The sequence below is a fragment of the Rhagoletis zephyria genome, unplaced genomic scaffold (genome assembly GCF_001687245.7).
Source record: "Rhagoletis zephyria isolate East Lansing unplaced genomic scaffold, Rhagoletis_zephyria_1.1 Rzeph_scaffold_00073, whole genome shotgun sequence".
NCBI lineage: Eukaryota > Metazoa > Arthropoda > Insecta > Diptera > Tephritidae > Rhagoletis > Rhagoletis zephyria.
Genome location: NW_016157157.1, coordinates 146816 through 218904, shown reverse-complemented (window position 1 = coordinate 218904; position 72089 = coordinate 146816). Strand labels below are relative to the sequence as shown.

The 72089-nt window shown below is 37.2% G+C and overlaps 4 protein-coding genes across 6 annotated transcripts; 2 read left to right on the top strand and 2 right to left on the bottom strand.

The window, feature by feature from the left end:
- Positions 1 to 21524: 21524 nt before the first annotated feature.
- LOC108372207 (uncharacterized) lies at positions 21525 to 64199 on the top strand. 2 transcript variants are annotated; one of them, XM_017627850.1, is made up of 6 exons: positions 21525 to 21682; positions 47666 to 48859; positions 48930 to 49051; positions 62975 to 63092; positions 63158 to 63277; positions 63424 to 64199. In XM_017627850.1, the coding sequence occupies exons 2-6, from the start codon at positions 47813 to 47815 to the stop codon at positions 63910 to 63912; spliced, it is 1896 nt and encodes a 631-aa protein (XP_017483339.1). In that variant the 5' UTR covers positions 21525 to 21682; positions 47666 to 47812; the 3' UTR covers positions 63913 to 64199. The 2 variants fall into 2 exon arrangements, with proteins under 2 accessions (XP_017483339.1, XP_017483348.1); XM_017627859.1 differs by lacking the exon at positions 21525 to 21682 and adding an exon at positions 26351 to 26599.
- Positions 50324 to 56314, top strand: S6kII (Ribosomal protein S6 kinase II). Its single transcript, XM_017627829.1, has 2 exons — positions 50324 to 52789; positions 52863 to 56314. The coding sequence occupies exons 1-2, from the start codon at positions 50794 to 50796 to the stop codon at positions 53483 to 53485; spliced, it is 2619 nt and encodes an 872-aa protein (XP_017483318.1). The 5' UTR covers positions 50324 to 50793; the 3' UTR covers positions 53486 to 56314.
- On the bottom strand, positions 58236 to 62178 carry LOC108372190 (protein phosphatase 1H). Of its 2 annotated transcripts, none has more exons than XM_017627844.1 (5): positions 61055 to 62178; positions 60079 to 60814; positions 59848 to 60016; positions 59093 to 59764; positions 58236 to 59038 (listed from the first exon to the last, which is right to left on the bottom strand). In XM_017627844.1, exons 1-5 carry the CDS (start codon positions 61405 to 61407, stop codon positions 59028 to 59030), a joined length of 1941 nt encoding a protein of 646 aa, XP_017483333.1. In that variant the 5' UTR covers positions 61408 to 62178; the 3' UTR covers positions 58236 to 59027. The 2 variants fall into 2 exon arrangements, with proteins under 2 accessions (XP_017483333.1, XP_017483326.1); XM_017627837.1 differs by having other exon boundaries at positions 58236 to 58875.
- Positions 64076 to 66693, bottom strand: Cluap1 (clusterin associated protein 1). The gene is made up of 3 exons (XM_017627871.1): positions 65859 to 66693; positions 64428 to 65804; positions 64076 to 64373 (listed from the first exon to the last, which is right to left on the bottom strand). Exons 1-3 carry the CDS (start codon positions 65878 to 65880, stop codon positions 64264 to 64266), a joined length of 1509 nt encoding a protein of 502 aa, XP_017483360.1. The 5' UTR covers positions 65881 to 66693; the 3' UTR covers positions 64076 to 64263.
- Between the last annotated feature and the right edge of the window lie 5396 nt (positions 66694 to 72089).

Here is a 72089-nt window from a genome sequence, read left to right as displayed (position 1 = left end):
TCCAAATATATGGAGAAAATATGGTTACATTAACATTGCGATGTCATTGGACCTGACCACCTCTGGTCCAACGCTGCATAACATGGGACCATTTCTGGTCCACCGCAGCATAACATGGGACCACCTAGACAACTACTCCTTTTGGACCATGGCACATTCGGCAGCCGAATCTTGTTGCCGATGGGGCACGAAGAGGTGGTTCTCAAAAAATATATCAGCTTTTACGTTTGAAGTGGTCCAGGTAAGCATAACAAGTTACTAGTATGCAACCTGGTCCTTTTGCACATACTTTAAAACTACGACCCAGTGGACCACCTGGTCCTCAAATTTTTGCAGGGTACCCACCAGCATGCTCACCTACACACATGCAATATGCTAACAAAATCATTTGCATTACAAATCTATTCATCCGTAAGCACATAGGCGCATGTCAGTTCGTATGTGTGTGTGTGTGTGTGTGTGTGTTTCTGTGGGAGTGCGGCATGCGGGTGTTCGAGCAATCAAAGTGACGCCATAAACAGCAACTACACCCGCAATTGAATTAAGTAGTAGGAAGATAGGCGTGCAAGTGTATGTATGTATGTATAAAGATCCGTGTTGGAAATTTCATAGTCGACTACTAAAATAACTAACTTATGGCCCTCTTATCTAGGCTAACTTTTAATTGAATTTAAAAATTTTCAATAGGAAAATATAAAAAAAACCAATTACATTTTCATTACGTGTCATTGCATTTTTTAATGGTAATTATGTAGGTAATAATAGATAATCTCAAATAAGTATAAAAACCTAAAGTACCAAAAACATTCTATTAGTAAGCTTACTACAGTTCCACTTATAAATAACCAGTTTGCAGTTACCTGCAAACAAACTCACTTTTTTTGCCGACATCACCATATATAAGTAGTCACTAAAAAGTGACGTCAAGTAGTCGAGGCGTACTCACCCCTAGTTCAAAGATAGTCAACTTATAGTGCATTTATAGTTGGTTTAGTTCCCTACAGGGGAGTGTATGATTTTGTTTGTGTGTGTAATTGAAAAGGTAATGACAACAAGTTGATTGTTGGCATTTAATGTGCTTTTAGGCGCACGCTTTGCTTTAATCCGCTTTTGTACTATCGTAATCGATACAACAACAGCTTAAGTGGAACTACAATTGCAAGCAGCAGAAACATTTTTTTTTAAATAAGCAAAGCAATAGCATTAACGATAATCGGCGATAAGCACGCTTGTAGGCATTTCAATGAGCAAAACAAACATCCGATTGAGCGGTTGCTGAACTTGCTGTTTACGAGTGCTTTTGATGGGGAGCAGTAAGTGTTTTGCAGTGTGCATTTAGGAGCATTGTGAACACAAATGGAAATTTAAATCGATTTGAAAAGGTAAAAGAATTTTAATAAGCAGCTCATTACAAGCTAATTTTAACTCCGTCGGCAATTTAAAAAAAATATTTGTCAATGTTATTGTTGCTTATTAACATTTTATTTTTAATATTTTTATTGAGCTTTGTACCCCGATTGTTTATTAGGAAAAATTAAAAAAGCAACAAAGTCTAAGCGGTAGAAGTTATAGCACTATTTCGGATTCAGAAATAAAAGCTAAGCATTTCATAGAAGACGAATTCCCGACATTAAGTATTGCAGTCTTAGTCAGCCTAATGCCGGACAACAACAAAAAATGTGATCCGATGGTTTCTCCTATTCAAGACAAACATATCCAAAGCGCAGCTGATTATAACCGGTTCGGTAATCAATAAGCAATTTGATGTTGGCTGTATTCAAAAGATTTATATCTTTCCTAGCAAAAGGATAACCAAAAAAATGCAGCTTGTCTAAGGCATCTACCTTTTCCCAGTACTCACTGCGTAAAGAGTTTGCTCACGCTTCGATTGTGAGCCTCAAAAAGGGCCGTTTCACAGATCGGTTCCGGTACAACAAGTACAGACGGTGACCCTTCCGTAGCCAATTCATGGGTGACCGCGTTTCCTACGATCCCGCGATATCCTAGTACCCAGCAAATTCTTTTCAATGTTCATTCTGGCACAAATTGAGATTGCAAATATCCATTGCAATATAAAGTTTTTAGCGAGGTCCAAAGACACCCGCACCTGTTTCAAAGTTTCCACGTGATGGTTTCACTTTCTACACTTTTTTTACTCACTGAATGTAGTACGTATGCACTGATAACAACTAGCGTCCCGCCAGCAGTACCACTAAAAGTCTTGAGTCTACTCTTATTACTTATAATAAGAAATCCATAAGTTTTCTCATCGTACGATCTGCACATAGACTTTTAATTCCTGCAGTCTACTGGGGAATTGGTACGTCCGTCTAGTAGTGTGCTGTTTAGAAGAACACCCTATTTGGCTATTTGGCTAGCTCGTCAGCTTTCTTGTTACCGTCAACCCTTTGTGCCCTGAGACACAGAAGAGGTAGAAGCTTTTGTTAATTCCTAACCTTCCTATTGCCTTCCTACAGCCTATGGCAGTCTTCTAATCGCCAGTACTTATGTGAAATGTAAAATATGCAGTATCTCCGCTGTTGGATCAGTACTCATTTGGCTACTTTAGAGCCATGCGTCACATCATCGTCTATCTCCGTTCACTTACGCCAATAATAGACTGGTTGTAGAATGGTCTGCCGCATACTAGAATCTTGTATTTTCTTGAAATATTACTCCGTCATTAATTTTTAAGCCCGGGAGCCCATGAAATAATGCACCTCTATGGTTCCACGTGACCACATGCAAGCCCCATAGCATGGATATCTTTCTTAAGCCAAAACTTTTGCGCCCACCGATAGCGCTTTAAGATCCAATTTATTCATGTGAGAATTTTTTTCGCCATTAGCCCCTTTTCTATGTTTTCATTTTTATATCTTATAGCCAGTCCTCGGAGCTATTTAAGTCACTTTTGAACAAAACACTGCATATTTTAGACATCTCTGTGACTGGGTTTATGTCCACCTCTCCTTCATTCGTCACTCTTTTGTCATATATTTATTTTGTGAGTTAGCCGAGAGACATTTCTAAGTTGGCTCTGTTTTCTTATTTTGGTTTTTGTGTGGAATCTTTCGACTAAAACGTGTTACATTTACAACAATGGTAACCGAGATTAATTCTACTTTTATATTGTTTCATGCATTACTCATCATCGCTTCCGCCATTCCAAAACTGCATTGTCATGCAGGTACATAAATACATGCAAATAAAAAAAACGCCTGTTTTATTGTTTCTAAATTTTTTTTTTTACAGAATAAGCAAACAATATTTGCCATCTTCTCAAACCACGGCTTAGTCTAGCATTCTGCTCAACTACTTCATTTGCATTAACCTCGATCCAAATTCAAAAGCCTTTAAGGTTTGCATTCTCAAACGTATGGAAATTAAAACTTCATTCAGTAAGTAACCTTTGCAGTGTCTCGTAAATACTTTTTCTTCATACATAGATATGTGCTAGCCCATATCGTACCTAACAACGAAGTGTTGTAGTTGTTGTTGATGGCATTGCAAATGCGAAACAACGCGCTTGATTGATTGGTGTCTGTGACTTGATAAGCTACAAAAAAAGCGAAGATAGCGGTTCGCATACTAAAGCTATACACATACATAGCTGTACGAAAGAAACAACTAACTATTTACACTTAAAACAACAACAAATGAGTTAACACGAAGTTGCTGCAGAAGTACCAAAGAAGCAAAATAAAATTAAAAAAAAACGCAAATTAAAACATCAAAATAGCGGTGGCGGCGCTCATTGAAGCGGCAAAGTGCCAGAGCAGAGACCGGTGATTTACAATCAACGTGCGCTAAAATTATGATAAAGGTCATGCTAGTAGTACCCTGCAGTGAAAAGCCAACCCAGTTAGAAAATATACTAGTTCATTAACTAGTATGTGCCTACCAGTTCGACAATTTCGAAGAACTTAGGCGATTAGCGGACATCTGCCTTTGAATTGCCAAAGCCAAAAATAAAACGCAATTAATTGCTTTTCTTACAAATGTCAGCTGTGGCGTCACGTGAAGACTACTGGTTCTGGTTCTGAAATCGCAGGTTCGAGGCCGCTTGGAGGTGGTTAAGATTTTTAAAGTTAAATAAATGTAAGTAAAAATAATTTATTCAATTTATAAATAAATAACAAATTTGAAAATCTAATTGCGTTGCAAAAAAACATTTAGGAAGAAATATAAAAACAAAGAAATTAAACAAAAATATTTTTTTATTAAATTAAAAAATTACAATAAACAGCATAAACAAAAAAATCAATTTATAAAAAATAAAAATAAAATAAAAAATAGAAAATAAAAAAATTTTACCTGCACCAGGATTTGAACCTGGAACCTCAGGCTTACCACGCGAGTGCTCTTCTCTGTCGGCCATTGTGACTGCTGGAGCGTCGCGAGCAAAAAGGCACACTTATGCTTTTCACGGGGCATGAATTGGCAGACTATCTCATCAACTGGTATGATGCTACTAGTATTTATACTAGTAGATGCTGATGCATAGCCTGACAATTGACATTTCGTAGGACATCGCAATGTTAAAAATACCAGTCGCTAACATTGAAAAAGGATAGAACGTGAACTAGTTCGGCTGAAACGCAAACCGGTAGAATTCTAGTTCACAACTAGTAGCTTTCCCTACAGGGTAACTATACATACATACATACATATGTAAAATCATATGTGTATATTTTCTTCACTTCAGTCCCTGCTTTGCTGAGATGCGCTGTTCAATGGCAACGCTAGAGAGGAAGTGGTTTGTTGCTCAAGTCTTCTGTTTGCTAAATTCTTCTTCATTGCTTCAATTATTTTTTCGTTTCTGTTACCCATTTTTTTAATTACCAATAGCACCAAAGTTGAGTGGTTCATTGACAGTCAAAAAACGCAATAGAAATAAGTATTGTTGTTGCCATATTTTGTGGCGGTTATGACCGTTCGATTGCAGTAATGCTAATAATGTAATTTGTTTAATTACTTTAAACTTTCTTATATGGCTTGCGATTATTTAAGAGTTTTTTTTTGGGGGGGGCGGCTGTGTAATACCGTTGATTGCTATTTTGGTGTTGGCGTGCCATAATCTCAATGGCTTACATGTTCATACCCATAGCCATGAGTATGCAATATGTAATAATAACGATTTTAAGTGGCCTCATTCAATAGCGAAGTTTGGGGCGTAGTTTTGCCGTTGCGTGTGTCAATTGTTATTTGCCATTTTTGTCTTAGCAAACAAAAATGAAAGTGGCGAAAAATACTGCAAGCGCTATTTCGTATATATCTCTTGCATCAAAATCACGCTCAAATAGTGGTCTAGGTTAGTTTTTTTTTTTTTGTATTGCTAGTGAAGTGGGTATTTGCTAACATTAGTGTTGGTAAGTGTTTTGCTGCTCAACGTATTTTAATGACGACCTTGAACTGTAATTCCCGCAATTAGTTATACAATACAATTTAAAATAAATCATAAAACAAGAGCGCGTTCACTAGTGCAAAGTTTTAAAATTATCTGGAACTTACGTTTTTTGACATATTACTTTCATAAAAATGCAACAGTTCTAGAAAATATGGCATAAAGTCCAGAATTAAACCCACTTTGGAAGCTAAAAATGTACTAGAAGTATTTTAACAATGAAAATCAAATCAGTAACCTTCTAATGAACCTCAAACTTGAAATAGCTGCATATAAAAACCTTCTACTCAAAGGTACATAACTATAAAATTTTTCTGGAAAAACACCAAAACTCATAAAAAAGATGGTACTCTACAACAGCGTGTCGCCAGCCATGTGTAATACTTTCATTCCCTCGCTGCTATTCTATTCCAACCACCAGGTCGAAAAAGTATTTGTGAAGTGCACAAAAAAAAACTATTCAGAGCAGTTTTTTATGAGGACTTTTAAATATAGCATTTTCAGTTTAAATGAAACTTTTCTCAAACTAAATGAAACCATTTTGAAACAAAGCGAAACCTTTTTCAAATTAAATGAAACCTTTTTCAGGTCAAGCGAAACTATTTTCAAATTAAATGAAACCTTTTTCAGATTCAATGAATTTTAAAAAAGTTACATTTAATTTGAATAAAGTTTCACTGGTTCTGAAAAAGGTTTCATTTAATTTTAAAATGGTTTCGCTTAACCTGAAAAAAGGTTTCATTTAATTTGAAAAGGGTTTCACTTAACTTAAAAATGATTTCATTTAAACTGAAAATGCTATAAAAACTTGTAAAGAAAACAAACCTGCGATTGCGTCTGCATGACTTCGGAACGCCTTTACAACTCACTTTAAGTGAGGTTTTTATCAAAATCCAGCCAAAAAGCTAGCTACAATTTCGCTATTTTTACTAATTGATAATTTTTCACTGCAGGGTATGTAACTGACTCGAGTAATTAGGATTATAGGATGCCGATTACAAGAACGGCATTGGCGCACACCGAACGCTTCAGCGTAGGGTTAAAATCATATGTCACTTAGGTATAATATCCATTTATACATTGGCCATTTTTTAAAAATGTTGCTAGATTATACGAATTTCATTTTTAATATTTTTATTGAGCTTTGTACCACGATTGTTTATTAGGAAAAATTTAAAAAGCAACAAAGTCTAAGCGGTAGAAGTTATAGCACTATTTCGGAGATCACCACATCTCCTCATCAGACTTCTTTTTTCTAGACTTCAGCAGGGATCGAACCTGCGAATTCGATGTTCAAAGTCAGAAGCGTTAACCACTGAGCTATGTACATCCCGTAAACTCTTGTTGCTAATTCATTTTCCTTATTCAACCAACTACTATCAAGTGCAGCTGATTTGCCGCTATTTAAAGTTTAAAAGGGTCTAAATTTCTTAATTTGACTGCTGAAAAGTTAAAAGGAGACAGAGCCTTTTGTTTCCTCTCTTTATTGACTTTATAGAGTTATTAAGTTTGAGTGTAACAACAACAAAAAAAATCTATTAGGTACCAAATCAGGAATGCACACCAGACGCTTCTTCAATGCGACATTTTGAGTGCTTATGGAAAAAATTTTACCTATATAATTTCGTAATAGAACAATATCTTCTTCTGGTTGATCCACGAAGACAACTTCATATTGGCTCAAATGGCATTAGTGTTGCGAATTCTGTAAATTTTTTAGTGACCCTCACATCTAAAATATAGCAACAATAAACAAGTGATTTTGACACATGTCAGAATTTATTTTTGGTCAGGAAAGCAGGCATTTAGATCACAGTGCGTTGTCAAAACCGGCTGTATTACTTTACTTTAAAATTTTAAGTAGGCCAAGAAAGCAATTCCCTTCGCATGACTCCCTAATGTCGATGAGATGTGAAAGCTAAACTCACAAAAGTACTCCTTCTTTCCAGAAAAAAAAACCCCAAAGCTGATAATTGTAATAGTGTCCGCAGCTGCAATTCTGCAAATTGCTGCTGCAAGAGCCAACTGACCAGAAGTGCCTCTGGAATTAGAGCCAATGCTCATGGCTACTTGGTGCGGCATTTCATCCAATTTCAAAGAGTATTCAGCGTGTGCTATGCGAGTTTTATTATTATTTATTAAACTAGTTTCAATAATTGCCAAACAAATTAATAACGAAGGCTAAATGCATATGTACCACATACATATTTGTGTTGTACAATGGAATTAAAGTAAGACAAAACGCAATGGAGAAGAGAGAAAAAACCGCGGCCATTCCAACAACAAACGCCAAAAAGATGATTAACTTCAGCAACACCGTCATCAGCGGCATCAATGGCAATAACAATAAAAAAAACTCATGACAACTACCTGAACTGTGTCAAAAGCGGAAAATGCTTCAAGTGCAGCCAGCGAAGACGTTTGCAATTTCATGGTGAGTGATGAATGACAAACAGATGACAGCGTTCGTTGTTGTTATTGTTGTAGCAATTGCAGTCGCAAAGTGAAAATGCGGAAAATTAAAGAAAGCTGTAAATAGGAAAAAAACCAAAGAATTTCGCCACCACTAACAACACATTTTACACTGTATTTTACACTTTCAAGCACAACAACAATAAAAAGGTCATTTAACATAAATTTTGCAGATTTTATAGAGACTGATAACGAAATTTAAAATTAGAGTAGCAACTGTGTGGAACTACACCTTTTCCAAGAGTACTTCAGAAAGCGTCAAATGTATTTCATAAACTGTAAAATGTACTTCAGAATAGTCAACAGTACTTCAGAAAACGTAAAATGTACTTCAGAAGACGAAAATTCATTCGAATTGTAATCATTTAAATAGTATATATTATAGTGATTTTAAATATATTTACTTTTTAATTTATCTTCAAACTACAAGTACATAAGTTTTTTCGCAATGTCTGTATATTTAAGAACGAAACAATTAATTTATTAATGCAGTTTCAAATTATGTACCAGCTCGCATATCGAATAAAGATAGTGCATCTGGGTGAGCGCCACCTGTCGGATTAACTCATGTTACCGCATAACTTTGGACCACGTCAACCGATTTCGATAATCCTTTTTCTATCGAAAAGTTAGTGCCTTATAGGTGGTCCCATACTAATTTGGTTTAGATCCTAAATTTTTATATGAGAATTGAAGTCGGTTGTGTTTTTTGCTTAAAAATTACTTGTTACACAACAATTCTGCATACTTAGCTCAAACATTTTTTTTTTAATGAAACACTTAGAGCAAGGTTACGATATGTCAGCATGTAAATCTCGTGAGTTTTCATGCCAAAACAAAGCGCAATTGTCATTTAATACAAATTAGCTGAAAAATGGTAGACGAAATCACAAATTCAATTTTGCACACTTTTATTATACTAAAATTAAAGCCATATAAATACGTAATTTAATCGTTTTATCTTCTATGTTCATTCGAGTGCATATTACTCCCCTTTTGAGAGAAAATGCCATTAGCATAGATTATCGTGATAATGAAGCATAACAGATGTTTATCTATAGCAGTACAGCTTCAGCCAAAATAAGACAGCCTCGCTACAGCTACAGCACTAATTACCATAATAGAAAATGTTTTGGTGATTGCTGCGCTAGATTTCTTGTTTATATTTTTTTCGGCTGCTTAATCAATGCTATCCATATTTTAGCGCTCAGGCTAAGTTGAGGCAGCTTTGAGTCTGATAGTTTAACGAGTTAAAAGCAGCCGCCAATGGCTTTCTTTGCTTTCTTCCAGAGAAATTTATGAGTAAATAAATAGTTATGAAGAGAATGGCGCGATATTTAATTATAAAGCATGCGCTCTGAATGGCGCTTAAGCCATCTTTTATATCTTATATCTGCTGGGCATAGCTAAGGTTTGCAGATGTTATAATTTTATTAAAGTGGCCTTAATGAATGCAATTTTTATTGATTTGCTTGTTAACCTTTTAATTAACTACCTCCTATAAAAAATAACAGATAAACATTTAACCTAAAAAGAGTATTTTTCTTCTGTTAACTTGGCTATACATAAGTGTGTGGTCTCCATATGTGTGACTCAAATATTTGCCCATCTCTAAGTGGAGTTGTAGGAGATCAGTAAATTCGGTAAAATTTATTTACGCAACTGAAGCATTGCGTAGGCTGTTAAAGTTACCGTTATTTTTATGTTTATTTATTCAATTTTTTTTTGTGTTACCTCTTCATACATATTTACATCTGCTATGTACATCAATACATATGTACAATGTACATTGTACATGCAACTTTCTTTTTCTTTATAATTTGACCTTTTTTGTGAGAGATCTATTCATATACCTATACATACTTATGTACATACATATATCAATAATTTATTATGCAAAATATTTTGACCACATATACATACATACACAATATGACCGAATTTGGTAAACAAAACGGTTGTTTCTTGGCATTTTGTTATTTTTCTTCATTAAATAAAATGTATAACATTAAGTTTGTCTGATTATTGACCTGCTAATTCGTTTCTTTGTATTTCTTTTCAGATACGAGCATACATATATATCGTTCATGATATATGCATAAATTACGTGATAGTATAACTACGCCCACTATAGTCATAATAATAAAATGGGTTCATAAAATTGGTTTGGCTTTAGATCACGAACATAACTTTAGTTTTTATTCTTCTCGGGTTGGTCAATATTTACGCTAGTTCTGACCAAAATGTATGCCTTGTTAAGGAATTGCTGCTAAAAGTGATATCAATAATTTAAAAGTTATGTTCCTTACGAAATGTGGTGCTGTTTCCTTGGTTATGAAGTACTTATTACAATACTGCGAAGGTTTCAAGGAGTGCTACGCCCCTTTCTTACTTCCTCACTCAGTAGCCGATGCCATGAAGTCACCCGCAATAATCATTGGATGCCTGCCCATCGCCGTGCTCAAGATACCATCCAGAAGGTCCTGAAACTGAGCTCACAACCAACTTGGGAGGGTATAACATGTACATACGTTAATGCTTCTAATTAACCACACAAAGCCGATATTTACATCCGAGGAGAACACTTTTTCGAAGGGTGTGCTTTATATGGTTCAGAGATGATAGCCACGTCCGCGTCCATTTCTACTACGGTATGTTTCAAAACCTCGTATTCATCTTCGCAGTGATTTAAATTACTTTGAATTACTCTCATTTTGTGACTGCTGCTAATACTCGTCTGCTTACATAATAAACATGTTGCTTCCTTCAAGCAGTTCTTCGCCTTGAGATTTTCTCTTCCGCAGCTTCTGCATGTCGAACAACCATCGCTGTTCTTGCAGTTGTTTGCTAAATGCCCGCAGTCCAAGCACCGAAAGCATATCTTAGGCTTAAGTAGCTTCCGCAGTCGACGCACAACCCAGGCGATTTTAATTTTACCCTTAGCCAGGAGGGAATTGGCCGCGGTAACCGGTAGGCTGACTATAGTTCGGATCAGCCTTAATTTTTTTTAAGAATTTCGGAATATTACCCCGACTCTTAATTTGTGATCACAAATTCATCTGGTCTAGCATTTCACTGTAGGATCTTTTCGCTCCGTTATGGGTTCGCACTCCGTCTTTCGCTATGAGTTCAGGTGGATCTGGTGCTGAATAATGTATCTCATGCAATGATTGTGCTAATGGACATAAACTGTATTTTGAATGCACATTAGACCTGGTCGTGAAAATAGCTATGAAATTAATTACCCCCCTTTACCTGTGTGGTAGCTTACATGGGAAGGATTTAGGGGTCATAAAAATGTTTGCCCTTGGCCAGTTTTTATTTATGTCTCGTTGAAAAGGCAGCAAAGGCCGAACATTAAGGTTGTCTTGCACCGAAAACGATTGCATTTTTAAAAGTTAACAGAATGTGAATCTTTATTCAAATGTTTGGTGGAAAATGCCTATAAGGAGGCGCTTGGTTGGGGCAGATTTCCCATAGTTCCTCCACCGTGGGTCCGCGCCTGCAAGCTTAACTATACTATATACAGATTTATGATTTGTTTTATGAAGTGAAAATGAAATATGGATTTTTTTCCTTTTTTTGACTTAATGATATCGGGAATCTCTGAACATACGATGGCACAATTAATATTTGCACTTTGCTTCGGGCGAGAGGACCAACTTGCTACTGGTCTCTGAAAGCCGATTACAGAAAAAACATTCAGGCAACCGTTGAATCACTCAGGTCAAGTAGCGGTGTTTCCACAATGGAGAGAAACGGAATAGGCCTGAAATGAGGTTTTGGTGTAGTTTATAAATGCCTTGTGTCACCCTCTATACAAATAAACACATAAATTCCTTAAGTTGGCAATTTTTCTAATTCTACGTACGTACTTACAAATATATATATATATAAGTAAATGTTATTCGCCAACGCCCAAAAACAGATGTTGCTTATGAAAGAGCTTCGAAATTAATCCTTGATTAAAATTTACTTACAGCCGGTTTCACTAGCAATTTGAGTTGAAAATGATTTTTTTATTTTCAGTCAAATTCCATATAACATTCAAAAAATTTTAAATCCTTTTCCTTTTTTTTATTTTTGTTATTGATGTTGAATATAATCATTTTTCACTTAAATTGCTTTCATGAATTTGACTGTTAGTGTATTTTATGTTTTCTTGTTGAAATTTTAAAAATAGATACTCAGAAAATACCTTTAGTTTGCTTATGAACATATGTATACATACATATGTGCATATGTGCAGCGAAAAAAATTAAATTTTGCAAATAAAAGCCCATGGGTCAATCTTTTCCTGAATTCGCTGCAGTTATTTTTTTTTTTTACATGCTGACAAGCACTTCGTCAGCTCCTTTTCAAACGCCGCAACATAAATATGTATACAATTTACATAATTAAAAAACAGAAGCAACAACAAAATCGCGATACAAAATTTACTGCAAAAAATCGCAGTAATCAATAAAATGATAATTTAGGTGCGGCAGCCACTGCATACAAAGCTATCTCCAAAGTTACACATCATCTTTGCTGATGAAGAAATTCGAAACAGCATAAATATTAGAAAACCAACAACAATGGTGGCAGCACAACAGCCGGCCTCAGCACCCACAGACAGCAGTCGTTGTTGGGCAGCATTTGAGTGGCATGCAAATATTTATTATTACACACAAGTGCATGTTTGTATGTATGCGCAACGTTGAGTACAAATGGAGTTTATTACTGTTAAATGATGCCTGCGAATGTGCGGCAAAAGGTAATCGAAAATAAATTAAAAACCTCGAGAAAAAAGTGAAAAAAACCCAACATAATTTTGCTCAAAAGTTTTGATGGGTCATAAATAAATAAATGAATCACAACAAAAACAAAACACAAGGCATGCAAAGAAGAGTGAAAGTTTGTAGTCGTTGAAAAATAAAAACAAAAAAAAAAAACAAAATGCTTGCGGGAAGTGAAAAGGTGCCGCACTTAGCCACAAAATTCCAACGCAGCCGCCGCACTGCATACCGGAATTTTCGAATTTTTTCATTCTATAGTTCAACGTATATTTACCATTTTATTTTTCTGCCTGCCCATGAAGCGTCACGCTGCAGCGTGCCAGTACTGTCAGTGTAAGGTTGGTTCACGCCAATGCTCGGGCGTTCATTGACACATTTACATTCGATTATGAATTGATTTTTATGTTTCAGTGCGCTCGCGCGACATCAACGGTTTCACTGATCTGGACTCGACAGCAATGGCTAACAGGTGAAATTATTATATTTTGTTTTTTTTTTTTTGTTTCTTGTTGGGCATGGATTTGTCATCGTACTTCTGGTATGAATTTGATTTTTCACTTTCATGCCTGCGTGTGTGGCGATATTTTTTCCTAAAGTGAGAATAAATGTTTTTTTAATGAGAAAAAGTAGTGCAAAGTTAATGAAATCCTTTTCACGTATTCTATTTCACCACCGTTCTTGCGTTTAGGATACATTCGTCTGAGATTTTTTTAAGTGAAGAAAGTTTAAAGTATTTGTTTTGGATAATCAAAATATGGCAACCTTTTCCTGAATCAGCCTTGGGCTTTTGTAAGGCTAATTATAAACAAGGCGTAGGTAGTCTTATTTTTTTGGAAGTGGGGATATTACACGCGCTAGGGCCGCTCATACTCTATGGTGTCCACGCATGGTGAAATGCCTTTGATAAGGCCAGCGTAGTTAGGTACTTAATTTCGGACTACCCTTCATTTCGAGAGCTAGGCGATATCTAAGTCCCTTTGGTCTTTGATGGTAAGTTCGGAAATTTCTGCCGAGTGCTTAACTTTCCTCCAGACCGCACCGAAATGCTTCGCTATCAAGCTCATATGCATTCCAGGCCATAGCGATATTGCCGAAGACTGTAGAGCCCGTTGGGCCATGGGCAGATCGGAGTAAGTCTAAGGAGCTCTTAAAGCTAAACAAGATGCTTCTCTCGATATTGATGGCAGTCCTAACTGGCCAATTTCCGAGCGAAATTTATGGTTTAAAGCTCGATATCATATCAAGTTCGTTATGTAAGAGCTGCAATGAATTCGATGAGGGGAGTCATTTCAATACCAGCTGCTTATCTATCCAGCTTACACGAGCTTGGGTTTTAAAGACTGTTTGGGCTCAATTCTATTCACTCCACAAACAGCTAAGCGTCGTCGGTAAATTCTCCTGCCTTCTCGCCGTTTCCCATTTTACTCCGCTTCCAATATTTAAATGGTTTCAAAAGAACTGTACTAACAACTAACTCAAGTGTGTCTAATTGCATTTTGTACATATGTATCTATATATAAAGAAATGTGCTACATACATACACACACACACAGTTGTGATCGGTCGAGCTTTACCGAATGTGCAGAAACTTTAAGAACCACGCAGAGAAAACGGTTCTTTAATGCAACTCTTGACGGCTTGCTACCCAGAAATTTCTTTATTATGAAGCATTGAGTTACAGTTAGTTGAAGAAATGAGCTACTATGTAACAACATTTCAATTACAGGTTCGCTACTTAAGTCTTTCGCTTTTGGGCAAATATGGCAACTTATTTGCTTATTAGCTCGAAGAAAGTTCATTGCTTTCTTCTCCAGTATTTCTGTGGGTGTTAATTTATTTCCAATTCAATTCTTTTCGCCATCAACAACAATGAACGCTGTCGTCTAAAATACATAATTTCGAACACACTATCGTTTAAATAAAAGATTTACGAGCGCAAAAATTTACTATTTAGCATAATATTTTTTTGTTTCGTACACTCGCTTGCCTTGCGGTACATAAAACAGCAAAATATGCAAAGAATTGGCAGGTGCCGTTGTTGCCGTTCATGCCATTTTAGAGCTGTTTAAATTGAGCATTGCCGCCAAATCAGTTACTTACCTACTCTGCGAAACACAAACACAGACACATAAATTACGTTCACCAAACAGCCATCTAGTTATGTATATATGTATATACGTGCTAAGCATTAAATTTGAAAATAAATAGAGCGTTGAACTTTGATTTTCAGTGAATTCTTTTTATTTTCACATTCTGCTATAAAATTTCAAATAAGCTAACGAAAAAAAAAATCAAATCCCCAACAGAAAAGTCTATTCAAAAGTCAAACGACTATTCAGTCAAATCGCAGCTGTATAGAAGAATTTACGGTTGAACAATTTCCAAGCTAAACTTGCAGCGATGGCGCCAACCACCCTGCGCTGCCAATTCGAACGCTGGCTGCTTAAATAAGTGATTCTCGCGCAAGTGAAAGCCCGTTAGAGTTGAGTAAACAGGTTGCCCAAATGTTTAGCGGTGCTAGATACATGCATACATACATGTGTGAAGTGTTGTCAACATTCCATTTTAATACCAAATATGCAAGCGTGCAAAAATATGCTAAAAATGCAGAGAATAAAAGCAAAATGGAAAAGCAAAATTAAGGTTTGGCATTGGCTTTGCATGTCATCCAACCATGCAGTGATCGTCTTGTCGCCTTGTGGTTATTGTCATTAGCACCGGCAGTGACTATGTAGTGTGTGAGTATTAAATCACACAAAAACTGGAGTAGCGAGAAGCAAAATCTAGCTAAATGACTAACATTAGCATTGACAATATGTACTTTGGTATGCTGCGCTTAATGTTTGTTATTATCAGCAGTTTTAACTTCGCGCGAGCCTCTTGTTTTGACTTTAAGTGAGTATTTTAAGTAGTGCCGCTTCTCAATAAATTTTAAAAATAAAAAATATTTTAGCGAAACGAAAACAAAACAACTTGCAGAAGAATTCATTCAAGATAGGTGCGGAAATGATGAGGCGCCCAGCAGAATAGCATGACTAACGTATTTTAATATGCAAAGCGAGATATAAAACTCATTCTACATTATAAATATAGAACGCAGTTTTTTATTTAAGCCTTATATTAAAATAGCGGTATCAATTAATATAAAACTGTTACTTGAAATTTTTCTGCATGGGAATCTTACCACTTTTAGTTTAGAATTTTCATTACAAAATTTCTTTCTAAAATAGTACAGCGTGGCTCTGTCGTTGGGCATGGAAATATCCGTAAGGCTTGGACAGCGCTCAGGGTGACATACATATATAGCAAAGGTCAACAGAAGCTCCTAACGATTTTTGTCCAATCAATAATTCTTTGTTTACAATAAAAAAACTTTTGATACGCTAACTCATCCACATATTAATAATAGTATGGGTCGACTCAGATCCCTCTGAACATGATCTTAAGGTAGAGAAAGGATTCTCACAAAATCGCTTTGCAGTGTATGCCTTTCTCAGCATCCCGGGGCGTTTTACCAAAGTCTCCTCAGTGCAATCGTCAGATCCCTAGACTAGCTTGTGATCGAAAACAATCTATTTGAGCTAATACACCGCCTTCTTTGTGACAGAACTGTGGCGCCTGAATGGGACAGTTTCACAGGAGCACACCACAGGATACTCGACTCTTTCTATAGCAAAATATTGGTCCCTCTGATAGTGTGAGTTACGTTGCCTAGACTGTAGATAGTCGACTTCGACTCCGGCTCTTGATGATATTCTTAGCTCGGGACTCAGGAATTGAACACTGAAGTATTTGGGGATGCGCCATCTTTGTCTCCAATTAACTCCGACTCCAACTAGCTCAGTCCTTACTAATATTTCAGGAATTTACTTTGCGAATGATTTGGCCACAGAGGCTACGATTTACTAGGGCTCAGCGAGAAAATATAGCGCAATAGTTCCTTTGGCTATATGGCGACCATTTTTGGGCCTCGTTAGATACGAGCAAAGCTGAGTTTGCGGATAGTCTCTATATGCACCAAATCTATATATGTACTATGTATTTTCATTCAGCAAGGTCGATACAAACAAACTTAAAAATTATCAGTGGAATTGAATATCCAAATACCTAAGACAAATCCCCTCATTTCCTTCTAAAATTATTTTCATCAAAATTTCCAGTAAAAGTATGCAAAGTGCTAGTTTTCCTCTTCCATTTCTTTCATACTTTCCGCAACCGATTTATGTGACTTGGCACACGCCAATCACAGTTGCAGTTATGATGGCTGTCTACCGTTCAGTTGTCACTTTTACAGCCAGCGAACAACTCAAAAGTATATATGACACACTTATGATGCTCATTTTAGCGGCGCAAATTTTCCATAACTAACCATCAACAGCTGAAAAAAAGCAAAAAAGCGCTTACGCGAAGAACAACCAACAGAAAATTATGCTGCTGCAATTCCCTTTTTGTAGTTGTTTCCAATTGCGATCGCGGTAGACGTTGCCGTTGCAACTTTAGACGACCTGTTAACAACTTGCGTACAAAAGCAACAACACCAAAAGCCAGACACACTGGAATCCGCCGCCTAAGCGCTGAAAGCTGACTGATGCCGGCAGCGTTGTACACGCCGCGCTAACTGTTCACTTAAAACAAGAAATGAAGTCTATAATAACGGTGTACAGCGTAAATGGACTCCGGCAAGAGCATCAGCAATGAAAGTGGTCAAACGGCTAACAAAGAAACGCTCAAAATAAATATACATACACACTCACAAACGGCTGCTTCGCTTACGATGTTCGCGAATTGTGTTTATCTCGCTACAGACCTCTTCCAGACAGGCCAAAATAAAGTTGTTCACAGGATGTTGGACTCGTTGCTGTGAAAAGTGAATGTTTTTAGTCAGGAAAAAAAAAAGAATAAAATGGAACAACACGAAAGTGCGCAGAGTTTATGTAAGTCAGGGAAAAAGTTTATGAAAAAAGTAAGTATTGGTAATGCAGCGGACGACAGCTTTTAGCTTCTAAAGTTTAAGCTTTTTAGATAGGCGCAACCGCAATGCCTAGTAACTGGTATGGTTGATATTTGACTGAACACTTTCTTTATAAATTTTGTATATTATTCTAATCAGTTCCTTATATATGTAAAATGGTCTACAAATGCGAAAGTGAGTAGTAAATTATGCGCTGTAAAGAATCTTTTAAGATTTGCTCTTATAAAATTCTATATTGCTTTACATACGTATCTATGTATGTAAAGGTGGCTTAGAAAATATTTGAAGAATTTTTGGGCTTGGCTCCAAACGAGAGCTTATTAACTACTTGGATAGGTGGATGTGACCTTGAAGAACGTTACCAGCCGTCAAAATTCTGAAACCGCATTAGGCATTCAGTTTCGATTTACATAATGGTATAATTAAATTACATAAAAACAATTAATTACTTTTTCTTCTACAAGAACACTCTTGCTGTCACCCACTGGCAAATCATTCACTAGCTCACAGCGACAGCGCACCTAAACGCCTACGCATGCGCCCCAACGGATTCCATCAGGCAGCCATACCACTTTGTTTAAGTGAAATATGTACCCAAATGTAAGCATTAAAGAATGCCTGAATACTCTCTGCTTTGCCGATGTTTTTACTTATTTATGTATGTTCGCTCCAAACAAGCCACACATCCAAGTCTAGCAAACAAAATTATGGGGTTTGTCTAACAACCTGTCCTGCTGTGTGCGCTGCCTTGAACCGTTCGACTAGTTATTTATGTATATTGTTTATTATTCTTATTTGTTGCTTATTTTACTAAAATATAGTTGGCAACAATTGCTTTGCTACTTTTCGTTCAAAGTGTGAATATAAATTGTAAATAGTTGTTGGCATCTGTGACAAGTCGATTCTCGTTTCTAGTCGTTATTCACTGAGCTGTTATTCTTTTATCGGCTATGCTTGTTTAGTTTTTTGTTTATACGGTCTGCGGGACTGGTTAGAATCAATGGTGCTTCTTTTACGAGCACTCAAGTGACACTTAACGCAACGTGATGCCACTGTCGAAGCGTGAAAAATGCCGATGGCGGGCGCTTGCTTGTTAAGGGCATTTGCTTTGGTGTAGCTTGGACTGTTGTTTGGATGTTGCTTTTGCGGGTGTGCTGTGCAACCAAAGAGAATGGCATTACACCCGCAGTTTAGTTGATATTTTTTTGTTTGATTGTGGATTAAAATTTTAATAGTTGTTCGTAGACTTGACTCTACTGAAAATATTTGGGATACATCTTCTTTCCATAAAAAATCGAATGCAACGTTTATTTTTCTTTTTTTTTGTAGAAATAAAAGCATTACAATAAATCGTTTAATACCTGCTCCTATTAACATAAATTTGTAATTCAATTTTGAGCAATTTTTAATGCTCTTTATAAGAAAACTTCCGAAATCTCTTACCTGTTAGTTATCGTTAACTGAAAATTTGTATATTTTGCCTTTCAATTTATCAGCCGCCAAACTTGACTGCCCTACCAAGCACCTTTGTTTTTTATTTTTTTATTTTTTTGTTGTTTATGGCCTTATTGAACAATTTTATTGAGCTTCAGGTTTTTTCCAATGAATGAATTGAGTACAAATTTGAAGAAACTAAAATGGTGACAAATGTCTCCAGGTCAATATTTCATCTTCTGCAGGGGTGAGTTATATTTTTCGCTCAATGATTAAGTCAATAATAAAATTTATTTGAAGACGATATTGGATAACTGCCACATTCTATTTAGAATTCTTTGGACAGATGATAAAAAAAAAAAACATTTTTTTATATAGATAAAAACCTGAACAAGGTGGCCTCACATGACACAGAAACCGAGCGAACATGTCGTTGGATGTTTTTTTTGGGGGACCAAGCGAAAGACTGCTTCATATTGCATAAATCTAACATTCTACAAGTTATAGAAGAGATATTTCATAATATGTGTCACAAGTGGTCGAAAATATTAAAAGAGGCAGCCATTTCAATGATGCAGTTTTTCAAGCACAACACCGAGATTAAAAATCGTATTATGAAAAATGCCTCTTTATATTTTCAAAAACACAAAATAGATTAATCTTATATATTCCCTAAAAATAGAACACATATAGTACACATTAAAAAATTAACTTTTTTCGTATTTGTGGAACAGTTTTTTTTCTGAACATTCTTCTGTTTGTAACATCAGTTTTGAGTGATGTTTTGCGTTCTGAGCGCTAATAGGCAAAGAGAATAGGTTTAAAAAAGCATTTTCTTTTTCCAAGCCAATGTCCGAAACCTATTTGAAATGAAAGTGGTATCCCCAATGAATAGACATCTCCAGCACCGACTTGAAGAACCGGGCACCGTACGCTCCTCAAAAAAATTCCATTGACATTTGCGGGAGAGCTCAAATTGAAAAACTATATAGATAAAATAAATAATAACTAAAAATTGACCACACTCAATAGCTCCGGTATCTACCACCAGGCCTATGCAGATGATGTGGCCAGTTATGTCATGGGCCCAACTCTCAAAGCTCTAGCTAGAAAGAGAAGATTAGAATATTTCGTTCCCTTTACCTCTGAAAAAGCTCTTATTCAGAGCTTTTCCTAAGAAAGTACTTGATCCATTATAGTATTTACACTTCCTTGATTTTGTACTGAAAATATGTGCTACAATCTTAAGTTTCTTGAAGCAAGGTTCTGGCTTAGCCCGAGCACAGATAAAGGAGGCAATTTTCTTTTTTCATTTGGGAAATTTCAAGCTGAAATATTTACAGTGGTTTAAGTGCATGAAAACAGACGAAGAGGTATAGTTCACATCTATTTGGTGGTAGCCGTATAGCATTTAAGCCGTTGGCCAGACCTCTAATAATTTTCAAAGAGCTTCGGCAGTGCTAGTTTCGGTTAAATTGTGTTGTAATCTTAGTTTCAGATACCGTAAGATTAGCTATTATTCAGACAGATCAGATCAGGATTGCTTGACATCAAGTGGCTACATACAGGCAAAATAAATGATTTTCTCAATCTCAAAAGGTCTGGATAGGTAACTGGTCTTATTAAATAAATTGGTGGACCGTAAGCCACCTGTTGGACTGTAGCTTACTGTGGTTGGCATACACGCAACAAATGAGTATTTGCTTCGTTCAGTTGTTAAACATTTAGAAACGATATTAATTACAGCTGGCGTAAGTAGGCCTAAAACCAATGCCTGTTGCGCAAACGAAATACATAAATCATACTTTTATTGCAAATAAATATTATGATATATTGGCCAACTTGTTGACAACTTTGCAAGCTTCGAGAATTTTCGCAAAAAAACGGCCTCAAATGTGGGCAGCAGCAATGCAGTTTATTTGCATTTAGGCTACGCTACAATTAAATTTCAAACAACAACAACTGCCTTAAGCTGCAATTGAATAACTTACCTACCTTTGGTTAAGGTCTATTGGCATGCGACGACCGGTACATGAAAGCCATGAGAGTGTCGCCAGTGCAATTGCAAGCACCCCGAGCTTTCTAGAGAGAATGCAGCATATTGAGAGCGTATGCGAGCTTAAGCCGGTACTGGTGATTTACTTGACGCTTCTGCAACGGCACAGGTGATTTCGGTGCGCCTTCACAGTTGCCTCGCTGGCTGCACATTTCACACACACACACACACACACACACACACACACACACACAAGTGCACACATAAGCAAGCGAGCAAAATATGCTTTTAAGCGAACAGGTTGCCGCTAAACGAGCTTTGCTGTCAACAGCAGCACCAGCAACACCAGCAACAACAGCAGCATGTTTCAACAACAAAAGCATTCCATAGCACATTTTTGTAGAAAAAGCAAAAGCAGCAAAAATCATGCGCTTACGAATAGTTTCGCGCATGAATAACCCGTTCGCTTGGCATTCAGTCAGTCAGCGACGAAACCTTCAAGTGTTAGCAACACAGCGACACAACAGCGCGCAACAAGCTTCAATTTACCATTCATCATCCAGTGCAATTTCTCGAACCATTTGTTGTCCTTTTGTTGAACGGCGCACGCGTTAAGACAGACAACGGTAATGTTTGTGAAGTTACGCTAGTGCCTCTATTAGACTCTAGATACTCTAGCATGGCTCTCATTTTCATATGCGTTTATTTGTGATGCGCGTTCATTGATTGATTTTTCACGCTGGGTTATCTCGTGCTGTCCATGCTACTGACGCATGCGCATCTGCATTGAAAGTAGCCAAAGTGAAATGCGTGATTTTCTCTTACTTATTGCATTCGATCGAATTGAATTCTATTTGGTTGTGATCATAAACGAAGAAATGTAGAAAAAGAAAAAGTGCGACCGTCAGTGACAAAGTGCGCGGAATCACAGAAAACCACAAGCGGCTTTTCGACGAGAAACAAAAATTGTATTTTTTCCAAAAGGGGAAAGCGATACTGTCGCATTAGCGTCTGTGTTTTGTGAAATAATTCTTTTATGTGTTATCTTTTTCGTGTTGCATTTGTGAAGGAAAAAAATATATGCTGAACAAAATTTTGTATGACATAAAAAATTATTAATTCTAACTTTGATGAAAGACAAGGTGAACACATTAAAGTATTGTTATTGTTGTTGTAAGTTAACAACGATGTACTCTTTAATGCCTAAATATGCGGGTCACAGAAAGAGACAAGTATTTAAATTTAGATATTATCTCTGGAAGAATTTACAAAAAAAATTGTTATTTAATATTGAACACTTATTTACATACATATTCGTATTGAAAATCAAGAGTTTCCAAAAACCATATAAATAAAAATAAAATAAAAATAAAATATAAATAAAAATAAAATATAATATTGAATCTTCCCGCGAAAACCCCGAATTTTCTGGACAAACTTGAAGGGCCTTACATTTTACTATCAATGCCTCATTATTAAGCAAATTTTTTCCGTTTTTTTGCTTTAAAAAAACCTAAAAATTAATCATAACTACTTCTTGGACAATTACAAAAGAAAATCTTCTATTATTGTTGCAGTTGGAGATAAATCACTGCGACCTTACGATCTATTGGGCACCTTCTTGGATATTAAGTCTGCCTATTAACCCAGTAGCTGAGATAAGCTTTAGTATCAAGCCTAATCTTCTTGATTACACTACGCCCTCAGTTATTTAATGTATATTTTACGTTTGTGCATCAGTTTAGGACACCTTTCCAAGATGAGCTCTGCAGTTTCGATATAATTCTTGCAAAATCTACATTGCTGCTGCAAGTAAATTCCCAGTTGAGTAGTCGGTATGCAATGTCCTCTCAGGATACCTGTAACAATTTTTAATTTATTCTTGAATAAGTTCATGCATTCCTCAAAGCTTTTTCGGTTATGTTTATGTTTCTAAAATTGCTTTGGACTTCTTTGAGCCTCTTCTTCCAGTCGGACCAGGTCAAAGAGTGCAGTTTTTCCAAAGACACAGAAGGGCACTGGGCCGGTGTAGGGGTTGATTCTCCTTTCTTCGCAAGTTTATCAGCAATTTGGTTTCCTTCAATACCAGAATGTCCCGGAATACATAGAACCCAAACTCGATTGGTCGGAGCCAAAATATTCAGCTCATCAAGGCACTCCACCGCCAGGTTAGATGTTATCTGATGTAATCGTACATTCAAGTTTGCACATCTTTCTATAGCGCATATTTCAGCTTGTAAAATTAACATATTTTCCGCCATATCTTCCAAGTATCTCAAATTCTATTAAACTACATCTATCCCAAAACCCTCTTCAGTCAATGAGCCATCAGTGCACCGGTTTATCATGTTTTTATGGGTATGTCCTCCTCTTTGCGGAGTTTAAATTAGAGAAAATTATATTCTATCTATAATGCATAGATGGTCATTTTTTAAGCCTTCAGCCTCCGAATATCTCACTTTTAACCAGTTATTGTTTTACTGATAGTAAATCTTCGGAAAAATCGACGTGTTACAGAATAAAAAAATTTCGTGGAAATCAATGGAGGTTCTCTTTTCATAACAAAGATTTTGTTAAATTGAAAAAATTTAGTTTTGAAATTTTTCTCCGGTTAACTGGCCTTTCTAAGCATTGCTAGAAACCTAAAAATGTTACAGATTTTTAGAAATAAAGTTAAAATTACCTAAAAAAGTCAGCACTTTTATGCCTAAAAATTTAAGAGCACCGTTTCAAATTCAAGTTAACGGTACTCATTAAATTAATTGTTGGCCTCAAGAGACCTTTTTCTGATATCTGTAAGCAATAGGCCTTCCGTGCTCGACGCAGTAACAATTTAGTTCCAAATCCGTTTCTTTACAAAAAAAACTTATTTTCTCTTCACTGCTATTTGACTGGAAGGTCTTCCAATATAGCTTCCAAGACTAAGGTATATTACCTAAAAATGCCTGCCGAGAAGTTCTAATTAATAAGAGCTCCTCATTTGGCCGACTGGTTTTATGACAAAAGTAACATAGTTGCATAGGTTTGCCTGTAAGAACTTACCATTACAATTTAATTATTGTTTCATCTTGGCTGCTCGAGTGTCCAAAGGTTAATCTCATTAGTCAAATATTTCCGGAAGAAAAAAAGCGATAACGACAAGTTCACCTCACGATTTTTAACATAATTAATAATTAATAATTTTAAAATATATTTTATTCGCAGATAGGGAGATAATTATTTACTTATAAAATCAGTAGCATTAATAAAATCCAGAAACAAGTCACGATGCGAGACCTAAAATTCCGAAGCTAAAGCGAAAATATAATTACTTAGTCTAGCCCCAAAAAGGTAAACTTGGTCATACTGGTCATAATAGGTAATGAGAGAATCTAATAGTACCCTTGAAAAAGCAATACAACAAAGTTTAAATTTTATTTTGATTTCAATATCTTCCAATATCTTTTGATTTATAGTTAAAAGTTTCTGAAAAAAGTTATACTTGTTGCCATCAGTGAAGGCAAATGTTTTTATGGCTTTTATCTATTCTCGTCTACATTTGCTCAGTTTTGATAGGCATTTGGTGAGAGAGGTTCGTTTCTTAAGTCTTTTGTATTGGCAACGAATTGAGGGCAAAGTAATTAATGAGCCATATTGAATTATTAATAATTAAATCATTATAAACTAAATAAGTATTTACAGCATAAGTACTAAATGCCGTTTTTCATAGCTTTTATTGCCATTGTCCAGGAGAAGATTTCGAACCAAAACTCAAAAAGGTAAAAACATTACCACAATTAAAGATATTTAGTTGCTACAGACATTTCAATTCATATGCAAATAACATCAAAGAGTAGCACCTTTTTCACTACTCATTTCGAAAAGGGAATGATTCAGAAAGAAGAAAACGGGAGTATTTTTAAATCTGCTGCAAAATCTCCAGTTTACTGCACCCAAAAGAGCTTATCAACTATGCATAGCATTTGTGGTGGCTTATGACGTTTACGATGCACGATCTGCCACAGCTGCATACGATCAATGTGCCAAAATGGCAGCTGCATATACGCTTCGAAGATTTCTGCCATTTTTCTTCAATAGAATGTTAATTGCAACTGCATTCTAGCCGAATTGGCACAATTGCAGGCAGACAAAAATTGTGTGTCACATCAAACCCAATGCGAACGAAAAGTCTAGAATGGTTAAATATTAATTGCAAATTTTTGATGCTGTAGGCTGATGAATGTGTGGCACCACAGCCAAAAAAAAAAAAAAATTATGAAAAAAACACAGCCGAACTCATTGCATACCACAGAGACAACGTACTGCAGTGTGTAGGTATGTGTGTTTTAATTCGCCACGAATTACTGACAAAGCCACTTGCAAGTTGATGGTATTCAAGGCAGCAAGAGCAACGATTTCGGGCCAACCCAAAATTCTTGTAGATAATTTGCTGCTCGTAGTGAGATACACATGGCACTGGGTGTATATGTGTGTATATATGTGTATGTGTGGCTTGTGTCATGTAATATAAAACAGTGTGGCTGAAAAACAATATAAATCACAGCAATAACATAATTGGTGCCACACAAAACTCACTTAAAGACAACGAATCGTGAGAATTAGATATTTAATGCTGATTATTTCCGATGTCGAATTGTTTCCAAACTAATTTTTGTATAATTTATTCTACTTTATTTTTTATTGTAAGTAAAGTTAGTGCTTTTAAATTGGCAGCAACGACGTGCTATTTAGTAGCAAAAAAAATCTCTGCGATTTGCGATTAAAAACGGGTGAGGCCACTTCTCTGGGCAAACACACAGCTTGCAAATTTCTACAATAATGACCAGAACGTTCTTTTAGCTAAACAAAAATTTTGCAAATTTCAAAAGCCCGCGCCACCACACCACGCAAATTGTTTTGGCAACAATAGCAAAAGCACTAACAACAACAACAAACATACACGGGTGTTATAATTGAAAGATTGAGTTTTCGGGGGCGTTAATTGCTACATCAAATTAAATTTTGCTGAACGAATGAATTGCCGGTAAGGTTTACATTTTCATTTTTTGTTGTTGTTAATTTTAATAGCTGCGATAATTGCTTTTTTTTGGACTACAAAGTCGCCAACAGGTGAACGGGGTTAGAAAAAACGAAAGCGTTTATTTTTTTGCTTCAACTCACTGCGCCCTTCTCCTCTCAAACCCCCCCCCTTGCCCACTTCAATATGCAGACAATTATTACTTTTGTGTTTTCTTGGCTTTTCTCTTCTTACACCTTTCGTTTTTTCGCCTCACTTTTGCTTTCGTTTACTTGTAGTAAAACATGTAAATCTACAATAACAAAAACCTCAACCACCGTAGCAGCAACAACAACAAACAGTAAAGCAATTCCGACAACAAGTTCACTTCGCGTCCGCCTCTGCCAGCTCATAGCCAGCTACATATTAATTTACGATAAAAGCGATAAACGTACAAGTTAGCCACGCCACTTCTCGCGCTCACTTCGTGCGGTTCCTTTTTGGTGTTGGTGTATTTGCTCGCTTTTTCTGCTTCACTTTCTGATTGGTAATTATGCGCCTTGTTGGTTTTGTTTATATGTGCAATGTAGTTTTCGTATGTTTTTCTTATTCCTGCGCGATTGAATGTGTTGAAGTGTGCGAATGCGCATGCGCGCCGGTGCGATGCAATGCCCGTTTGGCAAATACAACGCAAGCAAAAAATGAAAACTGTGTTGGTGTGAAAATGTGCAAAAAAAAAAATACTCTAGTGACCAGTTGTTTACAGGCATCGATAGAGCGCCGATAAGCTTAAAAAAAGTGTTTAGAATATTGCAGTGAAAGGAGAATTGCTTTAAGAAACTGTTGACCTCAGATCAGCTGGTTTTATCATTGCAAATGCAAGAGTTCGGCATTTTGGCGTTAATGAGGAAAAAATAATTTCAAACTAAGGAAAAAGAATTATTTTTTCTCAGATAGCTTCAAAACTAGTAGCGTTCCACATTCCAGCTCGACTAAAGCCGCCGAATATTTTGCTTCTTCCGATCAGTGCGTTTCCTACTTCAGAACTACCTTTTCCGATGAGAAACTACGCCCTTTAGGTACTTGAATCTCAGCTTTACTAATTTCTGTTTTACGAACCTCAAAAACAATCAAAATTGTAAATCGCTTTGCCTTTCAAATATTTCTCTATCCAGTTCTACCCTTTAACAATTTTTCCCGAATTGGTAAGCCATATAACTGAATTAATTAAAATGCCAATCGCTTTATAAGCGCTCACTCAACTCCTACAAGTACTTTCAATATTTATTCGGAATACGTGCAAAAAATTTTAACATATCGCCAAAAGTACATTTTCGCGTGTAACAATCTGCAGGTGAGCCAATTTTGGCAAACACCAGTAATGTTGGTTCACCAAAAAAAAAAAAAATAATTATTTTAAATATTCATTTGTACTTATTAGAAACAGAAAGTTAAGAAAGAGCGTCTCGCTACAGGGCAAGAATACCGAATATCAATGTTGAGCTAAATAAAGGAAATGCTTCAAAAATCACGTAAACTTACTGCGATGGAAGAGACAATGTTTATTGCAAATTTTAAAAACATCCGAAATCACTTTGGAATTTCTTAAATAAATTTTAATAAAAAAGCATAGATCAAAAGAAAAGTTTGTTGCTAATCTGAGAATTTAAGGTGTTTTTAGGTTTGGTTTATGTTTCAAACGCTGCAGCCAAGGATAATATTGATTATAACTTTTACTAAAAAAAGTTGTTTTTTGTTAATTTTTTAATGAATTTTATTTATTGCGCAAAAACCATCGTTTTTTCAAGTTTTGTTTTTTTCGCTCTGAAAATAAAAGTTATTTTTTGAGTTTTACATTTTATTTAGGAAATAAAACGACGACCAAATCCAATATAAATACGAAGACTAATACAAAGACAAGAAGAATACGAATATTACGACGAAGAAGTATGATGCGACTATGAAGACAAAGGCGATTACGAACATGAAAACGAGAATTAAATAGACGAAAAAATAAATATGAAGACGAAGAGCCCAAAGGTAGACCGTGACGAATATGAAGGCGAAAAAGTGATGATTAGGAAGCTCATTGCCTTCGATTTCACAATGGCCTGGTACCCAGCGTTACTGTGTTTTTGGCTGCCAAAATTTTAAGCGTGTCAAAATAGCGTCTAACCAGCTTGGATTTCATAGTCCTCTTTGAAAGGGCCTGAATGGCTGCTTGGCTATCTGAAAAGATAACTATAAAGACGCGTTTTAAATCCTTTCAAGGTTTAATTTTGTGCAGTTTAAAATTGCGACTATTTAAGCCTGAAATACAGTGGGCCATTGGCCGATGGGAATTACAGGTTTGGTGCTAGGTCAAAAAATACCTGTACCAGCTTTGTACTCCATCCTTGAACAGTTTGTGTACCAGCTACTTGAGTGTAAACGTTTTTTCGCCACCACTCTAAGCTAACCAGAGTACGTATCTGGCATTAAGTCCAGTGAGCCCATTTTCGCATTCTTCTCGATCGGGGTTTATCTCTTGGAACTTTCTGCCAACGCAGACCCCTTTAGTCATGGAATCAGAGATCCCGCATATTTACAACCCTAATATTTTTCCAAGAATACCTACATGAAGCTTCTTTGTGAAGTCCGATTTTCCGAAAGCGTTTGAATGAGTTATACTAGGCTCCGTGATGAAAAGTATTTTCGCTATGGCTTGGGTACAAAAGCTCCCCTTCTTGACTAGGTTAAGGGTGACTACTTTCAATCCCACCTAGGGATTTTTATCGGCTTAATAAGTCTAAATCCCCAGTCTAATGAAGTCTGTTAAAATATTCGTACCGCCATCTCCACAGGCTGAGCGGATGAATCCGGAAAATGTGTGAAGTGTGCGACCTCAGCATTTTTATGGTAATATTTGGAAGGCTGATGTTCCCCTGCTCATTTATATCTCGACACACATATCTATGTTGATCACTAGACTCACCAAGGTGATTTTCTTTGCTAATGTCAGCCAATTCGAATTTTCACTTATGCAAGAAAACAGAAATCGATTATAAACTCAATTTAAATTACCAGCAGGCAATTTTCGAACATTTTTTTAATTTTTTTTTTTACTCAGGTTACGAAATATTCGATTGCACATTTCTGGTCAACTGCAACTACGGCAATTTTACTATTTTAGGAAAAAATGCAATTAAAAACCTCTTTGCTGGCAGCTAATTTGTTTTCGATTTATGTGCAGCAATTTTTACTGGATAAGCGGAAAATTACTCCCATAGCGGCTTTTTGCCGTGAGCTCCGCTAATGGATAGGCGTACTTTGAGCTGCGCAGCCGCACGTTTCCCAATTTTTAGTACAACAACAGATACATAGTTAATCTTAGCTAAGCCAAGATAGTGGACAACTCTGGCGTTGGAATGAGGCAAGCATAGTGTTGTTGGTTGCTGACTGCTGCCTGCTGCCTGCTGCCTGCTGCCTGCCAATGTCCACGCTTACGCCTGTTTGGACGGCAGTTGTTATTAAATAACATTTTCGGTACAATTTTAAGTTGTAAAACATATTTTACTATTTTTTATGAATATTTTAAACAACTTCCCAATGCGACAATTTCCTGAAGCGAAGAAAGAGAAGTAAGTACCAAAATCATTAACCTTTTAGGTAAGTCAACCGCTAACGAGCGTCGTTATTTCCACCTGCTGTACGACAAACTTTGTTGTGCCACAACAACAAAAGCCGATACGGGCTGTCAGTGCAGCGAAAATGCGCCACGCATTGCAGGAAGCAAATTCATTGCTGTTTCCATTTGTTGGTAGATAGTTGTTTGCTTTGCGGCGCGTTGCTACAATTTGCTGTATTTAAGTTGTTTTCCTGCTTTCTGTGTCTGCACTTGATTTTATTTTTTTTTTTTCACTACGCCACTTTTGTATTGGCATTTTGCACGGCTATCAGCTCAACACTGGTAAATCAGCTTAAAATATGTTGCCGACTGAATGTTTATTTGTGTGTATGTACATATGTTTGTATTGGAGCGCTAAAGAGTACCACGCTGACGCCTCTACATCGTTTAGCTGACGCGCCGGCTGTGATTAATTGGTCAATGATCTGTTGTTGTCATTGTTTTTGGGTTTTGTTTTTGTTTGCTTTTCCCTTTTTCTGTTTGCCTGCTTCGCTATACTTATCCATTTTTGGTAAAAAAAATTGCTTTCTAAATATGCAACATGCAATTTCTTTTCACAATAATATTATTTGCCATTTTCACTCTTCCGCGTTTTTTGCATGGAAAACAAGAAAATTAATTTTGTCGCTAAGTTGCCACGCAACAAATGAAGCGGCTGGTGAGTGTAGCCTTAGTTGTGCGAAAAAAATTTACGAAAATACCATATCAATTATCAAGCAAATATTAGTGCCTATGTAATTTTTAAAACTAAATTTGAAGTCTTAACGGCTTACCATTCATATTTTCCTATATCGTGGCTTGTCTTTTTAGTTGAGCATTTTTCGGAGTATTATTATTTTTTTCTTAATAGATAATCAACGTCCCACTAAGCACACTGGTTTTGCTAGAAACTGCTTGCCGGTTATCATCCCAACGTTGCAATTTTGTGTTCATTTTTCTGCCTTAGTTCGTTGACCAAAGCTAATTAATGCAAACTAATATTTCTTTGCTTGCATAATTTATGAAATCTTTTTGCATTTTTTATTTTCGTGTTTTTTTTTGCTTAAACACATTTGGCCACAGTCACAGTTAAACCATGCAGTTTAGCGCCCTTGAATGTTTTTTTATTGCATGGAAAACTTTCTCTGTCAAGTCAAGTAAACGTTTACCATAATTTAAAATTGTAGATGGAAGCATTCACCTGCAAGTAAAGTGTTAACCACTTCTGCAGTAGTCATTCGGCTGGTAATATAGTCGACCTGCATGTAATCCTCTCAGACGATTCCCGCGTCCTTAACTTAGGAAGAATCTTTGCGCATTCATTATTCATGCCAAAGTGTTCGGGTAATTTGACACAGCATATATTGTTTGCAGCCGCTGTGGTGTAGCGGTCGGCAGTGCGCGCCTGGGTTCAAGGCTGGTTCAACCCAACATCAAAAAATAAAAATAAAAAGTTTTTTTCAAATAGTGATCGCCCCTGGTCAGGCAATGGCAAACCTTCGAGTGTATTTCTGCCATGAAAACAGCTTCTTATAAAAACATAATCGCCATTCGGAGCCGGCGTAAAACTGTAGGTCCCTCCCCTTTGTGTGACAACAGAAAAGGCGCACGCCACAAATCGGAGGAGAATCTCGGACAAGGTCAGTTATCCATCGTTCGCAATTTTAGTACATTTTTCATTTAATTTAAGTTTACATATTTTCGGAAAAATTCGAGAGGTGTAATTGACATCAGTATCCAGTCAACAACTATCTTTGAAAGCAGTAGCATTTTCCTCAGGGATTTAACAGCCCCCTGGCTGACAGTGAATCTTTATGTAGATATCATGATTCATGACCAAGGTTCTTATCAGATTGTACCTGTGTTACGACTTTATAAATAGCGTTTGCGCCTACAAAACATTAAAATAGACAGATAAACGGAGGCCAAAAGACATTCGTAAATGTTCTGTCTATGCAACTTTTTGTCAAGCTTTAACCTAACCGTGTAGATATATGTAGTTATATTTTTTCCCTTACCGGCCCGGCTCTGGTTTCCATTCCTACCTCGGAGGAAGCGGGATATTGAATTTGGCGCTGATGGGGTGGGTTGGAATGGTGTAAGGAGATTCTGTAGGATTCGTGAATTATTTTTTTAATTTTTCAAAGCTCACGTGAGCATAGTAATAACATTTGTAAACCTACAATCCTCTGGCCAATAGCGCTTTTTTATTCTTTTTGCTTTTTATTGTTATTGAGTATTTCTAGGACCTTGATTAATAAATAAATATTAGATGATTGCTAAAGACGACAAATTGACGTGGTTTTGCATTATCTGTCATTCTGCATAAAAAACTAGATTTAAAGTGGACTTGGCACCCTTTCACCATTAGGTAGCGATATCATAACAATACTAAGCTGATATAAGTATGTATGTATATTAGAAAAATTAACAAAAATAAAAATCATAACCATACAAAGTGACGTTGTACTAAATGAGCCAAAGTTCTTCCACTCCGTTGACTCTATAAGTTTTAAAGTTATTTCAATTCTCCTCAAAGTGGGAGTTTTCTCTTGCACACATTTTTTGTCTAACTTACAGTCACTCAATAAATATCAATTCAAACTCTATTTTTTTCCAGTTTCTTTTCACCGTGTTCTACTAACTCTTAAGCTGCTAATTGTAGCATTAATTGGCTTGCAAAGATAATATTATATAAGCGCAATTAGCATCTCAAAAGTGCACTTGTCTTCTACCAGCTCAAAAATTGAGTTCATGTCTTAAGTCTTTCGTTTTTTCACGCGCCAAATGCGAAAAACCCCTTCAAGCCTTACGTGTATACATATGTACATATGTATATGTGTGTATGTACGACAAACCAGCACTTGAACTGCGCCACTTTTAACTTCCTCAATTTCATGTGACGTAGCGCGTTTTTTTCCACGCTCATTTAATTGCTCGCAAGCAGACTGAAAACTACGTAATTTTTCTGGTACTTCAGCATCAAATGTAGTGGCGGCTATAATAGATTTAGTAACTGCTTGTAAGCAAGTGTGGGATTGTTTATAAATATATATGTATATATATACATATGCACATTACTATGGGCGTGTGTTTACTTAAAATTTTTTTTAATCAAAATTGCAAATCAAAGCTAGGCATTTTCAATTGTTAAATAAAAACACGCATGTGGCACGCACGACACTCAACCGCCACCACCGTCAGCATCTTGCTTTAGCAAACTGATAATTGCTGATCGTTGTGTGAATAGCCCAGCGGCGCGGCCGGAGCGAAGTGTGTGTAACATTTCATGCGAATCGCTGGAGTGAATCCTCTGCAACACTTTTCATTTCATTTCGTTTCGGTTATTTGCGTGTCTGCTGTTGTTTAATGCGCGCGTTAGTTGCGTTTTTGTTGCTGCATCTGTCATGTAATGCTTTTTACATGCATTTAATTAGCACTCATTGTTTAATTTTTTGTACATTTTTTTTTTTTAATAAATGCTTTCGTTACCTCATTTAACGGTATATTGAACTTAAGCGCTTAAATGTCAAAGCGGCTAAAGCGCCTTATGTAACAGCCTCACGCCACACGACATGAACCGAAATAAACCAAAATAGTAAACGTATTTTTTGAGAGGTTTTTTCTAAACTCAAATCTAATCGATAAACTGCGCAGCTGAGAAGTTTTCTTTGCTAATGAACGTGAGCTTGCAATATTGCACAAAAATATTGTGGTAATTCTTCTTTATTTGCTTCGTCTTCTCGAATCTTCTTTTCTAGTCACATATCAGCATTGAAAAGGCTTTGGTGGAGCGCGTGAATAACACAAAAAAAAAAACTTTATTTTCTTAACATCAGTTTCGTGTTATTGTTTTTCTGAGAGCTTTAGCTCAATGCTCAATGCAGCTGTTTGGCACTGGTGATGCCTATAGCAGCTTTTGCTTTTATTTTATTTTAATTTTTGCTTAAGGCTTCTCTAACACAAGCTGCGAAGTTAATAAATATGATTTTTTTTTATTATTCTTTCTAGAGGCGCTTTAATCTTTTTTTTTTTGGTTTTGTATTTCAGTAGCCCTGACCTGAGTAAAGAAGTATTCATTCATATATCGATGAAAAATACGTGCTTTTTTCAACTGTAAGCAAATGTGCATTTATTTAATTTTACTACAATTGCACGACAAGTGCGCACTCATTATTATTCAACTGGGCGTATACGCAACCTTTAAGTGGAGCAGCAAAACTAGTTATCCGAAAGTCAAAGCAAGTGAATGGCAAAAATAATAGCTTTCGGTTTTATTTTTAAATTTGAAAGAGGAATTTGCAAAAATAAGTGACCAATAAATTTTAAATGCAAGGCGGGCATATACACACATAACTAAATAAATAGATACAAATTTAAATAAAAAAAAGTATACACACACATCCATTGAAACAAAAAAAACTGTCTAAATATTTAAGTGTATGACGCATAATACTTTTTGTGAGAATATACATATATACGCAAGACAATTAAACATTAAAATTCCTAACAATAACTAAACGAAATCCATTCAAATAATATGAAATAAAAAAAAATTTTCATCTTTATCATCTCTTCTGCCAATCGCATCTTCATTCGCATTTACACTGCTGACCTTGTACGCTTGAAACCACTTTTTTCTTCAAATTTAATTCCAAGTTGTTTTTAACCAACAAACCTCGTAATTAGTTGGCATTAATTTCATAAGTATTTTGAATTTGACAGGTGTATGGTGTGCATTTTTTTTTTTTTTGAATTTTTAATTGTCCAATATCTATAAATAAATTCAAGTATAAGTGGCTTCTCGCATAGCCAACAGGTGTCAGTTAATAAATTTGCGTTAAAAAATTTAAGATTTTCAAATAAATTTTTATTCAGCTTTTTAAAACGGTATATTTTCAATATGACACAAAACAACAGTAAAGATCGAAAATTCTTCGCAACAATTAAGCGATAATTAAAAGTGTCTGAAGCAACGCAGTATAACGATAAATGAGCAAGGCTACGCCAGATAATCTCTGATTTCTTTTAGAGCAGTAAGGTCGTCGTAAGCTACATATTAGATTACACAGTGCAACAAATTTCAAAAAGTCGGAGGTGATGGGAATCGCACTAACAGCATTTGATTAGGCTGGTGAAACCATTTTTATTATATGCATACGTATATACGTATGTATACTAGGGTGGTCCTTAAAATCAAATTAATGATTTTTTTCCAGTCTCAGCTAAATCGGTAGTACCACGATCCCAGATATCACATATAAATTTTGGTCCCGATTGGAGTCGGTTAAGGTGTGTCGCATAAATTTGCTTCCTACATTTAAGGACCACCATAATGTGTATACATACATATATGTATGTAGGTATAAAATTTGTGAGCAAATCAAAAAAAAAAGATCATTGTACTTGTTTATTTTTGAACCTTATGGTTATGGAATGATTAATCACGGATGGAACAAAATTTTGGAACGAGTACTTCTCCTGAAATTGGTAAAGGTCTTCTAGCTGAATCTAAGTACGAAAAAAAGTATCTTCTTATTATGCATATTCTTGAAGAAATAAATATAAAAGCATTTTTTTCTTGAGAACTGCTACTGATTTAACAAGTTATGATAAAATAAAATTTTTTTTCCATTTCTTGTACATCATTTTATATGAATTTCTAGTTTTTCTGGAAAGCTGTAGACAGACCTTTACACAGCATAAGTAACTGTCATCAAAGTGATGCTTCTGTTCTTTCCATTGCTTGGGCACTTTGAACATTATAGGGTTTCTTTGACCCCCTTCTCACATCGTCTCAATTGTTCAGAGCACAGTTTATAAACAGTTTGGCTACTTATGTATTTATCACAAATGTAACGAAATACATTTGACTTATGAAGCCACCTTCTATGCGATCAAGATATTATATTAACAAAAATTTATAGAAACGTGAGAGTGAAAAATGCGCATACGAGAGTATTGATTACAGCCACTACATTAAACTGACGTTAATTTCAAAACTAAACATATGAAAAAAATTTAAAAAAAAAATTTTTTTAAAATGTTTTACCAAAAATTCGCTTCTTTCTGAACATAAAAGGCGCATCTGACATTAACTCAGCAGCAGTTACCTCAACGCTCGAGAACATAGGCCTTTGCAACATAGTGATAGAATTTGTGAGTAACCCTCTCAAAAATACGGGAATAAACGCTGAGTTAAACGACTCCTTTGTGTAGAAGTTTTCAGTAAGAGAGGTGTTTAGCTCCACTGATTTAGCAGTCGGGATTTGAAATACAATCCCTCAAATTCTGTTGTACTTCTCTACGTAACATATAACAAGGACTGAACAATGTAATAAGGAACCAAACTCTTTCTTGAACTCATAACCAAGTTAGAGACCTGACAAGGTAAGGCTGCAATTTCTGTATTCTCCCGCTTTAAAGCGGTCAGTAAAAATTAAACCCTGGAATTCAAGCTGCTTGTTTGGGTCCTTATAGCGGTCAAGTAACCTATTTTCAGAAATAAAATAGTAACTTGGTGGAATTCTCTATAAAAAGGTAACAGCTGTACATAGTCTACCGTTCGGCGTCTCAATAGGAAGGAGGACAAATCCGACCAAAGCGCTACTAAACTATATTTCGGCAGATTTCTGCACATCTTCTATGCCGCTGACCAGAAATAGCTAATCGTGGGGCCAAGAAAAGTGTAAAAAATTGGAGCGGTAAATGTTAATGCTATTTTAAAAGACTTTTTTTGCGCTGATTACGAGATCCATAAAAATACTACCGCTGCATCTTGACCCTAAAGTCATTTACAATTGATTTTGACATCACTTTTTCAATTGCACAATTTTCCAGTGTTTTATTTTTTTTGCGTTGTTAAATAAATAACTATACGAGACCATCAGGTCAAGGTGGCAAGTACACATAGTATTTGCAGAGATAGTAGTCGGTTTTTCTAGCTTTTATTTAAGCCAAAGTGGAAGGTTCCTTCAGTAGTTGGTTTCCTGCGATAGCATCTCAAATATTGAAAAACAAACATAATTTTACGACAATTTGACCACAATTTTTCAAAATCTTTAACTGATAAATAGAAACTATACTTACGAACTCGTAATCAGCACAAAAAAGTGTATCAAAAACAGCTTTAACATTTGTCGCGCCAAAATCACTGTTGATTATGGAAAATGTCACAAGTTACTACTGCACTTTCTTTCTTTTAATTTATAAATGTTTCGTTAGTAATAATGCCGCCGCTGTCATATCCAACCACAGTAGCCACAATTTTCAGTCGGACGGGACTCCCCTACTTAATCTTATCTTCGACTCTTTCTTTCCGAATTAGTCTGCCAGCCTGTTATCCACAAATCCATTCACTATCGGTAACAAGTGGCAAAGTGAGTAAGATATTGCGGCTCTTTTCGACATTTTTGGTCAGATTTCAGTAAGGGGCAGCTATTGAAGTACGCTTTTTTGCTGTCAGCCCTACTCTCTGACATTCAATGCATCCTTTTTTTCGTGGGAAAATAATAAAAAGGCAAAGTAGAAGAACAAATTTCTTAACCTAATTGTCTTTAATAGAAAAAATCGCTTAATCCCAATAAACATAAACGTCCACAGAGTTGCAAAATTTTTGTAGAAACGCGATCAAATGGAAAAGCCAAAGACTCCGCTGTCAACAAGTGATGAGCACAAAAACGAATTTTATCCAAGTATTACATCATAAAGATAGCATCCAACAACAAGAAGAACAACAGTTGCGATAACGGCGAGCGAGCAACCATAACAAGCCCCAATTAATAAAGTTAACGTTGACGTCATGTCACGTTGTCAGTGCGACAAACAACCGGCAAAATGAACGAGCTAACCAACCAACCAACCTGGCAAAGTGGTACAGCCAGTAAGTTAAGAGCTTACAGAAAAGTGCATGCAAAAACACGAAAACAAGTAGTACAACAACTACTAGACAACAACTGGCACTGCGACAGCTCGCAACGATGCAACGGTGTCACATTTCACAGTTACAACATTTGGAATTTGCGCGACAAGTTATTTGCTGTGTGTGTGTGTGTTGCTATTTGACGAGTATAAAGGTGTGCATTTATAAGTGCATCTAATGAAAAACAAAAAAAAAATTACGAAAAGTCAGTGCTAATGCTTGAGGTGTTGCTAGTGGGTATGTATGTCAACAGACGAATCACTTTGATTACTACAACTACACAGCATCAAAGGAGGAGTGTGAAAGATTCACACAAAATGTAGGTATTTAATTCAATTCAACACACGCTTGGCTCATTCTCTCAGCATTTGCAGTCATCAGCTGCCACGAAAGCAACAAAAATAAATAACATTAGCAATTGGGTCTCGCAGCAGCAACAACATCAACATCGGCCGTGTGGCCAAATTGCCATTGCAAATATGAAAATGAGCTAAGAGTAAGTAAGCTGTAGAATGACGTCTTCGCGCGCTGTAGCACCCTACTACTCTTCTCCCTGTAAACGCCTGGTAATAATGTCAAAAATTACAAGCAAATGTTGGTCGTCTAGCATTTTTTTTAAATATTTTTATTTGTAATTTCGATGACTGTTTGCAATAAGGAAGCAACATAGAAACGCAACATGTTTAGCGCAAAAACATGCGGGCAGGTGAATACCCTGTAGGGAAAATGTAATAGTTTTAAAGTAAGTTGGGTGGTTGAAGTACTGAAGTCTCGTACTTTAACCTGAAAAAAAAGGCAACAACAAAATAGAAACCTGATTATAGTCCATTACAGTGGCTGGACAATTACAGAGCAGAATTACAGCAATGACAAGAAATGTTATGTTCCAGTCTTACTATTGCAGCAGGAATATCGAGGGCCTGTAAATGTGGCTGCTAGTCGAAATGAATCCCTTCTGTTCGGTTTAATAAGAAATTCAATGCGTTTTACGCGTTAGGTATGCCACAGACACCTACAGACCCTGCAGAATTAGAGTTATTTCCACCTACTACATCTTTTTCCAGTGCTGCGAGATGCAACCCTTTATATAGTTCGGACGTGATGCTTACAGAACGAAGTTCCTTGACCTTGGTCTGGCTATCCGAGAAAATAGTCCCTGCTGGTCCCTGCGACCTTCGAGGCTAAATTATTTTGCGTGCCTCTGACAGCAGAAATATCTGCCCGAAAAACCTTGGTAAAACGGATCCTTTGATTTTGAAGTCAGTTAAAAAATCCACGCACTTTCACTAAGAACAGCACCTTTCCACTTCTTTCATTATGGAAATATTGTACTGAAGTTTTTCTTGAAGCGTCACGATGGACAGATGGAATGTTTGGGTCTTCGAAAGAGTACATAATACATCCATTCCCGTACATACGTTCTTTCTACAAACTAAGTCCCGTCAACATCTGGCACTATGTGAAGCATTTTCCTTAATAGAGCGATCAATCGGTGGCAAATGAAAGATGAGATTCAATGCTTCGGTTATACAAGATTTGATCACCACCGTAACCGCAATATAGTCTGACTTTTGTATGTATATAGTTCATCTCTATGGTTGTCAACAAAACCCGCGAAGTGTATGCAATAATTTTACATTCATAGCATAAGATCAGGCCGTAGACCCCATTTATTAACTAGCATTTTCTTGCACAGGCTCTTTTGACTTAGTGTTCGATGTTTATTTTCAGTGTGAGAGTGACTCCCAAATACTTAACTCAAGCGGAAACAGGAAGAATATGCCCGTTTATGGAAAGTATGTTAAATTAGTAATCTTTTTCCTTATGGCAAATAATATTAATCCGATCTGCGCAAGAACCCAATTCCGCTAGTCCACTTTGAAGCTTTTCGTATATCTTACTTATGCACAATTTGGATACCATAAGAAGAAAAGAAGGTCTAAATCCGCTTGCTCAGTTCACCTAAAGGGTAACGCAAGTTTCCAAATTTAATTTTTTTTTTGTATCGGCGGAAACCTGTAAGAAAATAAAGTTTTTTTACAAATGGATAAAGTCTAGCGTGTCGCTATTACCTCCGATGCTAAGTATTCTGACATTCAAATTCTGCATTGTTTCCCCAGTGCATACCGATTTTCCTACAGAGCATTTATGCTGATGCGAACTCGCGCATTTGCAATTCATAATGACAATTTTATTTACGTAACTGCCTTTTGCGCATCTGCAAAATTTCGCATTTTGTCTCTTCCTTATCGCTCGCAGTAAACAAAGGAGTAATGGCTGCGTTCGAATGGATAATATTTTATTTTTAAAAATCTGTCTCGCGCAGCTGCATGTAATTAATGAGTTTTTTTTTAATAAAAAAAGAAATATTCACACTCATGGATTTGGTGATGCAGTTGCATGCGTGCCGTTGGCGCCTTGAGAAGCTTGAAATGTGTGCAATATCTCATATTGTTCATTTTCTTTGGCTAACGCGTACCGTAGACATGCAAATTTACGCAAAAATATGACAGCTTTGTGTTTTAAGCAGCACGCAGTCGAGTCTACAAGCTGTTTTTGCTTATTTTCTTTAGCGTATCTATGCATATTCTTTGCTGGTCCTCAGTAGCGGCATAACATTTGCTGAATTAAAATAATTTTTTTTTTTGTAAACAATTGCTTTCATATGTTAATTTTGCTTTGGGCTGCTTAGTGCACAATATAACATTTGAATTTGATCATTGAGCGTTAGACCATATTTCGCGACAGCTGCGCTCACTAATCGAGTTCGCTGCTTGAGTCTTTCGTATGGCACACAAAGTTATTAGCGCTCAACTTCTTACGATTAAGATGTTATTTTGCTATACATTTAGATGCCTTCATTTCTGGGCATACATATGTACACACAATGCAATTATTATTGCCTAATATTTCTGACTTGGCCGCTGGATACTATTCGGCGTTACTTGCAAATCGATTTATAAATAGTGCTGCCTCAATACATTTAGCTTCAAAATGCAATTTTAATATTTTTCTTCTCGTTTTTTGTCTCGTTTTAATACGTAATAATTAGTTGTTGTAATTGTACAATGAACTTATTTTTCATATTATTTTTGCGGCTCTAATTAAAATTTCACGCTTCAAATGCGAAATTGGTGCATTGCAATAATGAATATTTAAGTGTTTAAGCGATTGCAATTATTTTTTGTTGCTATTTTTATTTGCTTTCAAGTTACTAACTATTGCAAGTTAGTGGATATTAGCTTATGCTGTTTCATTGTTTTTATTGCATGAGGTCATTAAATGCAATCGTTGAACTAATTGGTATTGCCAATATGGTATGCATTACCAAAAATTGCACGCGATGGCTGTAAAGATTTGCAAGATTTTTTGGCGTTACCGAAGTCATGTTGAATTACAAAAAAGCGATAATATTGCGATAAAAATTTTACCACGAGTATATACGTTTGGGCAAAAGATTTTAAGACAAGGATCCGTTTACACTACGAGTGCAATAGTATCCATTAAACTCTCAATTTAGGTATTTAGGGTATATTTAAATTTTTTACCACCAATGGAAAACTTTTTTATAAAAATTCGTATGGAACATCTGAAGCTCCACATACTGGCTTTATGTAAAATTTTTTCTATTTTCAGTTTTAAGCTGGCTACACAACACAAACAGTATAGGGAAGCTTTGGTTCTTTTACTAATTTCTTGCTGATTATGTATATTATTTTAAAAACTATTTGCAAAATTTTTATGAACAATTAAAGTAACTATAGGTTAGATTGTCTGCTTATCCAGTGCGTAGTATATAAAAGACCATAGCGTTACCAGAGAAACTGCGTCCAGTTAATACTGGGTACCAGGAACAATGTCAAAAATTAAGTTTCAATCTTTCTTGTAAACTGGAATTAGTTTTGGTACCCTATCTTTAGTCGGGGAGTGCTCCATACTCTTCTTATTGCATCTCCTACAACATTAGATCCAACTTGTAGGGATATTTTTCCAATAGGAAATATTATGTTTATACACCAATGAGCAGCCGAATAGATCCTCGCTTAGGAAATAAAAAATTATATTAGCTTACATACTATCGTCTACTCGACACAAAATTCTAGACACCTTGAAGCTTTTCCTGCCTGCTTTTCACTTCTAAGTGGAACAGCCTCAGCGAAAGCCACACTTCCTATCGCTGACTGTCGATATAGAAATACACTCATCCCATTATCCGGCTATAAAATATTCATAAGTTCCGCCGAATTTTCTGCGATCCGCGGCTTGAACGTATAACCACCAAATGTGGCAACCCTTCAGTAGCTTATAAAGGCCAAAACACACGATTGTTGCATTTGTGGAGATTTGTACATTTTTACAGTTACCGAGTGGTTCTTTTTTAGAGATTTTTCATAGAGAAGAACTCATTATCATTATTAAAAAGTTTTTATGCAACACCATTCTGTGACTGCCAAAATGTACAAATGCACCTATCATGTGATTTTGCCCTTAAGACTTGCTAAATTGAAGTTCGTCCATTTTGACGTACAAGCATGGACCGAGTAAGACGCCTTTGCCTTTCAGCTTGTCTTCTTGCTAGCTTGTCTTATCTCCTCTCTGATAGGATATGGTGCTATTGAAAATTATAGCAATGGTCCTGTTTTCCGCAAGCTGTTGCTTACCTTACCATAATTGAAACCTTTTCATTACTGTGTTTGCCTTTTTTGCATGTGTGCATCTGTTTTTCTTTGTTGTGTTCGCCTACTAAATTTTTCTATATATTCTCATAAGGATATTAGAGTTAGTACCGCCTGACTGTTTTTGCAACATGGTCTGATTGCAGAGATACCTGCTTAGAAAGCTGTATAATATATTTACCCATGGGAATGGAGATCGCGGCCTTAGAGCTATAAGGATGTTTTTTGGAGTTATATAATTTCCTAGACGTATTGCTGCCGAACCAGCTGCCACTCTGCAAAAACTTACACCAGAACAACGTTTACAAATGTTGGAAATTTATTTACAAAATTCATCTTCTGTACGGCATATCACTTTGCATATATTACGCTACGTATAATCTTCCATCTGATCAGGCAAATTATTCACAACTTATTGGTAGCCCTCATCAATATCAATCGTCTTAAAGCGTGATAAATTACTTTATTGCGATGAACTTTTGTTGACCGAATCATATCAAGAAATGGGCCTCCTAAGTCATGTGATTTGACTCCGTTAGATTACTTTTTGGAGGGGTACGTCAAGTCTTTGGTCTGTGCTGGTAAACCAACTACGCCTTACCAGTTGGCGGTAATGCTGACTATGCTAGAAAACGTTGAGTCGTCGTGGTGGCCAAACGCCCGAAATTGTGTTCAAACACTGAATGCCATAATAGGCAGGACGAAAAGGAAAGCGTTTCTAGCTGATTCAGTTTTAAGAGGCTTGTGTGTGGTGTTAAGGAGCGCACCTTCACAAGTTCCACATGTATTAGGTATGTCGAGGTCCAGTCTGTAGAATGACGAGTTAATTATGCGACACTATCTTGACCTTAATTGTGTGAGACTAATGCGGGGCGCTCTAGGCAGCTGAAGGTCTTCGGTAACTGGGGGTGGTGATTGGACTCCAATAAAAGTTTGTAGTAATTGTCTCCCGGTAAGTGTCGCTGATGGCTTGTCGTGAGTTTATATGAATGCTTTTTGACTTGCCTGGGCGATACCGTCCTTCAGCAAGTGTCTATTCGGAAATTACTTGCTGAGCATGAAGTTGTGCTCCTGAATGCGAAGCATAGAGGCCTCACTGTGCAAATGGTTACTGTTTCATTTCCTTGCAGCAGACCATTACTCCACAGAATAGCACCGGTCTGGCAATTGTTGTAATATTTTGCATTATTTTGTTTTATTTCAGTTTATCCTTTTTTTTTACTATGTACTATTTTTTCTCTACTTAGTCCGTTCAACTACAAGAGGCACAATTAGGGTCAAATTTCCGAATTCTTGCAATAACAACTACAAATTTATAAAACTTTAGAAAAGTGTGGCATTAATTCCACTTAAGTGAATATGTAAATGTAGTTTTAATTATCGACTTGCAAATCACCAGATCAAATCGCATTTGTATATTGCTGGTGTTAAGAGTATGGCGGCTAATCGAAACTGGTAACAGCTGATCAGATATTGCAGCACGCACACAAGCCGACAACAACAGCAATGCACATTTTTTTAGTTTTTTTTACCATTTTCAATTTCTTTGGCATTTTGCTGCCTCGCGCCAAACGTTTGTTCCGCCTCAACTAAATGGCGATTTTCGCAAATCACTTTAACTTTAGTGTGCCTGTATGTATTGGTGTATTGCTTACGCAGACCAAGCGAAGTGGCAAGTGAAAGTGAATTTTTGACTAACCAAAAGTCGCTGACCAAATGCAGTAGCGGTGGCGACAGAGACGACGAGCGCTATAGCGTTACATAGGTGCCACCATTGGCGACGACTGTTTAAGTGTGCCGCACTGCCAAAACTGGCTTGCGTTGCAAAAATTAAACAACAAAAATTGTATATGCAAAAAAAAAAATTAACTCAATATTGGAACAACGAAACCTGCTAGCGAGTGGCAAAAAAAACGGAGTTGCAGAAGCAAAAAGTAACAACTAAACAGTGTGTATGAAAAATGATTACCAAAGCGTATATAAAATCACTTGAGGTATGAAAGCTTAAAGGAATATGAATACTTGAGTAGAGAATAAAAAAAAATATCACAAAATTTTTTTCAGCTGCGATGCCAGTATTTTGTAAACAAAGTTGTCTTTCTATGCTCAAGAACCAGTCATTCATTGCGTACGACATCGAAATCGATATTTCAGTGTGGCTTCAATTTTTTTTTTGTCTCCTTTCTGTCTGCGCGCCGCCAAATTCCGAGCCGCTTAGCAGCGTAATGATTTTTCCATATCTGCAATGGCTACATTTTCAGTTGTGTTTCAGCGCATATCAAATTTTTCAGTTGCGCAAATAATTTCCAAAATCGATTTGCTATGAATTATTTGAAAATTAGTTGTGAGCGACTTCTGGGACGATTTTTTCTTTTTTAATTTATTTCCAAATTTGTGTCAAGCAGCTGGCTTGCCTATTACCTTAACTAATACCACTTGCTGTCTGCTAAGCCTAAAGCGCTTTCGGTTGCGCAACTTCTTATTTCCTTATTTTTATGTTCTCCTGTCACTTGGGCAGCAATAACATTTGATTGCATAAATAGCAAACATTCGCGCATAACTGTCCGGTTTTGTTTTTTTTTTTTTTTGTTCGTTTAATGTTTTTTACGCATGTCTCCAAATTGACTCTTATGCGCCGTTTGATGAGTCCATCAACGGGCGCCTATCGCCAGCAGGCGTTTAGTGTAATGCAAGTTCGCTACTTAAGTCTTTTGTTCGCAGACATTTTCCTCCATTTAACGGGCGCATAAAACTAACTTTTATTAATTTAAAGCATTTTTACTACATTTTCATTTGTCTGCTTGTGTAATGTGCCAGCAATAAATTCTGCAATGACGCAACGCCAAGTGCGCAATCATATATTTTTTGTTACACCGACAAATAAATCACAAAGTTAAAATAGTTAACGCAGACAGGCAGCGGTAGATTCTAAGCGAGTGAGTGCACTGCATGGGCACCTGCTGGCCAATCGTCGGCTATTTGGCTATTTGCACATAAATTCTTGCATATGCGCTCATAATTCGTTTTCATTTCGTATATAAATATGTATGAATGTCAAGCGGCTGCCAATTGCTGCTGCGGTTGACATTTTTCGCATTTTTATGACCATTGCTGCTGCGGCTGCTCTGTGAATGCCCGTGTGCTCATGTATTTATTTCAACTGTCGCACAATGTTTATTGTTGCCACAATCATACATATATACGTACGCTTTTGATCAGCCCATTTTTTATGGCATCGCCGTACATTACCTCAGCCGTCGTCGTCGTCGCCGTTTGTTTATGTAATTGCCCGCTTAGCCATGCCATTCTATTCTATTTTTTCTCATTCTTTTGTTCTACGGCACTTTTTCACTTGAATATTTCACTTTTATTGTTTGTTTTGAAAGCGAAAAAATCTTGCCATGGCTTTTGTGTTGTGCTGGGAACCAGTTACTTGCTGCCGTCGTGATTTTCTGTTTTAAGGAGAACCACTTTACTTATTGCGCTAGGCGTTGCTTCATAGAAAAAGTTGATTTTTGCAGGTTGTTGCGCTATTAAATTTTGCTGCGCTTATTACATATGAAACAGTTATCCATCACTGTTGCTACTGATTTTGTACTTACTTATATCGAGCCCTAACCGCCAAAATAACGTAAGCGACATTTTTTTCCAAATTTTATTTTTGATGCAGAAATGCATCTAGACGCTCTAGGAATATTTCTGCATCAAAAATAAAATTTTGAAAAAAATGTCGCTTACGTTATTTTGGCGGTTAAGGCTCGATATGTATGTTCAATGTGTAGTGAATAAAAATGACAAATAGTTAACTTTGCTTTGAAATTGAATAGGGAACCGATATTTATGCGCTATATATGTATATACCAAGCTCAGCTGCCTTCGCCGCTGTATGTATGTATGTGCATAAATGTACATATTTGATCTTCACATGACCTCTACATTTTCGAACAACTGCTTTGCAGCCAAAAGCTTTCACTCCCAGTGGACCAAAGGCAATTTGTTCTCGTTATTGCCAATACTCGTTCAGCCACTTCATCCTCCATTGTCACCACCACCACAAACTGAACCAATTCGTCATCTATTGATCTAATTTCAGTGGCAATTTTGCTCTCGGTGGCAAATTAGTTTCGCCATTGTGACTATGTATATTTAAATTGGATTTTTTTTAAGTTTCGGCTCGCCTTGAGCACGGCTGCGTTTAATTTGCTACACCAGTTTATTTCTTATTTGCGATTTGAAATGGTCAACAAGTGTGGTATTTAGCACTGATTGTATGTCTATGGGAATAAAACTTGTTTTTTTTTCAAATTAACTCAGCTATTTTTTGATAAATGATCTTCCAAATTGGTATGGTAAGGAAATTAATGGGTGTCGTTTGGTATGAGTTTCTATAGAATGTATTGAATTGAAAGTATGTATACAAATCGATAAAATCTACTGATTGCGTAAGCAGAATGAAATTTTTAAACAAAAATTAACAGGATATCGAAAATTTGTGGCTGCAACGACTCATAGAAATTTGTATTTCCCATCTCTGATTTAAAGCTTTAATCGCCTTTTTCCACTTGTCATCTATTTCGTAGTGTGTATATTTATGTTGTCACATAAAAATGTGGATTATTTTATAAATTTCAGATGTGGTTGCTAGACAATTTGAGCAAGATCTAGAGATCAGTCACTAAGTCATGGGACTCGATTTTGCACGATTTTCGCCTAGCATTAGAACTTTCCGTAAGTTGTCTAGCTATCTTGTAAATTTTTGGCCTTTTTCCCTGTCGCTTTGCTGCGATGATGGTAACTTTTTGAAGACGAGCCGTTGTTGGAATTTTTTTGCTATTTTGCTATATTAGCTCCCGGTTACTTCGTTTCATAATTCTATTTTAAACCGAATGTGGAAAAGGATGCAGGGGTGTTGCCTTCAGACTGTTCGACCTGATGTGGTTATTAGGCAAATTCGCAAGATCCTCAAGAATCTCACTTTGCTACGGTTGGTGCTATACGCTCGTCTACGGGGATGCCAAAATCTCTCTCCCAACACAAATCAAACACTGAGTTTTCGCAACCTTGCGCCGTCTATTAAAAATTATGCACTTCTCATGAATAGCGAATAAAAAATATGTTAACTTAAATTAAAGAAATTTTAATGAATACTTGATTATAGATCAGTCTTTGAAGAGAAGAAACCTTGACAGTGATCACTAGTCATAATTACAAAAAAATACAGCTGCACAAATAAAGTTTAAATTTCAATTCCTTGCTTCGATCGAATGCTATGCGGAAAATATAAATTTCGCAAACCAAAAATGCCCACAAGCTATCGTTTATAATCAATTTAATAATTAATTCATTTATTTTTTTTCGAATTTCTTGCAGTCGTCAGTGGCATTCCGCTACCGCAATCGGCAGCATAAGTACCGCACGCTCGAATTCCACCGGAAACAGCATAAATGAGTAATTAACGTAAGGCGAACCAGCTAGCGCCACCAACAACAACAACTCACAAAAACGCACCACAACAACATGGAAGGCATGAATGCCAACAGCAGCAATTTCAATGGTATTTCCACTAGCAATCACAACAATAGCAGCGCAAACATGAACAGCAACAACAACAACAACAATAACGTCAACACCAACACAAACAGCGACATGATTCGGCAATCAGAGTCACCAGCACGCACAATCGATTCGCACGACTCCACTATCGATAGCATGGATACGATTGTGGATCGCAGCATCAATCGCGAGGAGCTCATGCAGGCAGCCATTGAGCAGAGCATGAACACGACAAATGACCAACACGATAGTCTCACCAATTCACAAAAATCTATTTTACAACAAAATAGCAGCGGCTGTAGTGATACGGAAGAGCATCGCCAGCGATTGGGAAAACAAAAGCAACAGCAAACGCAACAACAAGTGCAACAATTGCACGCAGATGCACAAAGCCACATCTACTCAAGTCCTGTTTATGATCAAAAACCACCACTGAAATTAACAGCCGCCACTATGATCGCTTCCGTCACAGCTAACAACAGTCGTAACGACAATGGCAATGGCGATGGCGATGACACAAAGAAGTCGAAACTGATGACACACGAAGAGTTCCAACAACAGCTGCAGGCAACAATGGCTGCCCGTGCCAACACGCTTGATTCGCGTATAAGCAAGAAACAGCGTTTTCCACCGGAGTTGATTAAAATCAAAGATGGCGACGGCAGCTCATCGAACTCGGCGAAATATCAAAGACGTGCCAAATCCAGCGCCGACTGTTGTTCAGCCTTTCCATGGCAAATCGTTTTGGGCACTTTGCAGTTAATGTTGGCCATAACGCTGGTGGCGCTGGGTTCATTGCTGATTGTGCGCGAAGCAGCGCTTTCTACGGCGGGCTGTGGTATTTGGACGGGCTTGGTGGCCGCCATTACGGGTTCGCTGGGTGTGGTTAGCATAAGAAAGACCCAGACTGCTTTCCTAGCGTTGAGTTTGGTGTGCATAGCGACCAGCACACTGGCCTTGGCCGTTTCGGGCGTGGGCCTCTCCAGGGATGTAAATCGCTTGGAGGAAAAGGTGAGGCAAAAGTTTTTTTAACAGCCACTTAATGCCTACATTAATTACAAAACATTATTTCCTCCATTAGTTTGACCTGTTGAATGCAAACAGTGAAGTGTCAGCTGCTTCCGGTTTAATATTAACGTTGTTTTTGCACTTCGTGGTTAGTATTATATCCGTTTATCGCTGCGCTTTGCAGATATGTTCAAGGTAAGTGGAAATGTTATTAATAACAAAGTTATAATACCCTTGTGAACAAGTGCACTTGGGTATAAAAATAATGAACAGTTAACAAATTAAATTAAACGCTATATTTACACAAATTTTACATCCGGTCTGTCTAACTCCACGTCTCCACCTTTCACTAAATGTGTCTTAACATCTGTCAAATTTCTGTTTAAACCTCTTCCTGTTTTCTCATGTGGACAACTCGCTGTCTTAAAGCTTAAACAGACCTTAGCGTTGATCCGGATTATCTCGGACTTAATCCGGATCAGCTGCTGTTAATTTCCGAGTTGATCAGGATCAACGCTGCCGTCTGTTTATGCTTTTAACATATCAGTTTCAAATGACATCAAGCCAATCAGATCGATCTGCACCCAATAGTTGCCTTCCAGATGCTTCACGATTTGCAGGTTTTTACAGGAAGCCGTTCCAGGTGACCAGCTGTTCCTGTAAATCTTGTAAAATCTGCAAATCGTGACGCATCTGGAACGCAACTAATGTAAATGGCGCGATAAAATGAAAACTGAGTTGTCAAACTACGAAATGACAGCTGATGTTAAGACAGCTATGGTAAGAAATACTGCAAGACAGATATGGTTTAACAGTGGAAATTCGCGTTCCCACCTGGCACTTCTATCATAACATAGCTTTTTTAACAGTATCTGTAGAGTGTGGAGACGTGAGGTAAAAATCTCCAGCAAAGAAAAAATCTATTACTATATGCAGAGGTGCCATCTTTGTTTTTTAAATGTCCAACGCAGTCGACCCCTTGTTTTTATAAATTTGAGTAAGCTAATTGAAAAGCTTAAAGTAAAATACACAACGTTCATTGTGTCAAAAAGGTTGAATCGGTATATTTGTATAAAGTAAGTTACTTGCACAATTCTGACGGAAACAGTGCCGCACAAATTAGCTCAACTTTGCTATGGGTATCCTTTAGGTTTAACAGTGGAAATGTTAACTCTCCACCTGACATTTCGTTTTAACACAGCTTTTTTAACACCGCTGTAGAAGGAGGAGACGTGGGGTTAGTTTAGCTTTGAGGCTAACCTTCAAATTACTTTTCATATACACTTGGCGTGCGGCGAAGCGAACGATATAAATTATTCGAAACCAAGCTCGCTATTGTCTATAGTTACTATCTCACTTGAGCGAAACTCAAAGATTGCGAGCAGAAGGGCAATAAATCGAAGTCCGTTTTTTAAAAGCATCTGAATGAATACATCCATCGTTATATCCACCACTACTTTATAATTTCTCAATTGTATTTCTCGTTTCTTAACACGTGGCATCACTTTGCTTAACGAACTGTCAAATGTTGACAAGTCAGTGCAAATTGGACAATAAGCTGGCAGCAGCAGCAGTGAAGTGAAAATTTTATTTATTGCCTTCAATTTAGCAAAAATTGTTGGAAAATATGGAAAACCAGTGTAAAATGTTGTGTATATTGTGAGTTGTCGCGTCCCTGTGCTCCGTGTACATCTACGTAAATGTTATAAATAAGTGATTGTGTACAAATAAACAAAACTACGTGTGAAAATCTCGCCCACGCCTTCCTTTCGCTTACCACATTCACAATTTCCCATCGCGTTTTCCGTGACAGCCATAAACGCAGTGAAAGCTGTTAAAAAATTTCAAGTTTCTGTAAAAATCATCGCATATTTAATTGGATCACGGCGACATCAATAACGCCCACGTCAACGGAGGTCATCAGCGTCACCGGCGCAATGCCACTGGCCGATTTGAATAAAGATTTGCGCCAGCAACAGCAGCTGGGCGTGGGCATTGCCGTCGGTAACAATGCTCACCTAGACCATGCTAATGGCACTTTGGGCCAACAGCAGCTGCGTCAGCGCATGCAGATCACATCGTCCGGATGCAGTAGTCTGGCCGTGACACCTATGGAGCATACGCCCACCGACGAAGAAAGTGGTGCCGTGACCACTGTGACGTCATCTCAGCGCAGACAGCAGGCTCAGCATCAGCAGCAACAACATTTGCAACAGGTGCAGCAAACGGCACTGCAAGCAGCATTGGAGCACCACCACATCAGTTCGGTTACGGCAGATACTACCGAGCTGATGGATTTAAGTGATTCTGAAGGCTACGCACCAGCGGCAGGCGATGCAGAGTTACGTGAAAATGAGTTTGAATTGCGCGAAGTAGTGAAGGAAGGTCATGAAAAAGCCGACCCTTCGCAATTCGAATTGCTGCGCGTGCTGGGCGAGGGCAGCTTCGGAAAGGTGTTTTTAGTACGCAAGGTTGTTGGCAAGGATGCAGGCACGCTATACGCCATGAAAGTTTTGAAAAAAGCCACTTTGAAGGTCAAGGACCGTGTGCGTAGTACAAACGAGCGTAAAATACTAGCCGACGTAGGCCATGCGTTCATCGTAAAATTGCACTACGCCTTCCAAACGCCCGGCAAATTGTATTTGATTTTGGATTTCCTTCGCGGTGGTGATCTTTTCACACGGCTATCCAAAGAAGTAATGTTCACGGAAGAGGATGTTAAGTTTTACCTAGCTGAGTTGGCACTGGCTTTAAATCATTTGCATTCACTTGGTATTATCTATCGCGACTTAAAGCCGGAGAACATTTTACTAGACGAACACGGCCATATCGCGCTGACGGATTTTGGACTATCGAAACAACCACTAGACGGATCGAAGACTTACAGTTTTTGCGGCACAGTAGAGTATATGGCACCGGAAATAGTGAACCGAAAAGGACACGACTTTGCAGCTGATTGGTGGTCTTTTGGTGTACTGATGTATGAAATGTTAACAGGTAACTTGCCATTCCACGGGCAAACACGCCAAGAGACCATGAATCAAATACTGCGTTCCAAATTGGGCATGCCCGAGAACCTCTCGCCTGAGGCACAATCATTGCTTCGCGCACTTTTCAAGCGCAATCCCCAAAATCGACTAGGTGCAGGTCCCAACGGAATACTGGATATCAAAGCGCATTGTTTCTTTGCCACAATCGACTGGTTGGGGCTGGAACGGAAAGAAGTGCGCCCACCATTTATACCGGCGGTGTCGCGTGACGACGCTTTCTACTTTGATGTGGAGTATACATCAAAGTCACCACGCGACTCTCCCGGTGGTCCTATTTCCGCATCGGCTCATGAAATCTTTCGGGGCTTTAGTTTTGTCGCGCCTGTGCTACTAGATCAAACATCCAACAGTTCGAGTCCTTTATCCCCATTCGTGCCCAACGCACATCCCCAGCTGCGCAGTTTGCCAGGAGTGCTGCCTGGAAACTTCCATTCCGAATATAATCTGCTTCAGGAGCTAGGGCGTGGCACATTTTCGGTTTGCCGTTTGTGTGAACATCGCTCAACGAAGAAGCATTTCGCCGTGAAGATTATAGAAAAAGCGGCAGCGGCGGCGTCATCCAGCTCGGCGGACTGTTGGGAAGAGGTCGAGATAATGTTGCGCTATGGCAATCACCCCAACATTGTCACATTGTTTTCTGTGTATGAGGACGCAACTTCTGCGTATCTGGTTATGGAGTTGTTGAAGGGCGGCGAGCTGCTCGATCGCATACTAGCGGTGGGACAAATGTGCGAGAGCGAGGCGAGTGCGGTGCTGAGGACGGTCGTTTCGGCAGTGGCGTACTTGCATGAGCATGGCGTAGTGCATCGTGACCTTAAACCATCTAACATGATATACGCGAGCATGCGACAGACGCCGGAGACGCTAAAGCTATGTGACCTGGGTAAGTAACAAATCTAAATTTATGAAAGCAATCAAACTAACTAATTAACTGACGGCAAAATAATCGTGTTTAGGATTCGCAAAACAGCTACGCGCAGACAACGGGCTGTTGATGACACCTTGCTACACGGCCAATTTTGTGGCGCCGGAGGTGCTGAAGCGCCAAGGCTATGACCTGGCCTGTGACATATGGTCACTGGGCGTGCTGCTTTATATTATGCTCTCTGGCCGTACACCATTCGCTTCAACACCAAACGACTCGCCGGAGGTGATACTAAAACGAATCGGTTCCGGCCATGTGGATTTCACATCGAGTCGCTGGGCAATGACCGGCAGCGAAGTGAAAGATTTACTGCGTCAGATGCTGCACATCGTACCAGAAAATAGACCGACGGCAGCGCAAATACTGCAGCACCCTTGGCTGCGTGAACAGTCGGCGGGTTCAGTGCGCCTAACGGAATACGCGATAATACCCGCACAAATGTCAGGCGCTGGTGTCAATGCCATAGGCGAAGGCGGCGCGGGGTTCGCGCAACCCAATGCCAACTCGGTACGCGAAGCGACGGCGGCGTTGCGCGGTGCCGTCGATGCGACTTTCCGCGCGATTGCAATACCACAAGCGGCAAATGTGGGCCCAGTAGAAATGTCGAAACTGGCGAAACGACGTGCCAAAGACAAAGCCAACTTGCACTCGTAAATTTTTTCGGTGAAATTTAATTGAATCATTGGCGATTATATGAAAGCCGTTTTGTATGCTCGCCGAAAATTTGTTCAAAGGCTGTTGATGTGTTTGTGTGTGGTAGAGCAAATAGCCACCATTATTCCACGGCATAAATTGTTTGCGTATTTATTAATAAAAACACGTACATATACATACCTAGAAATAGGGACGCGAGAAGAAGGAGATACAAATAATATTTTTAGGCATTTTGTCGGCTTCCTATGCGCGACATCCATAAGGTACACACAACGCGCCTCCCTTAGGGGTAGGAGTAGCAAGCCTTGTGCGTGTCTGTAGCTGGGAATAGTGATTTTGTGAACAAGTTAAGTATTTATTTTTTGACTAATAATTGTTGTTAGTAATGCAAAAACGATTTTATGAAATTATTGACAAAGAAAAAAAAACAAAACAAAAGATAATTTTTTGCAAAACACTACTTACTCGTAAATAATGGCCAAAGTAAAAAATGCTTAACAGAGAAGGATAACAATGAAATATATTTAATAACAACAAAAAACGTGTTGTACACTCGGTACTCGCAGCGTAGGCTGTTTTAAGATTCTAAAGAAAATATTTCTAAAACGATTTCAACCACGTTTAGTGTTCGTAGCAGACAGTCTAAAATTAAAGTTACTACAATTCAGCAAAAGTAAATACCTTCCCTAAATCCAATTCCACAGGACTTTCAAACAAATTTGCCAAATTTAACGTAACTCCAATAGCACTTGTATTTGAAATCAAAAATTATGCACGAATATACATACAAGCGAATTTTAATGAATAATTAACACACAAAAAAAATAACAATAACCAATGTATTGTATTAAAGTTAGTGAATACATACCGCAATGTAAAGTAAAAAATTCCATGCTTAATTCTAATGAAATACAAGATTGTGATTTGCCTTTGAAAATAAGTATACAAACTTTGCGAACGTGTATATGTATATAAATGTATGTATTTAAGTACACACTTATGTACATATAAACGATACTAAAAAAAAATGCGGAAAAATTGTTTGGACAAAAGTTAATTATGTACATACATATGATTTACATATTTATATGAAAGAGTGTAAATAGGAGTTAGCGATGATTGATAAACAAAGAGCAAGAGCAGTGAGTGTAGGAATACTTTTCAGCAAATTTAAAATGCCACTATGGGTAAGCAAAAACTTTACGCATTCACGGCTTCTGCGTTGTTAAAATCATCTTTTCCAACAGGCAAGAAAGCCTCACTGATCGTTAAAATATTTATACCAGTGCGTAAATTAAAATTTCGACGTTTTGTAACTCGGCTGTAGATTCGTATATACATACGTATATGTTGTATTTACATTACCGCTTCTAATTACATAATTTAAACGCATACATGCATAAGTAAATGTTAAGTAAATGGTAAAATAAATAGTAAGTAAGCGATTAATTTAAAGCTAAAAATAGTTGATAAAAAAAGAACACTAACAATATTTATAAAATGTATGTTATACTAAACCATATAAGGATATGTAATTTATTCACCAGACCACAAGTACATACATACATACATATGTATAGCCAAGCATACATGCATACCAAGCTTATGCACATACAATTTATGGTATATATACAGACACGTACACATATTACTATTTAACAAATGTATATACATATATTTAGAGAGAATTTATATAAATACCTAACCCTTATACATTACCTACAAACATATTTATCTATGAAAAATGATTACGTAAAAGCTGCATAAGTCATATACTGCAATTACTATATATTTGTCGAACATCGTAAAGTTGCGTTATGTGGCCGTCTTTTAGGCTTTACACTTTGCATGTTATATAAAATTATATATGTATATAGAAAAGAAAAAGAAATTGTTGCAGTACATGGGAAAACATACATACATATTTTTGAAAAGAAAGTGCAAATGTTGGTTAGGAAACATACATATATGGTATGTACATATGTACATCTATCTGATGTTGAAAGTGCATACATACGTATTTGTGTGCATAGTTTTTGAACTAAATCCTTTGAATTTTAAAATACAGAATGTGCAGTTAAAATTTATTAGAACCGCAAAGTCAGTGCCATGCTAAAGCATGAATCACCCACAACCACGGTTGATGAGGGCAAAGATGCATACATAAAGACATACATACAATATCACAAAAAAAAAACTGGTCTATAGGTATTCTCACGACAGCCACTGCTTAACAAGCTTACAAACATTCATTTTAGCCATAGAAATTGGCCTCAGTTAAAAAGCATTTTATTCGAAAACGCTTTTTCATCTTCCACATTTTTATTCTACATATTTAAATCTGTTAGATGCCGCCACCAAATTAATACCTTTCAAACAAAATAAATTACTTTCCGCGCAGATTAAAAAAATTAAAAACAAAATTGCCTTCTGAAAAAATACGAAAACTAACATGCAAATAAAGCAAGAAGATTTAAAAGCTTTTCCTGGCACTGATAAGACAATTGCTTTGTCTGCTACACTGGCTGTCAACTATAACAAACGCAACTTATGCGCACAAATATTACAAAAACAAATAATAATAATAATAATAAAACAAACTAGACGCTAATTATCACTCTTTTCTGCTCGCTGCTGACTAGCATTCGTCATATTGGTGCCAAGTTAAGCAACAAACAAACATAAATACATAATTAATTATGTATGTATACCACAAAAATGTTAAGAGTGAAAATTTGTCAAAGAAAGCAAAAACGAACAAAAGCGAATTTCCATTGCGGCAAATGTGGTTTTTGCGTTTTTTAACTAACAGTGAAGTTAGAAAAATTTTGAAAAAAAAAACTTATTCAAACCCACTAAGTTGTCAATTTACATTGCAATTATTGTGCAAATATTTTTATTCACCTAACTACTCGTATATTTTATGACATTTTACAACTATACTAATTTTAATTGTTAGCATTTTACCTAAAAATGTATTATATTCAAAATTTTAATATTCTGTGTGTGTCATTTTAAATAATGCATTTTACTCTACATACTTATATACATATATTGTATTTATAAGCATTTATGTCATTTAACATACATATATGTATGTATGTGCATACATACATTCATATGTATTTATGTCAATTGCCATTGTATACTAATTTAGTTAATTTGTTCCGAACTGTGAAATGTATTGTATTGATTAACACATTCAGCGATAGAAAAAAAGTTATTCGTTTGCATTTAGTTTTTAAAATATTAGTAAATTCTACAAACAAACAGCTGCCTCCTGCAAGCGCAAGAGTTTTTGCGAAATATTCTGGCATTGCCGCGCATTTCATTTTACATACATATGTATTAAAAAATATAAAATTGAAAAAAAGAAAATGCTGTGCATCAGTGAATTAAAAGTTGTGTATTTTCCCGCATAAAATATTCCAGATTTATTATAATTCAATATACTTAAAACAGAAAAAGATAAGTAATTAAAAATATTTAAAATTTATAAATGCATTGCATGTTTTAATTTTATTTAACAGTAATTAATTATCAATTGAATAAAGTTGATATCTTGAAAAATTATAAACGAGTTTTTCCTTTAATTGTGTAGGTGCAATGTGCAAATAATCTATTAGTCTTGTTGAGCCTATGCCGCTGAGTAGATTATTTAAAATATTGTTTTTTTTTATATATTTTCTTTCTTACTCAGATAACGAACAAATTGCTGTGCTATCAGCTCATAAAGATAAGACATTATCAACACCTCTTTTGACACACACTGACGCTGATTTCCTCTTAGCACTAGTAAAAAAAAAAGCTCCAGATAATGGCTTGAGGGCAGGAAATTGTTTATTGCCTATGACAATCGGTCACATCCCAACGCTCAATCTCGCGTGTAATTAGTAACCGGTTACCAGAAACCACTTAAGTAAAAGCTTCATTGGTTACAATAATCAATCGAATTTCCAAAAAATTCATAAAAATTTCCAAAAAGTTCATAAAAATTGCCTACTTTTTGTCAGAATGTTTATTTATTTTTTTTTTTAATTCTCGAGTATACAATTTTATATTATGGCCCATTTATTTCAGTACAATGAAGTGCAAGTTTCAAGCCGCTAAAAATTACCGTTGGTTTTTAGAACTTTTTGCCGAGGGTGCTGAGCATTTTCTTCCATATCACGCATCAACAAAATTAATTTTTTTTGTATATGGAAGAAAATGCTTACCACCCTCGGCAAAAAAAAACCTTATCTGAGAGGTTGATATCAAAATCCACATTTGCGCACCAGCTAGTCCTTCGAACATTCCTTTTACAATTATTTTGTCATCTGCAATCCTAGCAGCCATTTTCTGAGAGGATTTGTAGGAGTTTATCCACCGCTAGGCTCCGCAGGAGAGGTGGTAGGACACCTCTTTGTGGGCATCCCTTTGTTGTACCGCCACGCAGTTTCCATCTGTTGCATCTGGCGATAGTTGGCTGTACATTTCGTTTCTTTAATGCCCATCTTATGCCGGGCACTGTTTTTCTTCTGTCAAAGGCATTTTGAATCTCTGTGGAGAACATGTACTGATCTCGGCAAAAAAGAAGTTAGATTGTATCATATATTCAAAGCAATATGCTTTGCTTATAGTACATACTTGTCTGATTGTACCCCTAGCAAAAGATTGTCATTCTACTACAAATGCTTCCATTCTTTGCGTTAGTAAATATTTCAGGTGTTACTCGTGATTACTTTCGAAGGTTAAATTAGTATCCAAAATTGTTTGCAAAAAAAATTTTATTTTATTTTCGAAAATAATGAATTATTACATTTTCATTTGAACAATAATAAAGTTTCTATTCATTTGTTTTTATCCTGCAAATTTTTATAAATTTTTCGCACTTTCAAGTGTTAATTTCACTTTTATTAATTACTTTTATATCCGCTCAGTACAAATTTTCGCATTCGTTTGGAAATGGTATGTGGCTAGGGTCAGTGTTTGGTCACCTTGATTGAATGCGGCCATAAGTTACAAAGTATACGTAAATAAAATAAATTAGTATATGCTTATATCGAATATTTATAATTTATTTATTTCTGGTAATGATTTAAGAAATTTCCCTCGAAAAAACTCACTGCCGGCAACACAGCGCAACTTTCACTACACGTCAACATTTCTCAAGTTCCCTTTTTTTCTATTTCCTTACATTGATTATTATTTAAGTGCGTTTGTTTTTACTAGTTAAATTTATTTGCTACGTACTAATTATTGAATTTAGTATAAAATTTGTACGCTAAACAAGCGTACGCTTTTGATTCTTCAACGTTTATCTTTGCGATTACGATTGCGATGATGTTGTTGTTGGTGCTGTGGTTGCTTCTGTTTGTTTGCATTCTCCGGCACGGTCGCAGACGTTCCTGTAATAGTAGAGAGAGGGCGTGAAACAGATTGAGAGATTGATTATGTCATCGCAGAGTGTCGTTCGTCTTTTTCTTGTTAGAAACTATCTTTAGCAACTTGCAATGAAATATTTGAGCCTGTTCAGCGCATCAGCGAGCGCAACTTGCACTTAAACAACGCCTTTAAAAGACAGAGTTGGTTGAGTTTACTCCATTGAGAAAATATTTCACCCACCTGTTTTATCTTTTCTATCATATTCTGCACTTTCAGTAGCATCCAGGGCAGATATAGCGGCTGCCAGCTCGTTTTCAATCAACTCCTTTACATCTTTTTCGACTGCTATCTCCTCATTAGTACTTGTTGTTGTTGGTGTAGTAATGTTCGCCAACTGCGTTCGTTCGTCACTTACGTTCTCTTCCATCTCGACGTCAGCTTGTGCCTTTTGTCGATTTACTTCTACAACTACTTCTTCCTCCTCATCCTCTTCGTGTTCTGCTTCAACTTGTGCCTTTGTGACGCCATTAACCAATAACGTTTCATCCTCGCACGCCTCGGTAGCACTAGGTGTCACTTTGGCCCGCCGCTCCTGTAGCACTTGGGCACACTTCTTCTCCCATTCAACGTGTTCTTTATAATACTGATACACCGGTATCACAATCACTGAGATATCATCCACTGTGGCAGCAGCTTTGCTATCGGCCAGGCGCCAATGACCGGAATCGTTTATTTTACCACGCGCTCGCGCCACCAACTCTTGTGCCACCATTGTGTAACGGTGCTTTTCTGTAGGGTATTTGGCGAGTGTTTGGAAAACGGTGCGCGCTACAGCTTCATTCTCAGATACGTCCCATAGCCCGTCGGTGGCCATAACCAGAATGCCATAATCACCATCCTCATTATTCTCATCTAAATCCAAAAACAATACAGCTTTGTAGAATTTTTGTTTTCGTGTACAAACATATGTATGTATGTATCTTCTTGGCACTTACCTGGAATGCTGACGATTTTGGAAAGATCGCGTATAACCACTTCAGGATGTGGCGTGAGAAACGGTTTTATTTGTGTGCCTGTGTTGATGGCCAGGAGATCATGATCTCCAAAGCCGCGTGTAACGCCCAATGTTCCCAGCAATCGACTACGCTTTCCTTCTCCCGTCACCTTTAAATTAAGACAAAGCTGTTAACAAAGAACATAACATTCGTTCAACCGTAAATACTCACCACCGGCATGCGTAAATCTTCGCGCGTCAACGTTTTATAAGTCCAACCTTTCATTGTACCCTGGCGGCAAAGGATGCGTTGGCCCAAATCCTTCATATGGGGTCGCTTGGCATATTCCATTGCGGCGTACTGTTTCTCCATCAAATGTGGTTTCAAGCGTGCTACAGTAAGTAGTCGATGTCGTTCCGTCTCCGGAGTGTGGTCAAATGAGAAAGGCACAGCAAATATTTCCTGTGTATCTGCATTATTCTCGGCGCTATTCACTGCTACTATGCTTGCAGATGATTTGTGTTTTTCATCAAGCGCGGATGCACTTTTACGTTGACACAAAACTGCACGACTGTCACCAGCGTTTGCCACAAACAGCTTACCATTGATGAACAACGCAACGCAAGCGGTACAGCCGCCAGCATCTCGATATCTATCGCGATCCTGTGCAATCAACGCATCCATATTGAAGAAAGCGCTCTCCAGTGCGCCAATGATGAGCTCATCCTTGTAAACGCGTCTATGAAATTGACTGGGGTGCGGAAAGCCACTATCTGGCTTTGCATTTGCCATTTCCTCTTCGCGAGGAAGCAGTAGTTCAATGCAATCCACCAATTTTTCATGCAAAATGTGGTGGAATTGATGCGAAGCAGCTAGAGCGGCACCATAACCAGCGTGTCCATCAAAAATGCCATAGTATGTGTATGGTAAATCGGGATGGCAATGTGTTGGGTCGGAAAGTACTTGCCTATTGATATAAAAAATTAAAACTTTGTTTATTTTACAATGAAAAATGGATCAGCTTATCGGTCGATTTACTTTGGCGTTAAACTATGTATGTGTGAAAATGCAAATGTTAGCGGAATTAGGTACACAAAACAAACTGATAAGCATTAACTCAGCAATGTTTTCAGAACTATGACAATTGCGATAAGCTGATATTGTTCTATTTTCAAGCATATACGATATGTTTGTTCTTTGTACTTTCCTGGAAAAAGCAGCCTGGTCTTCATTCCACTCCGATTTGCCGGAATTGACACACTCAGCATAACCAGTGCCCCATGGTAGCAAATTGATGTCGCGTGGCACAATGATAGGGCGTACATTGTGGTCGGCCGAGGCGCGCAACTCATCGATTGTCAAAAGCTGTAGAAATGGTGGACGAGCATATGCGAATTTGTCGGGCATTTTCTGTTGATGCACCATTCGCAGCTGGTAGTTTGACGAAGGACCTCCACGATGTAGTTGGTGGCTGGGAACTGATGGCAGCGGCGGTATATCTGGGGCGATAACCGAAATAAAGCGATTCTTGATATTGGTTATGCTGAACATGTTTGACATCGCTGCGTAGGTGGCAATTGTGGGTGCAATAAATTAATTGATGGAATGTAAGCTGAGGGGAAACGTTCAATACGCCAACAGCTGCTCTGTAAATGAAGTGCACAAACACAGAGTTTGTCACACTTGAACACGTCAACTTAAGTATCTAAATTATTTGTTGAAGATCACGGGGCGATAAAATCGCGCTACTATTTTCTTTGTTGGCCTTTTTTCTCGATTGCAATTTGGTAACTGCTGTAAAACTTTCGTATCCCCTTACCGCACTCACCCGTTTACAAACTAGTAGCTCAATGCGTGTTTTTGTTGTCGACACCTTTACATTGCTTGTGGCTTTGCCACTGTTTTGTCCACTTGTCGCTGCTCGCCAGCCAACCACTGCAACGATTGCTGCTGCTGCCACCACGTCCGTTTGTTGTTTCGGTAGTGCTTGCAGAAATCAATAATCCGCTACAGATTTCTAAATCACTCTCGTGTCGCGGTACACTGCATTCAAAGAACTTTTTGTACTTTTCACCAAAGTGAATCATAAAAACAAATTTTCTTAGTAAAATATTTTGTTTTTCTGGTTTGCTGTAATAAGCGATTTTCTCTCACTGCTGAAAATTCGTGACTTCTTTGTTTTTGCCTTGCCAACGTGAGACGTCAAATTGACATTAAAATGACTTTACACTGCACTACCAGCGGTTGTGGTCTGCTATATCGACAATTTTGTTGCGATTCGGCTATTTTTCCGTCATCCTAATGGGTTTGAGACCAAACTACTGTGCTTTTTGCGGTTAAATTATTCACACAGAATTTCGTAATGCACTTAAAATTTCTAATTATTTCTCTTATTTTTTGGTTTTTTAATTATTAATAATTGTTTTTTTTTTTAGTTATCAAGTATATGAATTTATTTTGACTTTTACTTTTATAATTTTTTTTTACGCAGCAGAAAGCAAGTAATAGATTTTTTAACTAGCATAGTGACTACCCCGCAAAACATGCAACTAATCCGGAATGAGGCGGGATTGGGCGGAAATTTAATTTAATTTTGTACATCGGAAGTAGGACAATCACGCGCCAGCGACTTAACGGATTTGCATGAAATTTTTCACATACATAGATAGACTAAATTAAAAATTAGTATAAATTTTTAAAAGAAGTGCCACCTGCTGCAAAGTTAAGTTAAATCAATTTGTTAAATCAAATATTACAATACTGAGGTCGATTGAAAAGAGGTCTATCAGAGATTAATTTCGAAAATAATTTGAAGAGATTTGCCAGCTCCTTAAAAATGAAATGAAGGGCTGGCTTTAGTATAATGTGGCATCCGCAGCATACGATTGCGAAAGATTCACTGGCGCCGAGCCGTTGCAGAAATTTTGGCAAATAAACGTGCAGAAATAATTTCGATATTAGCAAGTCAATATTCTTAAAAATGGGAATGCCGCATTATACTAAAGCCAGCGACGCTACTATTCCATACGAACACAGATATATAAATAATAAAATGATTAGTTCCTGAAAACCTCAAATAAATAATTTGTTTAACTGTATAAACATTAAAAATATGCCCTCTTTTCAGAAATGAAGCTGCTGAGCTACGCGATGTCATCATCAAAGCAAAAGCTACTGGAATTGCATTGGATCAGGAAAAAGTCGATCAATACATCAAGGCAATGTCCTTAACCGGTAGTGAGAAGGTACATTTTTTTTTTTAAATTTCTCAAGTTCTTGTAAATGTAAATAATGAGTACTCAAATTTTAGGAAAATGCTGAAAAGTTGGCTGCCATGTGGATGTATACAGCGCAGATGGGCAGCTCACGCAGTTTGCCGCAAACCGGTAGCGGTCGCCCGATTATGTTGATACCAGCTGGAAGTACAAATGTAAGTTCCAAATTAGGGAACAGGAAGGAAGAGTATTTGTGGGTTAAAAACTAAAAAAGTTTACTTAGCTCGCAACAATATTCGGAAATTTTCCAAATCTGCGGGTTTTTCTTTACTTTTTCACTTTACACATTTATCCTTTTCAGATGTTGGCTACCCCTCCTCCACCCGTACCGTCTGTACCTGCGACAATGGTTGTTCCCGGTGTACCATATCGTCCCGGTATGACCTACACTCTGCCCTACGTACGTCCAGGTTCTGTGATTTATGCGCCAGCCGGCAGCGCACCCAGTGGCACATATCGCACACACAAGAGCAGCAAATCTGTTGGACCACCGCATAACCGTCGCCGCCGTCCGGGACCACCGCCGCCACGCGCTGGAAAAATGAGCGCTAATCGTCGACAACGTCGCAAATCCGAAGCAGATATAATTGACAACGAGGCCTTTCAGTATACGGGGCTCGATCGCGATATAGCAGATAATTTTTTGGCGCGTCAGGAGCAAACCAACAGCCAGCCGGGAAGCCATGTTGACTACTCTTCTTCGTCGACGACGGCTAGTGAGACATATGGCAAGCAGCGGTCGCGCTCATCGTCCAAAACGAAAATCGTTTGCCGCGATGTGGTGATGTAGCGCAGAGCTCTTGAGTTGAGTTGAGTCGAGTCATTTGATTGTGGATTGAGTATTTTTGCGTGCGTTAATCCAAGGGACAGTTAAGCGAAATAATAAACAGACATGCATACCTAACTGTATAATATTGTAATACTCGTATGCCTTATTTGATGTTTGCTATTGTAAATAACTCTATTATACATAAACTTATTATCTAGTTTATTCGATGCTGCAACTTTGCTTTCTACAAATACAACTAATCGTAGGATTGAGATATTGATATAAAAATATATACGTTAGACAACCTACATGTGTTTGTGTCTCTAAATGGTGGTCTGAGAGCGGATCGCTAATAAATTGCATTCATTTGCTCTAAAAGTCTTCATCGCTGTGATGATCCGGCTTGCTTGCTGTCTTCGGACGCAACGGCAGTTCTCCTGTGATTTTCGAAATACTTATGTCATCCATCGAGTTTAGATCAACTAAAATTAAAAGTGATTATAATAGGAAGCTTTTTTTCCCAACGCCTCACTTACAATCATCGTCGACAAAGTTGGCCAACTCGGAGTCTAAATTGCTCAGTAGACCGCTTGGTGCTTGCCCGCGCCCCATGCCCAGCAGTCCGCCCATGCCCAGGTCACTGTCCGAACTACCAAATGAGCTGTCATCCTCGTCACCCTCCCCGCCCAGTGTAGCGCGCGTACTCAGCATGCTGCCCATAGCGCCGACACCGCGTCCATCGACGTCCCCGCCATCTTCCGCTGCAAGGCGCTCGGCTTGAGGCCGACGATTACGTCCCGTTATTGGGCGTCCATTGCGCGAAGTTGCCGTACCTGGCCGCTTACTCATCTTACGCGCCGCCTCATCCATCAATCCACTATATGATCTCCGGTTGCGCAAAATCATATCCTCATCTCGAATATCTGGAATCTCCGCATCCAGTCCGAAATTGCCACGTCGCAGCACACCACTGCCATCCAGCTCTGCTTCGCCCTCATTGTCGTCATCGTCTTCTATGAGACCCTCCGGTATGAAGGGCATTGATGATTCCTGCGGCTTCTGCAGCATTGGCGAGGCGACAGGTGTACTGCGTTTGGTGCGCGCTTCGTATTGGGCACGCAACGCATCGCGCACATGTAGACGTTGAAAATATTGTTGAAACAATTCCTGCAGCTCCTTCTCGCATTCCTCGAACTCTTGCATGTGCGCCGGTCGTATCTTCTGCAATGCCTCCAAACGCTGCTTGGTGCGCTCCAATTCGGCGCGCTTGCGTTGCAACTTTGAGCTAAGCGCGTTCATTTCGACGCGTGCATTCTCCAATTGTCCGCGACTCGATTGCAATTTCAATTGTGCGGCTGCTACAGCATTCTTAAGTGTACGCTCTGCTGACGCCAACTCCATTGGACGATTGGCTTGCGCCAGGCGTGTCTCTCGGTGTAGCATTTCTTTAGCGAGCAGCTCGTGCAGTGCAGCGCCGCGCTGAGTTAGATCTGTGGAGAGCTCGCGAGCACGACGCAAATCATCCATTTTATCACCTATGTCCACCTGGTTGAGACTGCGGTAGTTCTCCTCTTCATCCTTGTCCTCGGACGATTGTTGCGGTGCGATCAGCATGCGCGTGATCTTCTGCAACTCGGTGGCGGTGACGGCAGAAGACGCATATAACTTACGTGGATTGAGCTTTATGGCCGATTTAGTAACAAAGAACTCGGTGGCGGAGCGTATAAGTAATATGCGCTCATTCTCCGATTCTACGCTGCCGGACAGTACGGCACCTGGCTCCAGTAGACCGGCCAACCATTGGAGAACTTCGGCGACGACATGAAATGAGGCAAGACTGCCGAAATTATTGGCCAACGCCTGCAGAGGGAACACATGCGGATAGCCGAGTAGTTTGAGGTGCTCAGCGAGGTCTGCGAAATGTTAAGTGGTAGGAAATTACTATGACTTCAATAATTTTCACTTACCTCGCACATCCTTGAAGGACATATCTATGATATTGAATTATATATATATTTTGCTAATGTTATATCAGCTAAAATATTAAATTTTTCCTGTGCAACTTTAGTAAACTTTTAGCTCTGCCGCTGACAACGGTTTGTTGTGGCTTGAAAGTATTTGTTTACAACACACCCGTCGCTTCTGTTGCTAGGATATGGTTGCTTAGAGCTTAGCGTTGTGTAGCGAGTTCAATGCAACAGGTCGGGGAAAACAAACATTTCGCATTAACCCTCAAGCTTGAGCCAAAGGAATCTATCATCGTCATCAAAGACGAATTTGGAGTTTATAAAATAAGTATAAAATATTAAATTCAGATTGGAAAGGACTAAAACATTTGGTAATTTTAGATTTTTTTTGTTTTTTTTACTAAGCTGTTCCTGCATTATTAAACAAAAATAAACTGTTCTAATGAATAATTTTAATAAAAACTAATACACAGTCAAAGGCAACGACAAAGACAATTATATAAACTAGTGAACCCGCATGGCGCACTATGGGCTAAATCACATTTTTTTTGTTTAAAATCTAATATAACGAGAAGGAATAGAGATAGCGCAATAATTTCTTTTTGTCAATAATGCTCAAGTTATGTCAATTAAAGGAAAACTAAAGTCAACGTAAACACACTTTATTTTATTGGGGGAAGTGAGCGGCGAAGTTGACCATGTTCAAAAAATGTATGACCTTTCGCTTTTCTTTTTGCTGTATCTCACAACCAAATCACGACCTCGATACAATTTTTTTTTAAATTGTAGTAAATTTAATGTAGATTAAGGAAAAGCTTATTAGGATACCTAAATTAGGGATTAAAATAAGGGGTGAGTGGCTAATATCCAGAGATTTCACTGAAAAACATTGTAAACAATTTCAAAAATTATTTTTCCAAGGTGTTTTTTTTATTGGGATACCATCAGCCCCTAAATTAGGGGTTGAAATAAGGGGTGGGTGGCTACACATTTTAAGGCTTCGTTTTTTTGCATTAGAGGCATTCCAAGTTATTTTTCTAGCACGCCGAGATTATTTTAAAAGTTCGGGTTAAAAAGATGTAGTTTTTCGCTTTACTTAAGCCAAAACTATTAACTTATCTCTGCCCGTTCAAGAGATATGAGCAATCAAACAAATGATTAGGTTAATTTTTTTTTTTGTTGTATAATATGTATTTATTTATTGAACATTTCTCTCGAAACTAACAATATTTGGGTTTTCAAAACTTAAACTTTCAAAACAGGGTGTCCCAGAAGTAACGTGCCAAACTTTAGGGCAAGGTAGGTGGGGGGGTGAGCTCACTGATAAACAAAAAATTTTCAGGTAAAAGTGTCACCGTTTTTGAAATATTTACATTTTTTCGAATTTAAAAAAAATCGTGCCTTTTCATGTGTTTTCTTTAACTGCAACTACAAACCGGGCAATACTTAGTAAATTTTTTATGTAAAATACTTCCAGATAGTTGCCTCTCCATACTCAAATGCAATGTAGTTAAAATAAATTAAGGAACCATCATAAAATTAGGACTATTTCTGGATTTTTAACTTTTTGATATTTTCTTCCCCAACTTTGACTATCTCGGGTGAAAAAAAATGTACTGAGCTATAACTTTACATTACATAAAAAAATTGCTCATTTAATAAAGATTTCAGAAAGGTGCCACACTTACTGTTTTGAATAGAAAAAAAAAGTTATAGCCGCTTTTGTGGGTAAAGGACTGAGACACGCTAGAATGTATTTAATAGATTTAAATTGAATTTGCTCTTGTTACCGTCAAATGACATGCTAAATAGTACAAAGGTACATTATTACCTGCTCTTGACATTATTTTATGTTACTTACCGGAATTAGTGAAAGTGGATTTTGTGAAATTGGACCCTTCGAACATTGTGTTATTAATACTATGACAGAGAACACGCAGTATACGTCGCATGAATATGCGGATATTCACCTAATTTACGGTGAAGCTTGCTGTAATGCCAGAGCTGCTCAAAGACTCTATGCAGAGCGATACCCCAATCGTCGACATCCGGGTCGAGAAGTATTCGCCCGGACCCATAGAGAAATATATGAAGGTAAGTGATTTTTACACCTTTCTTGTTTGCTTGCTTGTTAACTATAATTTTTCACTTTTTTAAGGTCGCATACCTGGAAGGCGTGGCGGCGAAACAGGACGTCCTGCAACGGTAGATGTTGAAGCTGTGTTAGAGGAAGTGGAACTAGGTCCATCGACTTCAGTGAGAATGATGGAAAGACGGACGGGAATACCAAAAACTACAGTTCACAAAGCTTTAAAAGACCATCGATTTCATCCCTACCACATTCAACGTGTTCAGGCTCTACAGGAAAGAGATTACCTGTCGAGGGTTAGATTTTGCCGTGAAATGTTGCGAATGCATGAATCAGACCCCAACTTTTTTAATAAAATAATTTGGAGCGATGAATCATCATGCAAACGTGATGGTTATTTTAATTTACATAACCTTCACAGTTGGCAGATAGACAATCCTCACGAAATGAGAGAAGATCGTTCGCAGTACCGGTACAAAATAAATTTATGGTGCGGTATTTTTAATTGTCAGATATTGGGACCTGTGGAACTGCCGCCAACGCTCAACTCTCACAGTTATTTAGAGTTCCTTCAGGAACGGCTTCCAACTCTTTTGGAAGATGTACCCTTAAACCTGCGGCGAAGACTATGGCTGCAAAATGACGGGTGCCCTGCTCACTACGGGCGTGAAGTAAGAGCTCATTTAGACGAAACTTATCCTCGCCGATGGATTGGACGATACGGGCCAATCACGTGGCCCGCTCGATCGCCAGACCTGAATCCATTAGATTTTTTCTACTGGGGCTGTCTTAAGGACAAAATTTATTCAAAAACAATTCAAAACGAAGAGCATTTGCGGGAACAAATAAATGGAGCTGCTGCTGAGATAGCCCAATTGAGTTTAAGATCTCTAAAAGCGTCTTTTCTTAAAAGGTGCCGAGCTTGTATTAGAGTAGAAGGTCGCCAATTTGAGCATATTTTATCAATAAATGAATAAATTTCTCTTCAAACGACTCATGTATATTTTATTTCACGTGAATCCATGCTTCACAAAAAATATTGATAGATATAGCCCTTGTTATAGACTCTAGTCCGAATTCCGGTAAGTAACACAAAATAATGTCAGGAGCAGGTAATAATGTACCTTTGTACTATTTAGCATGTCATTTGACGGTAACAAGAGCAAATTCAATTTAAATCTATTAAATACATTCTAGCGTGTCTCAGTCCTTTACCCACAAAAGCGGCTATAACTTTTTTTTTTTTTTTCAAAACAGTAAGTGTGGCACCTTTCTGAAATCTTTATTAAATGAGCAATTTTTTTATGTAATGTAAAGTTATAGCTCAGTACATTTTTTTTTCACCCGAGATAGTCAAAGTTGGGGAAGAAAATATCAAAAAGTTAAAAATCCAGAAATAGTCCTAATTTTATGATGGTTCCTTAATTTATTTTAACTACATTGCATTTGAGTATGGAGAGGCAACTATCTGGAAGTATTTTACATAAAAAATTTAATTTTACATAAAAAATTTAATTTAATTTAATTGCCCGGTTTGTAGTTGCAGTTAAAGAAAACACATGAAAAGGCACGATTTTTTTTAAATTCGAAAAAATTTAAATATTTCAAAAACGGTGACACTTTTACCTGAAAAGTTTTTGTTTATCAGTGAGCTCACCCCCCCACCTACCTTGCCCTAAAGTTTGGCACGTTACTTCTGGGACACCCTGTATATTTATTACTGTTGTTGCGGCAGTCGGAATGGACAAGATTCCGAGCAGCAGGATCCCCGGATATCGTGCTGGGCAGGCGGTCTGAAAGGAAAGGAAAGGTGGGCTTAAAAAAAATTTTTTTTGTAAATCTCCATTTTTTGCAATATTTGAGAAGCTCTAGCAAACAAACGAAAGCTGATAGAGCCATCCACTTAGGTTTAAATTAAAGCTGGAACTCTGGACTAATATCTCTGAAAATACCAAGCCTATATATTACATATATATTATATATATATTATATTTTATATATGTATTCAAGCAACAAACTTTTCATTGTCACTGTGCCATAAATATTCATAGGGTATACATTTGAAAATTGAAAAAAGTTGGTACTTATGGGATTTTAGCGAACCTTTCGCAACTTTTTCTTGAAATAAATGGCATTGGCCCTTATTGGTATTGGTAAATCCTTATGTGCACACATACAGTCAGCTTCAAAAATATACATACCCTGACGTTTTGAGGATTTTATTTATAGAGTCGACATATTTCTAAAAATCTTATTTAGGGACATACATATTTGCACCAACAAAGTGGTTTGTTTTTAATTTTTGTTTTTTACCAAACAACAATTTTAATGAATAAAGATTTTTTTTTTGTGGAAAAGCAATAATAATTTTACAAATGGTAGAAATCCGAAACCGATCAACACATCTGCTCGGCAGACTTCTTCATTCTTAAAATTGCAGTTGCTTTTAAACAAATTTTTTTTTTTATTAATAACAGCACGATCAAATTGTTGACTACTAAATAATGAAGTAGCGATTTTTCAGTAAAAGAAACGCAATATACGAATTTGAAAAATACATACGCTCACTATTTAAATATATGTAAAAATATGTCGAATTGGCAACGCTTCTCGCAATTGTAGTGGCAACAATAGTCGCATTGTTGTTTTTGTCGCAGCCACGCTTGCAAGTTTTTTATTTTATTACCTCATCTGCGAGTTTTTGCTGAATGCAACGCATTTTATCCGCTTTTCCTTATATTTAGTACTTTTTATCTCTAATTATTATTTTTGATCATTTTTTGCACTTGCGACGAGTATTACGCCACAAATAGAGAGTGAGTGAGAGCAGTCATAAAAACTGTGGTTGCGGTTTTGTTTCCAACTGCATCTTGGGGAATTCGCTCAGCGGTTTGTTGTATGTATTTATGTATATAAGTGACTTTGTTGGTAAGTGCAGCTATCTACATATGTACATATGTATTTATGTGCACGCGCGCAATAACGGCGCAACAGCTGAGAACGCCGTGTACAGCTTATGCAAATGGATTATGTTGTTGCATTTGCCTCATACTTTGCGATAGCTGGATTTGCATTTTACTCCGCCATTGCTGCTTCGCCGCTCACATTAATATTCATGTATGTATATATGTATACATACATACATACATATGTACAGAACACATAGCAAATGCATATTAGTTTTTCTAGTGCGCTTGAGCTTTTTCAATATATAAGTATGCATATATGTACATATATATATTTTTTACTTCTTTGACATTTTTATGCGACACGTGTTTATTGTGTGCGCCGTTGCAAATTTCGCTCAATGCCTGTGCAAACAAAACTCTGTTAAATAGTAAATTGCTTTTGTCGCTTTGTTGTTGTTGGGTTTATTCTTTCCCATTTATGCTAGTTCACCCGGGTTTTTACTAAGTTCCATGGTAATATTCATTCTCCAGTTCGATGACAACGCCACTGATTAGCTATTTTAAGCTGCAAAATCTAAAAGCAAAATACCTGGATATTTTTTTTTAAAGACATTTACTAAATTAAATATTATTTTTTAATGACTCCGTAATCATTTAGTAATCATAAGAAAAATTTACTCTATGCATATACCTATGTATGTATCAGTTGTCACTAGGGTTGCCACTGACGAAAAAATACTTACCAGCCACTTGAACAAAGTCTACCAAATCTGGAAAATATCTACCAATAACTTTTTTATAGTTATTTTAATAAAAACTATAGTTTTGTTATATTTTTTAGTTATTTAAATAAAAACAATTGTTTATAAATAAGTTTTTTTATTTTTTCAATAAGAATTGAAATGGTTTTTAAGGAATTTTTTATTTAACTAATTATATGTTATTTGAGATCATATTATTGGCATATACTCAGTTTCCTTCAACCAAAAGCGAAAGTGATAAAACCGAAGGCAACAACGACAAAGACAGTGATTCAAAAAAGCACTTCGTGTTTTTTTTTTTAATATTCACAATGTTTTTCAAGTAAAAATGTTTTGTTGCTTTAACTAAATCCATAAAAATCGAGGATTTAAGCTATACACAACATTTAGAAAAATTCAAAAAATGTTAGTCTAAATTTCGAATTTTTTACAAGAAGAACATTTTCACCGTTCCCAAATAAAAAGTTCTAAG

Excerpts from the sequence above, each read along its gene's own strand:
- LOC108372207 (XM_017627850.1), top strand. The coding sequence starts at position 47,813 with ATGGAAGGCATGAATGCCAACAGCAGCAATTTCAATGGTATTTCCACT. Across the intron at positions 63,093-63,157 it reads CCTTAACCGGTAGTGAGAAG|GAAAATGCTGAAAAGTTGGC; the intron begins GTACATTTTTTT and ends CTCAAATTTTAG. Across the intron at positions 63,278-63,423 it reads TACCAGCTGGAAGTACAAAT|ATGTTGGCTACCCCTCCTCC; the intron begins GTAAGTTCCAAA and ends TATCCTTTTCAG.
- S6kII (XM_017627829.1), top strand. The coding sequence starts at position 50,794 with ATGCCACTGGCCGATTTGAATAAAGATTTGCGCCAGCAACAGCAGCTG. Across the intron at positions 52,790-52,862 it reads GCTAAAGCTATGTGACCTGG|GATTCGCAAAACAGCTACGC; the intron begins GTAAGTAACAAA and ends AATCGTGTTTAG.
- LOC108372190 (XM_017627837.1), bottom strand. The coding sequence starts at position 61,407 with ATGTCAAACATGTTCAGCATAACCAATATCAAGAATCGCTTTATTTCG. Across the intron at positions 60,017-60,078 it reads AAGATTTACGCATGCCGGTG|GTGACGGGAGAAGGAAAGCG; the intron begins GTGAGTATTTAC and ends CTTAATTTAAAG. Across the intron at positions 59,765-59,847 it reads CAAAATCGTCAGCATTCCAG|ATGAGAATAATGAGGATGGT; the intron begins GTAAGTGCCAAG and ends TTTTGGATTTAG.
- Cluap1 (XM_017627871.1), bottom strand. The coding sequence starts at position 65,880 with ATGTCCTTCAAGGATGTGCGAG. Across the intron at positions 65,805-65,858 it reads GTCCTTCAAGGATGTGCGAG|ACCTCGCTGAGCACCTCAAA; the intron begins GTAAGTGAAAAT and ends AACATTTCGCAG. Across the intron at positions 64,374-64,427 it reads CAACTTTGTCGACGATGATT|TTGATCTAAACTCGATGGAT; the intron begins GTAAGTGAGGCG and ends TTTTAATTTTAG.